The 70,931-nt window shown below is 34.3% G+C and overlaps 6 protein-coding genes and 1 non-coding gene across 12 annotated transcripts; 4 read left to right on the forward strand and 3 right to left on the reverse strand.

Annotated features, from left to right (window-relative positions):
• Positions 1-2,976: 2,976 nt before the first annotated feature.
• Positions 2,977-5,129, reverse strand: LOC127799902 (ABSCISIC ACID-INSENSITIVE 5-like protein 3). Its single transcript, XM_052334169.1, has 3 exons — positions 3,946-5,129; positions 3,680-3,751; positions 2,977-3,299 (listed from the first exon to the last, which is right to left on the reverse strand). Exons 1-3 carry the CDS (start codon positions 4,504-4,506, stop codon positions 3,210-3,212), a joined length of 723 nt encoding a protein of 240 aa, XP_052190129.1. The 5' UTR covers positions 4,507-5,129; the 3' UTR covers positions 2,977-3,209.
• Positions 5,130-5,364: 235 nt separating this feature from the next.
• Positions 5,365-18,681, forward strand: LOC127799904 (retrovirus-related Pol polyprotein from transposon TNT 1-94). 2 transcript variants are annotated; one of them, XR_008022669.1, is made up of 2 exons: positions 5,365-7,457; positions 7,708-12,488. XR_008022669.1 is itself a non-coding variant. In XM_052334170.1 (2 exons), the coding sequence occupies exons 1-2, from the start codon at positions 7,164-7,166 to the stop codon at positions 18,503-18,505; spliced, it is 312 nt and encodes a 103-aa protein (XP_052190130.1). In that variant the 5' UTR covers positions 5,365-7,163; the 3' UTR covers positions 18,506-18,681. The 2 variants fall into 2 exon arrangements, 1 of the variants encoding a protein (XP_052190130.1); XM_052334170.1 differs by lacking the exon at positions 7,708-12,488 and adding an exon at positions 18,488-18,681.
• An 8,738-nt stretch (positions 18,682-27,419) lies between these two features.
• LOC127799318 (transcription factor TGA1-like) lies at positions 27,420-30,382 on the forward strand. Of its 3 annotated transcripts, none has more exons than XM_052333243.1 (9): positions 27,420-27,692; positions 27,823-28,028; positions 28,135-28,215; positions 28,324-28,383; positions 28,481-28,558; positions 28,642-28,705; positions 28,985-29,256; positions 29,377-29,589; positions 30,004-30,382. In XM_052333243.1, the coding sequence occupies exons 2-9, from the start codon at positions 27,867-27,869 to the stop codon at positions 30,169-30,171; spliced, it is 1,098 nt and encodes a 365-aa protein (XP_052189203.1). In that variant the 5' UTR covers positions 27,420-27,692; positions 27,823-27,866; the 3' UTR covers positions 30,172-30,382. The 3 variants fall into 3 exon arrangements, with proteins under 3 accessions (XP_052189203.1, XP_052189202.1, XP_052189201.1); XM_052333242.1 differs by having other exon boundaries at positions 27,424-27,692; positions 27,817-28,028; positions 29,362-29,589; XM_052333241.1 differs by having other exon boundaries at positions 27,425-27,692; positions 29,362-29,589.
• Positions 30,383-30,946: 564 nt separating this feature from the next.
• On the reverse strand, positions 30,947-41,376 carry LOC127799320 (phosphopantothenate--cysteine ligase 2-like). Of its 3 annotated transcripts, XM_052333245.1 has the most exons (11): positions 41,210-41,376; positions 40,727-40,883; positions 40,491-40,614; positions 40,352-40,396; positions 40,080-40,162; positions 39,370-39,422; positions 39,211-39,270; positions 37,911-38,012; positions 32,305-32,424; positions 31,183-31,438; positions 30,947-31,096 (listed from the first exon to the last, which is right to left on the reverse strand). In XM_052333245.1, exons 2-10 carry the CDS (start codon positions 40,872-40,874, stop codon positions 31,208-31,210), a joined length of 966 nt encoding a protein of 321 aa, XP_052189205.1. In that variant the 5' UTR covers positions 40,875-40,883; positions 41,210-41,376; the 3' UTR covers positions 30,947-31,096; positions 31,183-31,207. The 3 variants fall into 3 exon arrangements, with proteins under 3 accessions (XP_052189205.1, XP_052189204.1, XP_052189207.1); XM_052333244.1 differs by having other exon boundaries at positions 30,947-31,438; XM_052333247.1 differs by lacking the exon at positions 37,911-38,012 and having other exon boundaries at positions 30,947-31,438.
• A 916-nt stretch (positions 41,377-42,292) lies between these two features.
• TRNAW-CCA (transfer RNA tryptophan (anticodon CCA)) lies at positions 42,293-42,364 on the forward strand. The gene has a single exon. It is a non-coding gene; the product is annotated as a tRNA-Trp (tRNA).
• A 7,838-nt stretch (positions 42,365-50,202) lies between these two features.
• Positions 50,203-51,428, forward strand: LOC127799701 (uncharacterized). Its single transcript, XM_052333924.1, has 2 exons — positions 50,203-50,782; positions 50,998-51,428. Exons 1-2 carry the CDS (start codon positions 50,203-50,205, stop codon positions 51,426-51,428), a joined length of 1,011 nt encoding a protein of 336 aa, XP_052189884.1.
• A 4,106-nt stretch (positions 51,429-55,534) lies between these two features.
• LOC127800525 (protein EPIDERMAL PATTERNING FACTOR 2-like) lies at positions 55,535-56,975 on the reverse strand. The gene is made up of 3 exons (XM_052335179.1): positions 56,727-56,975; positions 56,117-56,190; positions 55,535-56,029 (listed from the first exon to the last, which is right to left on the reverse strand). Exons 1-3 carry the CDS (start codon positions 56,836-56,838, stop codon positions 55,829-55,831), a joined length of 387 nt encoding a protein of 128 aa, XP_052191139.1. The 5' UTR covers positions 56,839-56,975; the 3' UTR covers positions 55,535-55,828.
• Between the last annotated feature and the right edge of the window lie 13,956 nt (positions 56,976-70,931).

Raw genomic sequence — 70,931 nt, forward strand, 5'->3', positions numbered from 1 at the left:
AATATATAAATTAAAAATAACAAGATATAAATAAACAGAATGAAAAATATAAATTTAAAAATAATGCGAGATCGATAGAATGGAATCACGGGTCAAGAACCCGGGAACCACCGACTCGATCCCTTTCAATCACGGAACTGAGTATTCTGACTGACCTGATCCAACCTGACCCTAGCAATCGGGGAGCTCAAGGGTTCCCAACAACTAACAATCAGGGACTTGGGGTTCCTCGACTGGAAGTGGTTAGGGAACCCGAACTTCCTCAACCCTTGCCAATTGGGGAAACCTAGGTTCCCCGACAACGAAGGTTCGTGGTTGGGGAAACAAGGGTTTCCTGACTGGGAAGGGTCGAGGACCCTCGGGTTCTCCGATTCTAAGCGGTCGGGCTTGGGTTCCCCTACTCCAACCCACTGTGTAATATGTTCTGAAGAGTCTGATCATTTTGATTCTCAGCATTTTCTAGCGAAGTAGTTAATGGCGTAGAGGAATCCAAAATTACAAATAAAATGACTTATTAGAACATCGACGTGCTGCTATTGCCGTTCATTGTCATCCAGGAGTTGCTACTCATTGTCCACGAGTTGCTGCTCATTGTCATCTTCTCCGTAATCTTCTCCATAAAACTCTTTCCATCTCATCAATTTTTGGATATAATCATCCTTTATATATAGAGAAAAATAAAATAACAGAATGAAAACTAGCAGAAACAAAAAATAATGGCGATAAGTTATCGAAAAAGTTCACAAAAATTTGATGCAAGTGATCGGAGATTGGGCTACAAAGAGTAAATAAGGGGAAAAAGTGGTTGGATGAGGGTAATAAAGGCTTTTTAATGGAGGGTAGCTGAGAAATATTAATATGGGCTGTGAAGAGTAATTTGGTGAGCTACTAATAGAATTGTCCGTGCTTTTATGACACCAAATGTACTGATGGCTTCAGGGTTTTAATTATTTGACTAGTTTTGATAAATTTTAATTTTAAAATTAAATAAAAGGTAATTTTCTTAATTGTTCAAAATTAAAAATTTAATAAAAATTAAGTAAACTATAATAATCACTCTTAAAATTTGATTTAATTATAAAAGGTAATTCTTATATTTTAAAAATTATAAAAATCATCCTAACAATACCATTTTTTCTCTTTGTGTCTTCGTGGGTTTAAAACTCATTGTTATTTGAGTTTTAGGTTTGTAAGAGATTAGGGTTTTATTTAGTTTTTAGGTTAATTATTCATTTTAATTTGGTCGATCATCTTGAGAGTTCAATACTTTTTTTTTTTTTCTTTCGAAACTAAGAGTATGTTCTCTTTACTGTTTTTAAGTTATTTTTAGTTTTCGATTTTTTAAAATAACGAAAACCCATTCTCTTTACTGTTTTTAAAAATATATTTTTGAAAACAAAAAAAAAATTATAAAAATAACAAAAAGTTGTTATGAGTGTTTTTATTCAAAACAAATTCTAAACTCAAAACACATTTATTTATATATTTATTCATATTTTATTATTATAATGAGAAAAAATATTATAAAATTCATTAACTTTAAAATATATATTTTTAATAATATATTAACATTAAATATTTATAATTTATTAAATAATCAAATTTATTAAATAAAATATCATTAAAAAATTATTTTCAAAATTTCTTAGAGAACGCATTTTCTCATTTTCTGTTTTGAAAAATAGTTTTTCAAAATGACAAAGAGAATGTGTTTTCAATTTTTTAAAAATTGACTACCAAAACAAAAAACTGAAAATGAATTCAAAAGTTAAAACTAAAATTTGAAAAGCAAAGAGAACACAAGCTAAATTTCTAAGTTTTTCTTCAATTGGATTCTCCTTTATCCCACCGTGACCGCTATCTATAATTCTTTATTTATTTTAACAATGAAGAAAGAATGGATTATTCAAAAATTTAGAAAAAATTTAACAACCATTAGTTAATGATTTACAACCACGAAATTCAATCAAGCAAGAGAGGTACGTGTCTTTCTTAAGAACACATAAATCGTCAATGTGTCTTTGTCGAACTTTAGTAGTAATGTTGTGTGAAATTGATTGAAAGTATGTAGATATATATTATGCAAATTCAAATACTTACATATTAGGCAAAAGAAATACTTAGCTATGGAGAAACACAACAAAACTCGAGCATTGGAAACAAAAAAGGCTAGAAAAAATTATTGAAGCAAATATGTATTCATATATTTTGCATATTTTTATCAATAGAATTACATGACTATAGATATAGAAAAGCGAAAAAATGAGAATATTTCTGACTTTGAGATGATTGTTCTTACAAGATTTCTTGTACTCGTGCTCTCAATTACGTAAGAAAAAATAAATCGCAAGTTAAATCTTTGGCTCTTGCGTAAAAGAAAAATCGTACTCACGATTCATGAAATTACACCAGTATATCACTTATTTTTTTGCTATCTGACCTATACTTAAAAAAAAAAAATAATTATTATTATTCCGAACTATACTGGAATAATTCAGACTTTTGTGAGGCTATGAGAGGGTGAGAGCCTAAAATGAGAATACTTTAAAATATTAGCAAAATTTTGATGTTAGTAGCACAGATAACTCATTTATCTTAGTTGAGATTGAATTTGATATTTTATTTATTAACTAGTTCATAATGGAATCAGTAAGTATAAAATAGACCCAATTCAAGAACATTTAGGATTTTTAAAGATGACATGGTTTTGAATAATTTTGTAAGAATAATATTAGGAGTCATGATTGATTATGGTGTCATTAGTTATGTGACGCCTCCTCGTTAAAAAAGATTAAGGAGACCTTATCTTATTTGCCTAATATCTCTTTTAATAAAAATACGATGTATGACTAATGACACTGTTATCGATTATGACTCTTAAGATTACTCATTCGATAATGCATTTAAGCTGTGAACTAACTTAATGGATTGATTAGAAAAAGAATAGATCAAGATACATTTCAATTCTCTGTCTATTATTTCAACAAATTATAATGCTTAAAGTCATGTTAAGTATGGACTCTCAAGAAGGGTAAATCACCCATTATCGTGACAAAAAGAATAAAAAAAAAGGAAGAAGAAGAAGAAGAGAATTTGATGCCAATATATACCTAGTAACAAGGAAAGAAAAAGCAAGGGAAAAAGAAAGTGAAATGAATCAAATGAATGGGTCTGGAAACTGTTGAGATGCATTACTTGCAGCTGCTTAATTAGAAGTGAGCTGAGCTTGTTCTTCGCAGCTGATATCTGGGCAATGGCAATGGGGTCGAATGCGGAGAAGACAAAAGCATGTTCATGTCCTGCAAACAACACAAACATGTTAATTACATCCTTATATATATGGGGTTTTTATCTCATTTTGTTTTGATTTACTCCTAGTTATTTAGAGATTAGATAGGTTTATATTTGATTTAGAGATTGAAGAATATGATCTCTCTCTCTCTCTCTCTCTCTCTCTCTTGTCAGTGTCTGTCTCTTCTTCTTGGCTTCTTCTCTTCTCTAGCTTTTACTTCTTCTTAATGTCTTCTCTTCCTGTCTTACTTTCTGTAATTTGGTGTTACTGTCCCACTCCCACGTCAAATTTGGTATTGGCTGTGGATTCTGGTTATAGAAAAAGTATATTTTTTTGGGGGGGCTAAATTGAATAAAGTAGATATTTTTACAAGAGAGAAAATGATACCTTTCTCTTAAGGAGACAGCAAATTGTTTCCTTCAACTGAGACGCCTTAAACTCCAGTTTGTTGGTGTAAGCCTACAACCCATCAAAATAGACACACAAAATCATGCTTCATGCACAGTTGGATCATAATTTCTTTATTTTTTACTTTATATTTTATTGTTTTAAAATTAAAAATATGGGTGATGTTAAAAGTATCACCATGACTTATATTTCCTGACAAAAAATAAATGTTAAAAACAAAAAAAATCCAGAGTGAAGATTGAAACCTGCTTCCTTGCCCTGGACCTGGCGGCGGACTCTCTGTTCTTGATCATCCTCTTTTGCCGCCTCTCAATCGTCTTCTCCATCATCTCATCCTTAATCCACCGCTGTATCTCATTACCCACCGGCACCGGCAATCCCAGCTGGGTCTCGGCCAGGTCAGCCTTCACTCCGGCAGTTTCAAATTCCGGGAAAATTGGAAAATTGGACCCCGCCGTTTGATGCTGAAAAACCTGCGCCGGAAACTTGAACCAGTCCGGCTGCTGCTGTGGTACCACCACCATCGGATCAATTTCCATCAACGGCTGAGGATTCACTAGAAAATCCCCAAGACCACCCAGATATTGGTGCAGGGGTTTGATGTCATCGGCCGCCGGAAAATCCAGAGTTTTTCTGCTGAAGTTTTCGAGAAAGATTGAGCCCGACGAAGACGAACAAGAAGAAGAAGAAGACAGGGTTTGATTGGATTTTCCTTCTTGATCGGCGGAGATCACAGTCTTGGCTAAGTCATCGAAGTGAACATCATTTGGAGGCAAAATGGGGAAATTGGCCCTGTAACAACCCATTAAGGAAAACGGGAATTTTCTGGGATTTGGTTAAATTTTCCCGGAAAAACAGAGCATGGCATCTGTGAAAAGAGCAGCAAGCTGTGAATTGAATAGCAGAAAGAAGAGTAGGAGACATTGCTTTAAAGACGGCTTGCTTCGAATATATTATGTCATATCCAAAGCCTTAATCGGGAAGTAAATCAATATGTTTGAAGAAGAAGAAGAAAGAGGAGAAAATGAAAATGAAATTAAGCCGCCAGAAAGATAGAAGAACCCGTTAGAGAGAGAGAGGGAGAGAGTTCACATCTCAACAGCCATAACTAAATTGGATGCTATATTGGCGGGGTTCAGAGAACAGCCAGTTCTATTCCCATGCAGAATGTAGTGACGAGCAAACCTTCCTAGACACAAAAATGATAGATTTGATTTTCTTAATTGTGGGTTACTTTTGCAAATTTTTAATATATATATATATATTTTACAAATCAAATTCAAAAAGATAATTAAGAGATATATTCGTACTGTTGATAGTTATCAAGAGATGCGTCCTTGTAGTTGTTGATAACAATCATCAGGTTGTTTTAATTATTCAGGATAATCAGTGGATAATTACATTACATATCGATAATCGAGCCATGCATGGTTAATTACCCAATAATTCTATGCCTCTACTCATATCCCATAAGCTTCATCACTTTGTTTCGGTGATCGTTACAGGATTTTTCTTTTTCTAAATAGAAAGAAACCAATCCTGCAGCTAAAATTAAAATAAAATTATACTTATAATTGGTGTTGTAAAAATAAAATTTTTAACTTTTATTCTTTATATAATATGTATATTTATCGTTTTAATCTTCTCTAACCCCAAATCCCACGGAATCCTTTGCCCATCAAATCTTTTCATCCACAGAAGGAACCCTTTTTTCTCCAAGTTTCAGTACTGAGAAAAAGTTGATCTTCTCGAGTTTATGCATTTCTCCATCATTTACAAGAGGTTACTCTGTTCTCCAATCTCTGTCGCTTAGAACAGGTTTGGTAATTTACTTCTTCATATGATCAATTGAGGAATTGCTTCTAGACATTTTGTGCTTGGGATGGTGGGTTTGGGATTTCATTTAATTTTGCTGTTGGATTTGTGGGCGAAACCCTGCAATTTCACCGTTTTCTACCACTACAATCATTGAGAATTTTAATTTTGTTTTATGTATGAGTTGAAGAAGAATCACGTTTCAAGTTGTTTGTTTGTGCTCTAGCGGATAGGGATTTGGCTTTAATAAAAATTTAAAGATGAAAGATAACGAGAATTTGCATGGGTACTCTGCTAGATTTTTAGAGTTGGTTTAATCAAAGGGAAACCCTAGGAGAAAGCAGAAGTGACCAGAGAATAGTGGAGAAGATTTTGATTAGTTTATGGAAGAAATTTGATCCTATAGTAGAAGCGTAAGACAAAGGACAATTTTCTTCATATGGACAACATCGTTAATACAAGACTGAAGATGGGAAATGGAGATGAAGCAGAAGCAAAAGGAATGGCGGAATATTTCAGTTCAAAGCAAGCATGGAACCGGATTAGATTTATTAGGGACAGGTTTTGGAGAATTGGTATTCGCTCAATTTCCAAAGACAATTGCTGCCCAGTCAATGGCAAAGGAGATATAAAACAGGTTGTTGTAAAGATAAAAATGGAAGAAAACAGAAGCTTTCCATTCTGCTTGTACCATTCAATGGGATCTGCAATGCCATGAAGGCCTCCATCGATTGTTGAAGATTCATGGCTATGGCTTTGGAGATACGGGGGGCCATGTGAATTTTTGAATCTTAAGGTGCTGCAAAAGAAGGTATATAGGTTGTTTCTGAAGGATATGTTCTTGGAAAACATCAGACAACCCTTTTTGCAAAGGGTCAACTTGGAGAGCTGAAGAAAAGCTTGAGTTGCTGCATATGGACAAGCGTGATCCTACGCTGATGTTAAAGCTGAAGTCAACAATTGCAATATTCAAAGGGAGGCTGGAGAAAACAAGAAAAAGAAAGACAAATGAAGTAGCCAGCAGCCATGCCTTTTTTGATAAAAGGCAAAAGTAGCAGCCAAGCCTTTTGAATTTCAGGCTACTGCTTTTGACAATGGAGCGCTGAAATTGAATTGGAGCGGCACACGAAACGCGTAAGGGAGGCATATAAATTGGCCTCCCAAACTCAATTGTTCTCAACTTCTGTATCCCATTTGTCTGAGAGAAATTTTCTGGGTGTAATTGGGTTGTGGTTTTGTGAGTGGAGAGTGTTTGTAAAAACAATGTGTATATTTTTCCAAATAGTGAAAATATTGCAGTAGCTTCGTGGACGTAGGGGATTTTCCTGAACCACATAAAATTCTCATGTCCTTTTATTATCTTGTCCTTATTATTACTTGTGTATCTCCTTCTTTCTCCCACCATTCCCAACAACTAGTATCAGAGCCTACATTTAGGTGTTTATATATTTACTTATCGTATGCTTTGTGGTTGCCACTATAAAAGTGGATCATCCACATCAGAAAATAAGTTAAATTATTAATCACTTTTTGATAGGTATTGGGAACTATTCACGTATATGGGATACTATTCACACATATGGTTACTGTTCACGTGAAATAGTGAGAGTTAATTTTTTTTTCTCAAAAGTAGTTCGTGATAGGAGCAATGGCATCTGAGAAAGATTCATACAAGATTGAGAAGTTCGATGGTTCGAATTTTAGATTTTGGAAGATGCAAATGGAAGATTATCTGTACCAGAAAGACTTGTACTTGCCACTGGACATGAAGCTGCAGAACATGAAAGACGAGGAATGGAAGGTGTTAGATCGCAAAGCCTTAGGGGCAATTCGTCTTAGTTTGATGAGATCTGTTGCCTTCAATGTCAAAGATCAGGATACAATTGCAGGACTCATAAAAGCTCTCTTCAATATGTACGAGCAGCCTTCTGCAGCCCAAAAGGTATTTTTGATTAAGAAGTTGTTTAATTTAAAGATGCCAGAAAAAGGTAATTTCAGAGAACATTTGAACTCTTTTAATGAAACCAATGATCAACTAAAGTCAGTAGAAATTACTTTTACCGATGAAGTTGAAGCTGGTGCTATTCTTGGTACGATGCCTGAAAGTTGGCAGTCTACCATACAGTCGATCACTGCTTCTTTTGAAAAAAATAAAATGGTATTCTCAAAAGTAGTAGACATGATCATGACAGAGGAAATCAGAAGGAAGAAGGTCCCTAAACTTCGGCATCAACATTGAATGTGGAGAGCAGAGGCAAAAACAGATTCAAAGGCAATCAGCGTGGCATATCTAAGTTAAGGAATGGAAGATCAAAATCTAGAAGCCGCTAATTCAACAAAGGTAAAAATAATGTTGAATGTTGGAACTGTGAAAAAATGGGACACTTTAAATTTGAATGCAAAGGTTCAAAGAAAGAAAACGACGAACAAGCCAATTCAAATGTCATGTCAAATGATTCAGATGATGCTCTCATATGTTCTATGGAGAGCGAGACGGAATCTTGGGTGCTAGATTCACGGGCTTCATTCCATGCTACCTCAAACAAGGAAGTGTTTGAGAACTATGTCTCAGGAAATCTGGGAAAGGTGTATCTCGGTGATGATTTGGCATGTGACATCGTTGGTCAAGGAGCAATACGGATCAAACTAAATGGATCTGTATGGAAGTTGAAGAATAAGAAACATGTACCCAGTCTGAGGAAGAATCTAATTTCTGTTGGATAGTTGACAAAAGACGATTACGTAACAACTTTTGCAGGAGACACTTGAAAGATTTCGAAGAGCTATGACTATTGCGTGAGGTAAGAAAACCGGAACTCTTTACACAACTATGAATGGAAGTTGCTCTATTGCAATTGCAGAATGTAAAGAAGATTTGAATCTGTGGCACCAAAGGCTTGGCCACATGAGTGTAAAGGGGTTGAAAGTCATGCATTCGAAAGGGAAACTACTGGGATTGAAATAAGTGGATATTGATTTGTGTGAGAGCTGTATTTTCAGAAAGTAGAAACGGGTGAGTTTCAAGAAAGTAGGAAGAACTCCGAAAACATCAAAGCTTGAGTTAGTTCACACAAATGTTTGGGGTCTACAACAGTTTCATCAATCGGTTGTAAGTATTATTTTATTACTTTTATTGATGATCATTCTAGGAAAGTATGGGTATATTTTATCAAATATAAATCTAAGGTATTTTAAACATTTAAAAGATGGAAAGTGATGGTGGAGAATGAAATGGGTTTGAGGATTAAAAAACTGCTTTTTGACAACGGTGGAGAGTACGAAGACATCGAGTTTAAAAAGTTCTATTATGAGAGCGGGATCAAGCTTGAAAAGACTGTGATAGGCACACCACAACAGAATGGCATAGCAGAATGTATGAACAAAACATTGATTGAGAGAGCCAGAAGCTTGCATCTACATGCAGGGTTTCCCAAGCAGTTCTGGGCAGAGGCAGTCAACACGACAGCTTATTTACTCAAACACGAACCATCAATAGGCTTAGATTTCAAAATACCAGAAGAGGTTTGGACTAAAAAATAGGTTAGACTTTCACATTTTAAAGTATTTGGTTGTGTCTCTTACATGCATATTAGTGATAATTCTAGAAATAAACTTGATGCTAAATCACTTAAATGCACATTTATTGGTTTGGTGGATGAATTTGGTTATAGATATTGGGATAAACAAAATAAGAAAATCATTAGAAGCAGGGATGTATTTTTTAATGAAAAGGTCCTGTATAAAGATAGAGACACATTATAGTCCACTAGTCCAATGGATCCAGAACCTGGTTACTTTTAGCCCTATGATATCCCAAATATGTCACTGTTAAAACAGATCAAAATCCTCAATAGGAAGAAATTATGGGACAGGTTATTGAAGAGCCACAGGATCAAGTTCTTATGTTGAGGAGATCCAGTCGACCACATGTACCAAATAGAAAGTATTTGAGCTATTTGCTACTAACAGATGGAGGAGAACCTGAATGCTATAATGAAGCATGTCAGGTAAAAGATGCGAGCAAGTGGGAGCTTGCAATGGAAGATGAGATGGAGTCTCTTAAATCTAACCAGACTTGGGAGTTAGCAAAGCTACTAGCCAGCAAGAAAGATTTGTAGAAAAAATGGGTGTACCGAGTCAAAGAGGAGCATGATGGCTCCAAGAGATACAAAGCAAGATTGGTGGTTAAAGACTTCTAGTAGAAAGAAGGTATTGACTACACATACATCTTTTCTCCGGTCGTCAAACTAACTACCATTCAGTCAGTTTTGAGTATTGTAGTAGCAAAGGATCTACATCTAGAGTAGTTAGATGTGAAGACAATTTTTCTCCATGGTGATCTAGAAGAAAAGATATACATGCAGCAATAAGAGGGATTCACAGTAAAAGGCAATGAAGGTTAACTAAAGGTTTGTATGGTTTGAAACAAGCACCTCAATAGTGGTACAAGAAGTTTGATGGCTTCCTAAAATGCAATGCTGACGACTGTTGTTACTTCAAGAAGGTCAGTTCCAGCTTTATTATTTTGCTACTTTATGTTGATGATATGTTAGTAGTAGAAGCTGACAAAGATGAGATTAACAAGTTGAAGAAACAGTTATCCAGTGAATTTGAGATGAAGGTTTTGGGTCTAGCAAAACAAACACCTGGGATGAGGATTAATAGAGACAAGCATAAGGGTACCTTACAATTATCTTAGGTAGAGTATGTTCGTAAGGTCTTGCAGTTTGGTATGAGTAATACCAAAGGATCAGCGTCCAAAAACAGACGAAGAAAAGGAGTACATGGCTAAAGTTCCATATGCCTCAGCCATTGGAAGCTTGATGTATGCCATGGTTTGTACGAGACTAGATATTGCTCATGCAGTGGGAGCAGTGAGCAGATTCATGTTTAATCCAGGCAAACAACATTGTGAAACAGTTAAATGAATATTGAGATACCTGCGGGGTACTATCGAATGGTGTTTATGCTTTAGGAAAGGCGAGCTGAAATTGCAAGGTTATGTTGATGCTGACTTCACTGGAGAAGTAGGTCACAAAAGGAGCACTATAGGGTATGTGTTCACAATGGGGACTACAGTAGTTAGCTGGATTTCTCAATTGCAAAAGATTGTGTCTCTCTCTATAACTGAGGCAGAGTATGTAGTAGTGACAGAAGCAAGCAATGAGCTTATCTAGTTTCAAGGTTTGTTAGCAGAAATGGGTTTCAAACTAGAAATGAATGTGTTGTACAGTGACACTCAAAGTGCAATACACTTGGCCAAGAATTCAGTATTTCATTCAAGGACCAAGCATATAGGACTTCGTTATCATTTTATTCAATCATTAATGGAGGATGGAGTATTAACGCTTGTAAAGATACAAGGCAACAAAAACCCAGCTGACATGTTAACCTAGACAATCACTATTGAGAAATTAGAGTTGTGTACAGTTCTAATTGGTCTTTGAGGATAAAAAGATCAAAATGAGCTATTGCATTGATTGGGTGTGAAGATTAGTCTTCAAGTGAGAGATTGTTAAAGCTAAAGTCAACAATTGCAATATTCAAAGGGAGGCTGGAGAAAACAAGAAAAAGAAGACAAATGAAGCAGCCAGCAGCCATGCCTTTTTTGACAAAAGGCAAAAGCAGCAGCCAAGTCTTTTGAATTTCAGGACACTCCTTTTGACAATGGAGCGCCAAAATTGAATTGGAGCGGCGCACGCAACGTGTAAGGGAGGCCTATAAATTGGCCTCCCCAACTTAATTGTTCTCAACTTCTATATCCTATTTGTCTAAGAGAAATTTTCTGGGTGTAATTGGGTTATGGTTTTGTGAGTAGAGAGTGTTTGTAAAAACATTGTGTATATTTTCTCATATAGTGAAAATACTACAGTCTTCGTGGACGTAGGGGATTTTCCTGAACCACATAAAATTCTCGTGTCCTTCTCTTATTATTCCGTCCATATTATTACTTGCGTATCTTCTTCTTTCTCCCACCATTCCCAGCAGCAGACTCTTTCTTATGCATGAGATAGGCATTTCATTTTATGGTTGATGATTATACAAACATAATTTGGGTATACTTTATGAGACCAAACCTGAAGTCTAGTTTTCTTTTTAACTTGAAGTGTGTTCTATTTTTAAGAAACGTGAACGTCTTGCTGAAAACAAAGTGTTGGTCAATAAAAGTTTTAAGAAGTGAGAGGGGAAAGAGGAGTATAATTCAAGTGACGCTGAAGAGTTCTGCGTAGCGTGGGGAGACAACTTACCATTGGCTATACTCAACAAAATGGGGCATCAGAGAGGAAGCATCAAACTGTGATGGAGATAGCAAAATCCATGTCACACAAGAGGAGTTACCCTAAACCTTTTAGGTCGCTAAAGATGCAGTTTTTGATGAAAAGGCAAGATGGAATTGATATGAGAGCAAGGTACAGAAACATAACATTTTTATTGATGACATTCAAAAGGGGCAGACTTATTCAGACAACTTAGCAGGTGTATCAGAAAATGAGTTGACTCAAATAGCATACTCATCAGATTCATCCTGACCTAGCTCAACTCCTATAAGAATAAAGAGATTGAGTGATGTCTATGCAAAATCCAACTTTGGTCCAATAGATTCCTGAGAATTTTGAAGAAGCAAATTGAGGAAGAAACTTGGAGGAAAGCAATGGAAGAAGGAATTGTAATGATTTAAGAGAGCAAAACATGGGAGCTTGTGGAAAGACCAAAAGATAAAAGCAAGTGGTGTAAAGTGGATTTTCAAGGTGAAGCTCAAAGCTTAACCCAGATGGTTCTGTCCTATGAAACAAAGCATCATTGGTTTTAAAGGGTATTCACAATAGCCTGACATTGGCTACAATGAAACCTTAGCTGCAGTTGCAAGGCTGGATGTCATTAGAGCTTTGATTGAGTAAAGGATCAAGCGTAAACTCTGTATTTATAAGCTAAGTAATAACCTCAATTTTTACAAGATTAGTTGGAAACTCCACTTTTCAAGGCTCAACAATAATCTTAGTTTTTTTAGGCTAAACTAAAACCTCCGATTTTAACAAGCTAAGCAATAACCTTTGCTTTTAGACAAAGCAACAACCTTACATACTTTTTACGGGATGAGGCATAACCCTTACAACCACTTGTTAGAATAAGATGGTTACAAAATAAGCTTATAACAAGATATCCCTCAGAATGATAAGAAACAAAGCTCACAAGGGTTAATACAAGAGAAGTGAAAGAAATAGGAATCAAAGCACTCCAATCTCTTTGACATGTTCTAGATTTAGAAAGTCTTCATGAAGCACAACCAGGTTTTGACTTGAGTTGATAAAGGTACATGATTGTGGGAAGCAAACACTCAAGAGGCCATATGTGTAATTTTGGCTGAGGCAACAATAAAACAGTTGGGTTGGAATCAGCCACTTGTTCTTGTGTAGCACTTGGCCTTAAATAGAAGCTTCGAGACTCAATTTCTTCACCTGTTATCTGCACACTCAAAGACTTCTTTGATTTGACTGATAACAGTCAAATTAGTGAAACAAATATGCATATATTAAGGATAAAACATTATGCACAAGATATATAAGCATATTTTTCTTTCTATCATATGAGAATATAATTAGACCACATTAAAATAAAGAAAGAAAACTTAAACGATCGAAACTATCCTTTGTAATCACTCTATGTAATGGCTAGTTAACGGCTATATTTTTCAAATTTGTTACACAGATACTAGAGTGGGAAATAGAGATAATTGATTGGTTTTAGCACAAACTCGAGTTGACATAATAGTCAACTGATTTAGCATAGGCTTCACTAGATTGAATGGATACTCTGTCGATTACTTAATAGACTATAGAGATCAACTCTCTCTCCATGCTAATTCACTCGACTGGGTTATACTACATATTCGATTGGATGAATAACACTACTCGAACACCTGATAGCTTACAATTGATTTTCAGATAAGCTTTGAAAATAGCACTTGATTAAACAATTTTGGGTATTCGATTTGTCATGTTATCACTCGAGTATATAGTTCCTAGTAGTTGATTTGAAAACAAGATGCAAAAAGCTACTCTCTGTTCTATTCAAAGTATTCGTTTGGAAACCTAACCTACTAGATTGCCATCTTAGTTCAAAGACTTTATATCTTATAACCAATCTATCACTCGATTTTGATGGAGTTTTAAATCGATTTGAGATATAAGCATAAAAGCTTGATATTTTAACACGTTGTCTCCAATCGATTGGTGAATAAGATTCACTCGATTTTTTGTTGAAATACACGAAAACTTTTTGAACACTCGATCAATTGGATGATTCACATAGCCATTTAAGATTAATAAGCTAATACTCAATTTTAGCCTTACCAAGTTTGTTTGAATACTTGATTTGAGTTAGACCATATGATTTCTACTCGATATCTAACATAAGTTCACTTCAATGGTGGTTTGAAAGATGGTTAAAACAATCTTTCGCATTGCATTCACTCAAATACTTATGAAGTTTCTACTCGAGTAGAGGTGAATTCTCTTGAGTTATGCATGGAAAGTTCACTCGATTATTTGAAACATAATTACTTAAAGTTTTACATTTTATTATCCACATTATCATCAAAACATCATTATATATATGAGCCTTAATATTTCTCCCCGTTTTTTTCATAATTACAAAGGATTGAGGGTTTTTCCCCCTTAATGATTTCTTCCTTTCGATATTACTCCCCTTAATGATTATACTTGATATTCTCCCCTTTTATATTTGGAATATTATATTCTCCCCCTATTTGATATATTTAATATGGAATGGGGATACCATTGGAGATTAAGAGAGATATTATGAAAATGTTTTACAGATAACACTTGGATTTGAGATATATATTTTGTAGATATTTTCTCCCCCTGTAAACAAGGATATATGCTGCCCTACAATAGATGTCTATTTGACTATAGGATCTATGAGAGTATAGTACAAGAAAACTACAATAGAGATATGAGGAAAAATAGGAATATCATTGATCATAGATTTGTAATACATGAATTCAGGACAAATCTATAATTTTCGTTTCTTTCTTCTCTCATAGACTAAAAGCTTAGATGAATGAAGTCTTCTCAGTTTAGCTAGAGTAGTTTTGAGAAGAGTCCCATGAACTCGAACAGCTGCTAGATTTGCTCCTTCTTGATCCTTATAGGCTGTAGTCTTCTTATAGCTAAACTTCTGAGGGACTGTCTTGAACCATCTTGGTCTTGATGAGAGATTATTCTTGCATATGTATTGAGAATGACCTGATTTGAATTTCCTTGAGCTGAAGTATGATTTGAATTTCCTACTGATGAGTTATTTGCTGGAGCAACTTCTGCTTCTTTTTCTTTCTCATCAGTCCTGGGAGGCATTTGCCAGGTGCCATCTACGCACTTAGTTTTAATTCGTTTGAGCTTACGTTCGGAACAGGTGTGAAAAAGGAAGAATGATAAATAGTTCTTTCATCTTGAAGAGAGCTTTGGGATTTGCTTGAGATGAGAGAGATGCTCATGTTATAAGGAAATTTTTTGGAGGATTTACCAAAAGCTGACTGATAAATCCTATCAAAGATGAAAATTGGAAGATTGAAAAGAACTTTGAATATTGCACACCGCATGAGAATCAAGTCATTTGATGTGACTACATGATAAGAACTACTTCTGATGTTGACAGATGTAGCTATGAAGTGATAAAGAACCCTATACTTGGGATTTAGAATTTCTTGAGTAGAAGGATGCTTTGAAGGTAGGAATACTTCAGATTTTCGAGTTAGGAATTGTCACAGCCCTAGGGTGTTTGTGAGGGCAGTATTGTAATTGGATGTAATTTGTTCTATTTTTTCCCGCTTATTTCTGTTATTGACATTGTTACTTAGCAGTTATGGCAGTTAGGCTATCCGATGAAGGGCATTCTAGAAGAGTGTATGGATTGCTATAAATAAGCCATTTCGGAGGATGGGGATGTCATGAATGAGAATGATCTTTTCCCTCTCATTTCTATTACTCTCACTCTCCTTCTCTCTCTCTCTCCCTCCCTAATTCAAATCTTCCCCCCAAACCCCCTTGCATAATTCAAATTACCTTGCCAGGTCCTTGGGATCTGATAATTGGTATTAGAGCTAGGCGATCTCAGGCCTGTGAATTGAGATTGTAGAGAATTTGGTGATTGTTAACCGAATTTCAGAGCTTCTAGATATAAATTCGGAGGTGACGAATGGTGGAAGGAAGACAATCGAAGCAGTGGGAATCTCGTTTGGAGGCAATGGAGATTGGAATGCGAAAAAATCAGGAATAGATGGAAGATTGGTTGGAAACAATGGATATGGGCATTAGACAAACACAAGAAGAGGTGGGCTGTAATTGATTCGAAAATGCAGTGACTCAAGAAACGTTGTTGATATTGCAAAGAACGGTGACCAGACTTAGGGAAGAATTCTCAGGCCTAGGCCAACAACTATGTGCTACATTGAGCTGCTATCTCGGCAGCAGAACATAAGTCTGCAGGCGGATTTTCCCCAAGAGCTACCACAGCTCTGATCCTGTCGTCGGTTAGGGACAGGAATTGACCCACTGGTCCTCTGGAATCAGAGGAAAGGGTGGAGTTAGAGGGGGACATGGCAGTCAGGGGAAACAAATTAGTTCAGGTGAATTTTCCAATGCCAAAGATGGAGATCTCGACATTTGAAGGTGTTAAACTGCGCTAGTGGATCCAAAGATATGAGAGGTTCTTCTATCAATACTGAGTGGAGGAAGGGCTGAAGGTTAGTACTGCAGCCACATGCTTCAATGATGCGGTGGATGTATGGTTCCAAAGGTGGAGCAGGGGTAGAATTGAATTGAGCTGGCCGGAGTTCAATTCAGATTTCAGAGAAAAATTATTTAGGGTTAGGGTGTGCGCAAGGAGGAGTAACTGAGTGAGAGACAATCAAATATATTTGTTGGTTAGAGACGGAAGAAATTCCATCTCTATCGGCCTCCGACGCCGAAAATGCATTTCCAATCAGAAACGCGTTTTTGAAAGTTTAATTTATTACAAAATGCCCCCCCTCCCCTCTCGAAACGTTTCTAAAATTACTGAAACGGCCTGGGAAACATTTTTTTGCCATATTTAACATTTCCAAAACAGGAAACGTCTCAGAAACGCAGAAACGGCTTCTCCTAGCCATCTCCTAGCTGTTTTCGTGCATTAGAGTTACCAAGCTTGTTTGAACACTTGATTTGAGTTAGCTCAAATGATTTCTACTCAATATCTAATATAAGTTCACTCAAGTGGTGGTTTGAAAGATAGTTAAAATAATCTTTTGCATTGCATTCATTCGAATACTTATAAAGTTTCTACTCGAGTAGAGATGAATTCTCTTGAGTTATGCATAAAGGTCTCATTCGATTATTTGAAACATAATTAATTAAAGTTTTGCATTAAATATTTTATTATCCTCATCATCATCATCAAAACATCATTAAATATATGAACTCAACATAAATGACTCGGTATCTGCAGGAAATAACCAAAAAAAAAAAAAAAAAAGATTGAGAAGTTCAAAAGGAGAATAACAAAAAGATATGAAATGAGTGATATGGGATTGCTAGGACATTTTATAGCCATGGAGGTATATCAAGGTGATGATGGAGTGCTCATATGCCAAAAGAAGTACATGAAAAAGGTGCTGAAAAAATTTGGAATGTATGGATGCAATCCTACAGCAACATTGCAACACCACTCATTGTGGGGGAGAATTTGAAGAGAGATAGTGGTGGAAAAGAGGTGGATTTTACATTTTTCAGAAGTTTGGTTGGCAATCGTCGTTAGCTAACGGTTGCATGGTTGAATGCCGAGTTTGCTGCAAGCTTATTATTATATTCATGCATGGTCATAGCCGCTTTCATCTTGGTGAGCAAAGAGGTTGCTAAGGTATATCCAAGGCACCACTAACAATGGCTTGAGACAGTGGCTTCGTTGGATGTAAGGATGGTATATATGAAGAGTACTTCAGACTATTGATTCTCTCTTGGTTTTGTAGATTAGAAAAAAGAAAAGAAATAGGTTCAGACTTTTGCCCTTTCCTTTAGTAGTCTTTGTTTAATCAAGAATTTTCCAAGTCTGGCTGTTGTGCTGCATAAAAAACCAGTACTTTTGAGCGGGGTTTCATCACCCACTGGCTGTTGTTACGAAACAACACGTAACAAATTGAAGATTTGTGTGTTTTTAAGGAGGTTGGTTTGTTAATGGAGGGGGAGACATTGAAGTGGGCTATATATGAATATCAGAAAACCGGGAATGGAAACTAGCCCGGGTTGTGAGCCACACATGAGCATTGCTTTGAAGTCTAATAGCCAGTATGAATATTGTTTGATTGTAAACCAAATCAAAACCATGAAGTTGCTGATCCGTCAATTACACACATCTTTCCATGGGTCTGGAAGCGTCCTAAATCACTTCAAATCAATTGTTGAAAAATCCACCATTATTTTTTAGTCAGACATTGAGGATCAAATTACTAATGTTTTGGTCTGATGCTAAGATGGATGATCATAGCCTACAATTGCTGTGATGTTCTTTCTTTTCACACTACTTTCTGGGACCAACAAAGAATAATGTCAACCTTTTGGGGCATTTATTGGTCTAAATCATCATTAGTAAGCAGTGGTTTTTGTTATGTCTTTATTGTATGAAGAAACTGTTGACTCATTGGCATGATTATTTGAAACATTCTTGAAATGTCTGTCTGGGAGAGAGCTGAAGACAAATTTTACTGATCTGATTGAGATGTTGCAGTGTTGAAAGAACTTTGACTCATCACTTTTCTTTTTCCCTAGTATATTCACAGTTCAAAACTCGTACTTCAATTTTTGTTGTATTTACCCTCTGTTTACTAGCTGTTTATTCTCTATTTGTGTAACCCAGATGTGAAAGAAAGAACTGGTGCCACCTAGTTCCCTTACATAAAATTTTGATATTGTTTCTTTTTAGGGGATTAAAGGAGAATAAGAGAAAGAGAATCCATTTTGTCCTCACAGCCTCCTAATTTCTTTCTTTGTTGGGTAAGAGGAAGACGAGTCATTGTTATTTTATTTTTATATTATTGTTATGGTTTTGCTGTTGTTAAGAATTCATATTATTATCTTCAAAAAATTATTATGTTGATCGTGTCGGGTAATATAAGATTTGTTCAATGCGGGCAAAATCAGAGAGGAGGACGTGGGCCCCACCCCCTCCACAACCACCCCCCCCGGGGTACATGCTCGCGTCAGGCATCATTGCAATGTAAATGTTGCCCAACGCGAGCAATAGATCACCCCCCATTATCTTTGAGTGTGTATTGCCTAAATTTATTAGATATGCCTAGTGATTTACAAATTATTCATGTTAAGGTAGTTTTTGTTAAAATAAGAAAGATAAGGTTGTATTTTTTTTTTTTTTTTGTAAATATATATAAGGTTATATCAATATAAGATTTAAATATTTTTTGGATCAAGATATTAAATGATCAAGATAAGGTTGAAAAATATTTCAAGATTTTTATTAAACTGTTTATTTAATTTTTTTTAAAATGCACTAAAAGACATGCTATGTAAGGTTTAAAATATATTTATCTGGGAGGAAAAATAAATTTATTTAAAAAATTTTAAATAAGAAATTAAACAAACACTATCCAAGTAAACACTTTCTCTCTCTCACACACATAAATATATATATATATATATATATATTACGGTCAGGTCAATTGCACTCAAAAACCCTTTGTGGTTTTAAAAATACATTTTTTAGGTCTTTTTACCTTAAAAAAAATCTTGTAGTTTAATTTTTTCAACTTAAACATCATTTTTGTATCTTTAAAATGACTTCAAATGAAGGACAAATTGATGGCTTAATACATACAATAATCCCTTAATAATTAAAAAAAATATAACGTTTGATCATTGATGTGCAAAATATTAAGATTTAATATCTTAATTATTAAAAATTATTACTTTAAATTTTTACTGTCACTGAGAGTAAATGGAACTATTATTTATATCATGTAAAATATTATGTTAGTGAGACACATTATATTAAACTTAGTACATAAATATAACATTTGGTTCTTTAACAATTAAAAAATTTGACATTTGGTCTCTGATATGAAAAAAGATCGAATTTGATAAAAAAAAACTTAAATTTTATAAAAGGATTTAAAAATTTCATAAAAAAGATCTAAAATATTTTTTAAAAATCTAAATTCCATAAGACTTAAAATTTTATAAAAAAAGACCTAGAAATATTTTAAAAAACCTAAATTTTTCATAAAAGATCTAAAGATATTCAAACGATGATTTAAATTTTTATAAAAAAAACTTAAAAATATTAAAAAATGGACTAAATTTTATCATAAAAAGATCTGATGGAAACTCTGATAACAAGAATTCAAATGAAAAACAATAAAAATTTCATTGAATTCATAAATTGTATTCGCAAACTGTCAAATAAGGTTTTAAATAAGAAGTGACAAAATAAATTTTATCATTTTTTTTTGAATATTTTTAGGTTTTTATGAAATGTTTAGGTTTTTTTTTTATTTATTATTTTTAGGTATTTTTAAAAATATTTTAGGTCATTTTTATAAAATTTGTAGATTGTTTTTATATAAAATTTAGATTTTTTCATTATTTTATGTTGGAGACTGAGATTGAACTTAGAAGAAGCAAAAGAGCTAGAAAGCTACTTCATTTGGACCAGATTTCCTAACTTATATGGTAAAATATGAGATTTAAACTTTTAATGAGGTTATGGCGTCTTCTGATACTCCATATTGGAAGGAAATTATCAATAGTGAAATGGAGTTCATTATGCAGAATCATTTGTGGGTATTGGTCAACTTAACTTTGGGAAGTAAACTAATTGGGTGCAAATGAATATTTAAAAAAAAACTGAAGGCTGAGGGCACTATTTATAAATTCAAGGCCCAACTAGTAGTTAAAGGCCATTGCCAAAAAGAAGGGCAAGACTTATTTGATACTTATTCTCCAGTAATGAGAATCACATCCTTATGGATGTTGATCGTGATTGCAGCAATACATAATTTGGAAATCCATCAAATGGATGTGGAGATTGCATTTTTGAATGGAGATTTGGAGGAAGAAGTTTATATGGAACAGTCTGAAGAGTTTGTCGTAAATGGACATGAAAAGAAAGTGTGTAAACTCATAAAGTCTCTTTATGGACTGAAACAAGCACCAAAATAATGCCATGAGAAATTTAATCACACTATACTTACAAATGGCTTCAAGATAAATGAATGTTATAAGTATGTTTATGTTAAAATCATAAATTGCGAGTGTGTCATTGTGTGCTTGTACGTGAATAATATGTTGACAGGTAACCCAATATTGAAATAAGATTTGGTTAATATGTATTCTTCTGTTTATTCTTCGTTTTGTAAATCATATATTCTGAAAAATATAATATCTTAAAAATTAATTTTTTATTCTACTGTACATAATCAGTTTTAAATTTTCTAACACTATTATCCAAAATTAAAGCGTAAAGGCATACAAAGACATTTTTAAACCATAAGGATTTAAAAGTCTCTAGATAAGGTATCTGAACAAAAAATATAGTCTCTTTCTAAGGTAATATTTATTAATTAAGATATGGATTGAAAAAAATAAAATATAAAAAATATTTCAAATAAAAGTATATTTTATTATATTTGTTAAATTTATCTAATAACCCTTAAAAAAAATTATGTGACTATTTATCTTAAACCTAATAAAGAAAAAAAAATAACTTATATATTTTTCAATGTATTTTAAAAAAATTAACATATAATTTAATAAAAATTTTAAAATATTTTTTAATTTTATCTTCATCATTCTATATCTTAATTAAAAAAATATTTTAATTTTATCTAAATATAATTTTACCTTACTCAATTTTAAGAAACACTAGGAAGAAGATTACTAAAAAAATGATTAAACTTTCACTCAAAATTATCAGAACTTGCAGGGACCCACCTCACCTGAAGTAGGGCCCTTCAAAAGTTCTTTGACTGAGGTCATGTCAGGTTCAAGAGGGTAATCCTTGATTGGTTTTCAATTGAGGTTAGGGCGGGCGGGGGGATGATAATATGTACGTCCTCCGGCTCGCCCAACTGGGGGGCATATATATATATATGCCCCCCAGTTGGGAGGGACACCTAATGAAAGTGCAAGCCCGCCTCTGCTCTCAACTTTTCTTTTAGAGTTGAGTTGAAAGCATGATGATACCACAATAATATTAGAAAGCAAGCAAGCAAGCAATTTTAATGGCCCATTCATTCCTCCCCTTCTCCCCTCACCTGCCTGACCCATCCATCAGTACAAGGGGCTGCTGCTTGGTGAGACATTGAAAAGAATAATAAAATTGTTTTTTAATGATCAAAATTAAGAAAGTAGTTTTGCTGATGTAAAAATCTTTTCTTTGTTGTAAAGCATAAACACAACTTTAAAGCTGAAACAGAAACAAATATATATATATTTTTAGATAAAATTATTCCCAACTAACATTTAAAATTACAATCATTACACTTGTGAATAGTATTAACTATTTATTTAGTTAAACGCATTTTATTAATTACTACCCAACGTTTAAGGAAATATAACAAGTGTTCTTAATATTTAAAATTTTGTTATAATTTCTTCCCATTGTTAATTAATCCCAAATAAATATTCATAAATAGTTAAAATATTTTTTTATTTAATAAACTTTTCTCTCTTTCTCTCCACTCTTTCTTTAACAACCGAATTGCTATCATCATCGTCTCTACTATCTTCTCATATACTCTTCTTCTTTTTCTTCATTTTCACCCCATTCTTTTGCCATCCAATTGCCTCTATTCTTGCCACTACTTGTGTAACCATTACCGCTATGGTTTTTGCTATTGACCACTTCTATCTCATTTAGCGTGAAGTAAGTTTTCTTTTTCATCTTCTTTTTTCTCATCCCCTTTTGCTTCTTCTCTCTTTCATTTAGAGAGTTCAAAATGCCCAATATTTGGGTTCCATTCAAACACAGATATAGAAGTAGGGTTTGACAAATATTTTGCAAACTTATCTAAGTTTATGGTGTCAGTGGTAATAGAGCGAGGCTACATATTTCTCTTTTTCTTTCTTTTTTTTTTTTTTTATATATCTTTTCTCTCTTTCTCTCATCTCCAAACTTAAATTTGGTTCGAGATGAACATCTTAAACCCAATTTTAGGTGCATTGTTCATCTTAAATCCAAATTTAGGATTAAGATGCAATGAACTTATTTGGGTTCATTGAAAGGTAAATTGGTCATTTTACTCCTTTATTTAACAAAAAGAGATGTTATTGTTATTTTTTAAATTTAAGGGATGATTATTGTAACTACGTCAAATCTAGATATGATTATTGCAATTTTTCTAAATTTATATAACTTAATATGTTGCCTTCTAACCTAGTGGATGGTAGCACACTTACCATTCAGAATATTAGAAGCCATTGGAAGCCATTGGAAATGGTATCATGGGCTCCTCGATTTTAAGGCCATCTACTGTATAACTAAAATAACTACTCAATTAACCAAGGGCCACACTTATTTATGCTCTACTACTATAACTTTATAGGATACAATATTATAATGTTCCATAATTTATTTATTTATTTTTTTTTGTTGCTATGTGAACATTTAATTTTTTATTATTTTTAAAAATTACAATATTGGTAATTTTATAATTCTAATTAGAGGTAATAATTTAGAATGTGAGACCTTTGTGATCATAAAATATAATCTCAAGTACATATACTTTCACCTTTCATTAGTTTACCATATCCCTCGATCTCTCTCTCTCTCTCTCTATTAGGATTGAATGAGGATCAAAGCCTGTTAAAGTTAAAAATTATTATTTTTTATTGTTAGATAAGTGTTAGCTTTAATATAAATATATAGTGACAAAAACATAAACTTTTCTATCCCTTTCAAAAAAGGGAGACTTGCTTGCAAAGCATCTTCCATCAAATCTTGCATCACATCCATAACCCTAGACCTTTATGATTTTTTCCCAATCTTTCTTTATTTCACACTTGGTGTCCAAATAAGATTGGGCCACCTTGGTTATGACCAATTTGACCTTTCAACTTATTTTTAAAGTATGTTGAAACCTTGACAATGCAAGTTAAGAAACCCTTATTTTAATTTAAAAAAAAAAAACACACAATAACTTGCAATTAAGGATATCCATTATTATTGAAAAAAAAAAAACACAATAACTTGCAATTAAGGATATCCATTATTATTGAAAAAAAAAATAGAAACAATTTCACTCTTTACTTTAAAGGTATTTACATGTACTGATACTAAAAGTCATTTAGGTAATGAATAACACCCTCCTACACTTTTGGTATTTTTATAGTTATCCACTTAAAATAAAAATTAAAAAAAATGGGCTACATCCTATCAATGATGAGGTTAGAAAGGCAGTTCCTTTAGGCCATAGAAGAATGAGTCACCAATGCCCCCACCTTAAAGGCAAGATTGCTTCTTTGCTCTGAAAAAAACAAGTAAGATTACTTAATTCTCATTCTCTAATCTATTATAGTATTGTATATTCCTATCAATCCAGGTCCCACCTCTACAGTTAGATGCAAACATTGGAATTTTGTAATTAGAATCTAAATTGGAATATGCATGTAATTATGTTGGATTTGGGATGAGTTTATTTAAATTCTATTCCAACCATAATAATAGAGAAAAATCCCACATTTGTATTGGGTAGAATATTTTAATTTCAACTTCCACTTAACATGTAAAGAGGATTCTAATTAAGAAGCCTTTCGTTTAGTTTGTTTTTTAAGTTAAAAGAGAGTTTATAAGTTTTTTTAACAATTTTGTAAAAATCGATCCTTTTCTCCTTTTTAAAGAGTTTATAAACTATTTCAAAAAAATTCTTACCGACTAAGTAAAACATCAAATATCTCTTATAATTTAAACTAAGCCAAACACCTTATAAGTGACATAACATAAATAGAACAATGAAACTTGTAACACTTACCATGAATTGGGCATTAAGAAATTTCTATGGGGACAAGTTTAGGAATAAAAAAAATTGCTTGGGAACATGTCAACGGGTGGGGGCATGGTCCTGGAGTTGGATATGTTTAAATTAATTATTTTATATCTATAATTTAAAAATAAAAAATCAAAACCCTAAATTCCTAAAACCCTCCCCAGTTGTTCTTGTTTTTATTATTATTTGAAAAATTAATTATTATATATTAAAAAAAATTAATCTTCTATTCTCATGTATACTCACTGTTTGCAGGTAAAGTGACTTCCTTTCACTTTTTATTATTATTATTATTATTATTATTATTATTTTTCTGCTAAGGACATTCATATTTCCTTTCACTTTCAATATGCCACATACTTGCCTATGATTTCAATGTCATTCGTGTTCCAATCTGCTGATAGATGCTGGAGGAGCATTGAATATATACACATAATTGAATGTTGACAATTATACAATTTCTAGATAAGCAATAGAACCTAATTTATCTAATTATAAAATTGCATTGTTTACTGTTTGATGATTTATTTCCAATATTGTCAATCTTGATGTGGGTTCTTGCTGTATAACTAACTTTGTAATTACAAGAGTCATTGAAAATATTCACCTTCTACCCTTTAATATGAATTATTTAATTTTTATGTCTAATTTATTGATTGTTAAATGTATATCCATTATGGAGTTAAACAAAATATGTATACTAAGTAAAAATAGAGATGAAAATAGATATGTGGGGATGTAAATATATAGTTGATAGTTCCTTATCCAAACTCTCCCGGCCAATTATCATTTCTTACAAGAGAGTCAAAACAATATGAATAATGATTTATTAAAAGTGATAGACAGATTATTATTATTTTATTTTTTATAATTTTTAATAGTTTATTAGAGTAATTTTTTTTATTATTTTCTTTCATACTTATCTAAATTGTGATTTAATGATGACTTTGATTTTAACACTTTAGTTTTGTTAAATCCTCTTATTTGTAACTTCAAAACCCCCAACCACGTAAAGTGGTTAGACCTATTTTTGCCCTACAAATTTTCTTCCAAAACCTTGTCTTCAAGCCAATTATGTGTAAAAATCTAAAACCCTTCCGTATAATTATTCCATCACTCTCCCTCTTCTCTCTTACTTTATCTTTCTTTCTTTCTTCAATCTCTCCATCAAGAACAAGAATATATAGCAGTAGCACAGCCATGCATTATTATTGTTCTACCTTTCGTTTCTTCAACAAGCATATTTGGTCTCCAATAAAGCTAAGGCTATCGTCCTCAATTGAAAGATGATTGCTTGCTGCTTTCAAGCTTTTTGCACAGAGAAAAGAATGCATTATCAACCGCTGAAGGCTGGCTTGTTCCATTGGCCACTTGGCCATTCTCTTTTCCATTCCTTGCTTTTCTTCTGTCTTTTTGTCCTTTTCTTTTAGATCGTGTATGCTTATCTGACGCAATTCTTCTTTTATCTGAGTTGGGCGTGTCAGTGCAGACACTAAATTTGCATTCTAAAACAAAACAAAAAAAAAAAACTAAAAAGGGAAAAATCACAAGTGATGGACCGCCCCCATGCGTTGTCTCATCTTCCTTGGTTTTTAGGGTTCTAAAACAAGTAATACAATTCAACTCTACATGTAAGCTATTAATGCTTCCTTAACACCATTGTCAAATGTACCCATCTTATCATATCATTACACTAATAATGTAATAGGTATTTGAACTGTACCTTAACCTTTCATCGTTGGAGGATTGCATCGGGAAGGGCATTCGAGTGAAATTTTGTCACATTGTTTAGTGTGATTATTAGAGATTAACTAAACAATATATAAACAATAATACGATCGTGTTCTATTACATAATCAATATTATAAAAGTAGATTATACAATGTAAAAACATAACTCGTATAAGTTATTATTTGGTCTGCCTTGATGTTCATTATCTTCAGATTCAAAAACAATGAAAATGCACAAAAGCCATTAAGCCAGCCTTAACTTCTCATAATTAACTTGATTTACACCGCAAAAGTACTTTGTCCTATCTCACATGCTTTCTTGGGCAAAGCTGGGAAGATAACTTCTGGACTGCTTTTTCTTTTCTGGTTATGAAAGAAAAGCAAAAACTAACATTTTTTTTCCTAAGGCTTTAGGTTTCAAAGGTGAGGGACCCTGAATTATTTCATTTAGGTCTCTCTACAAGAGGAAGGGGCAAACAGAACAGGGAGATGAGAACAGCAAGTTTTGCAGTTAGTACAATGAGTCACTGTCCATTCTTATCCATAAATATATAAAGTATGGCCGTAATTAGGATCAAAGTTATCAGATATTTATCATTTAAACAGGCTCTTCTTAGCAGGTGGAAACTACCATTAGGGCCACACTACCCACAAGATTTTTTTGGTGTGAATATTAAACATTTCCCAAAGTAAACAAGAATGATTTTAAATTGAACAAATGAGAAAATTGAGTGCGTGACTAATTAATTACATGTTCTAATTTTGAAATTAATCTATTTATAAAATAAAGATAAAATTATATATAGAAATGATTCTTTTTTAACTTCTGTAAAATAGGAAGTTTTATATATTGTGACATCTATTTAAAACAACATCGTAGTAAACCTTTATCTTAATATGTGAAGTAGATTATATCAATTTTAGGTTGTTAGTTATTTTTATAATACTCTTATAATTCATATAATTCAGAGTGTTTATTAACTATTTTTTTTTATCTTTTTTCAGGAAAACAAAAAGAAAATGAAAAAAATGTATTGGTGGAAGAGTACATTATATTGGTTACTACAAACATGTCAGTGTATAGTTACATGTCGCTTTTGTAGTACATGAAATACTTTGTAGGCATTTTTGGAGTCATCTCTCCCAATCTCTTGGGCATATAAACCCAAATGAAGAGCTCATTCTAGCTTTGACTGCTATCCTGCAAATGGCTCACCAAAGGGTCTCCACGCTTAACTAAACTTTCCTCCCACTCAAATAAAAGGGATTTCTTTCTCTTTTTCCACATTTCCATGACTTGATCACCGAGTTCCACCCCTTTTCAAGCTCTTTGAATCTCCAAATGATTGTGTAATCCTCTCCTGATCACAGAGCCAACCTACCTCTGGACTCTTGCCTGGTACTCTCTGATCTTGCTCACCTACTGTTTGCTTAAACTCTGGCTCTGTATCTTGGCTTATTTTGTTTCTTGTTCAGTTTGATGGTGTTTTTGATACTTATGGTTGCACCAAATTTTTGTGAAGCTGCAGCTTGTGTTATTAGTTATGCACTTCTATGATCAGTGGATGGAACCATGAGTTCTGCATCAACTGAATTTGCCACTTCAGGAAGGATGGGCTTGTATGAGCCAATCCACCAGGTTAGCATGTGGGAGGGCACATTTAGAAGTGAATTTAACCCAAACACAGGCCCTTCTCTGATGGAACAAATGGATGATGCAAAGCTAGGCAACAAGGTGAAAGAAAATGCATGGAATTTATCTTGATTTGTTGAATTTGGACCCTTTTTCTTTTTCTAGTGGCTATGCTGCAACTGATTTTCTAGTTTGATATATTTTTCAGTCAGAATATACTTCTTATGAATCATTAGGCCCTTTTGGAAACCATCAAGAGATTCCAGACACAGAAGAAGTGCCCAATAAGGTTGTTAGGATTGAATTTAAGTTCCACTTTTCTTTCTACCCTTATCCAGATCAACACAAACTTTTTATCCAGAAGACCAAATTAATCTAGCCATTTCTGCTCGTATAGGTGCAAAGGCGTTTAGCCCAAAATCGTGAAGCTGCTCGCAGAAGCAGGTTGAGGAAAAAGGTACTTAGATATGCAAAATCCTCAAGTTCACGATGATAGAAGAACTATAAATTTACAGGATCTAAATATCTCAAGTCTTATTTCTTTCCCCCAATAGGCCTATGTTCAGCGATTAGAAAAATGCCGGCTAAGGTTGATGCAGTTGGAGACTGAAGTTGAGAGGTATAGATCACAGGTGAGGAGTGGACTGCTTATGAATTTTCATGTTAATCAAACATTGGGAGTCTTTTCTAATTGATCAGTGGATTCTTTTTGCAGGGTGTGTACACAGGAGGAGCACTAAATACTAGTCATATAGGATTTTCTGTACCTGCAAATTCAGGTTTGTTCAAATAGTTCTTCACCTCTCTCGATCCCTAATTGCTCCTCCACTAGCTGTCTTGTTTGTTTTCTGATCACCGGACAGTTCTCTGTTTAGTTGAGGATTCTGCAAGAAGAGCATGTTTGATTATACCCAAAAAAAGAGGATATTGCATCAATTCTCTCTTTGATCATTTGTATCCTTATAAATCTGGCGTTAAATTTTGATTTTCGCATACTTTTTTACTGTTATCCAGCATCTGTTGTTTCTTTGTATTAACTCCTAATTCTATATCTGCAGCAACTGCTACATTTGAGATGAAATATGAGCACTGGGTTGAAGAGCAGCAGAGACAGAATTCTGAACTAAGAAAAATGTTGCAAGCTCAAACAAGTGAGCTGGAGCTCCAAATACTCGTGGAAAATGGCCTAAAACACTATTACAATCTCTTCCAAATGAAAGCAGATGCTGCCAAGGCTGATGTCTTCTACCTGATGTTTGGCATGTGGCGAACATCAGCCGAGCACTTGTTTCATTGGCTTGGAGGATTTCGCCCGTCAGAGCTCCTAAATGTATTGCTTATTTCAGATCAAACTTGGCTTCCTAAGGATTAAAGATTACCCATCTTTTAGCTAAATTGTTCATTCTCATTGATGGTTAAATTGTTTTAATGACAGATTTTGATGCCACAGCTTCAGCCCTTGACTGATCGACAACGTCTGGCTTTCGGCAACCTCCGGTTATCGTGTCAGCAAGCTGAAGAGGCTCTAACAAAAGGGATGGAAAGGCTTCAGCAGGCACTGGCCGTAAGCATTGCAGTTGATCTTTCCGGTACCGGAAACTTGGGTCGTCAGATGGCTTCTGCAATGGAGAAGTTGAATGCTCTAGAGCTCTTTGTAAATCAGGTAACTTGTCTCTTACTTGTTGCCTATTTCCCAAATCAAAAACAATGAAAAATTTGGAAGCATTGCCATCTTCATATCATTTCTATGATTCTAACAAACCAATGAAAACATTTTTCTTTTTTTCCTAAAGTTGGGTTGTTCCGAAACAAATTACTCCAAAATAGTTTCCCAGAATTAAAATTTACAGAATCTTTGCCGTGTTTTCAAGCACCCACAAAGACATTTCCAGAAATCAAACTTCCTATAGTCTCTTCTTATGCCAACAAATACAGAGCAGCCCTTGACATAGGCAGATTCTACCAAGAACAGTGACTATCTGTCAATTAGTGTAAACTGTCAGCATACAACTATCACGTTTAGCACGGAAAAAGATCGATCCTTGGTTACTAATCGATGCTTTTCTTTCTTAAACAGGCAGATCATCTTCGTGAGCAAACACTGCAGCAAATGTATCGTGTCTTAACAGTTCATCAAGCTGCCCGAGGCTTGCTTGCTCTAGGGGAGTTCTTTGAAAGGCTCCGCGCTCTGAGTTCGCTTTGGGCTGCTAATCGTGCTCATCAACAGCCTGGTTTCCTCCAGTAGCTGATAGCTTTTTTTTTCCCCTGGGGTTGGGGGGGTGGTGGATATATTGCAGGCCAGAATTTGATCTGTTTATATGTGTTGAAGTAGTTTCTCAAGTTTGTAGATATGAATGATATATAGTGCTTCATGTACCAAGATTTTATTGAACTGAGCTTAGCATTGATAAGTGGTGTTGTATACTGAGAAAGGTCTTTTATCAATCACATTTGGTTTTGAGAAGTTTTTTCTTATTTCACTAAGTTTTTTTTTCTTTTTTAAAAAAAAAGTAAGACTTACAAAATCATCTTTTCAATATTTTTTCACTTCTCGAGAAAAAAAAAATGAAAATTGGACGAAGTTACATTTTCAGCTTTTGTTTACCTTTAGATGTATTTCGAGAGTTTTGCAATTATAAAAATATAAAAGCACATCATTCTGATAAACTTTTTACATAAAAATTCTGTAAAAGTATTATTGTCCCCATCCACAAACTCACCCCCTCAAAAGAGGGAAAGCAAAGGAAACAGCAAGAAGCAATTGTTGAATGAAAATAATAAATTGACCCTTTGCATAAACAACTCATTATGGGCATCTTAGTGTGCAAGAGACTCGTTTTGCCATAGAAGAGTCGATTTTATATCTAATCATACCCTTATTTGATAAAGGTTGTTTCTATAATTTCAACCCATGATTTTTTAATCGCAAAGAGTAATCTCATTGTTATTACCTAACCTCCACCAATATAAACAATACTTATTACATCAAAGATAGAACACCAAGAGGAAAAAACAACGGATTGCGGATGCAACATAGATGGGATAGACATTTATTGGCATTGTTTGAGTAATAGTAACAACTTTTGCTGTTACAATCTCTCAAAACTCATCAGAGAAGAGTTGAGGAACAAAATCATAGTGACAAGCTGCACAATGTTTGCAGGATTCACCTACAATACATGACTTAACTTGGGAGAATGAAAAACTTGAAAAAATGTAAAGCTTTATTTGAAGATTTTGGAACATCATCTTTTACCCATCCTATGCCGTAAGCTTAAAAATCAAGCATCAATTTGACTTGAATGTTTCTCCACGAGGAGTTTGATTAGCGGACTTTCCACATCAGCACTGGCTACAGTCTTGTCTCGGTGGACTGGGATCTTTTCACTGCCTGTGACAACTACAACGACCTCTTTACGTGTTAAGAGCTCATTTGCAACGACTGCATGCATCTTGTACTTTTTAAGGGCCGTGTCAGCCTTCTCCAGCAGGATCTTTGAATCTGTCTCTAGCTGTTGAGTAGAGCAAGGAAGAGGCCAAGAGTAAAAGAAGAGAGTGTAGCCAAAGTCAACTTGTCCAAAACACAAGTATCTAAATGTATCAAGCATACAGCGCCGTCTGTTTACAACGGAAAATGAAAAGCAAAAGGTGGAAAGTTTCTAAAATTGCCCTTGAACGCAATCTAAATGTATGACTTCTAGGAGGCAGGTTAATTATGTGACAAACTTGCACTCAATCAGTAAAATTTAAGTCCTGGAAGTAAATACATCATCCTACAGATACTCCACTCGACATTGTCAATCCGGTCATGAAAAACTGAACAATCACCACCTGTCCTCTTCTGAAAGTGAATTTACCGCAAGACATGATAAAGATAATCAAGTTTACTTCTTTTTTTTTTTTCATAAGGTGTCCCTATTGACCTAGGTGAGATATTATAATCTTAGATCCCTTGAAAGTTTCACTATATTTGTCAAGTTGCTGTGATCAAATTTTGAAATGTAGGGAAACTAAAGGACATTTCATAAAGTTGGTTGCATCAATGAGAACTGAACCAGCAAATGCTCTAACCTCTGAACTGTTGGGACTATCACCAGATAATGGAACTTCTACCAAGAATGACATAAGAAAATAAAACCCTATAGTAAAAAAATGGTCCACGTACAGATTCCCTTAGTTCATTTTCTTTTTTATTTAATTACTTGCTTATTTTTCGTATCATTAGAAATGTTCCTATGGGACAGTCATTTTCTAAATCGTCATCTTATATTTTAGGCCTCCAGTCACCACGGGAACATAAAAAAATGATGTTCCTTAGTATGTATTAGTCCATCCAAATCACCACAGGAACACCAAAAATTGGGAATAAATATCTAACCTTGAATGATATGCAGAAGGCCATGGGAGCCCATTCTCTCCTCAGAACCGAAAGCATCTTAGGGACTTGAACCAGATGCATATCCAAAGGACCAGAAGCAGATTGAATTTTATGCTCTTCCTGTTTCCAGAAAGAGAAAAATTAGGAAAGAGTCAACTTAGATAAGTTAAATATTAACACAAGTGACTAAACTAGATTTCCCAGGTTAAAGAAGAAAGATACTGATGCTTCTCTATCTCATTCTAGCCATCTTCAGGTATGGTACATTTAGGCATCCAACTAGATTTTAGCCCAAGTAGGAAATAACAAGGACCCCTGATAAACAATGATAGATGCAGCAAAATTGGTTTGGTGCTCACAAACAGGGATAAATATTGTTGAAAATGCCTCAGCAACTGTTATGACGTTGGAGCAGAATTGAAGATAATCTGGAAATCTCTCTTATAGCTGGCTTTGGGAGAGGAAAAATAGGAGCAGAAGTAGCTAACTTAATTGATAAAATAGTTAGTTACAGTCCTAATCTTTTGGCTTCTATTATGATTTATTTTTATTTATCTGTAGTTGAAATTCTTCAATTAATTAGTTCCTATATTTTAGGAGATTATGGATGAATTTAGTTAAGGTTTGATGTATTTAAACAATCCTAGAGACTCAATAAAACGTATCTGTGATTTGCCTCCATTTTATGAATTCTCTCTGCTGTCTTTTACTTCTATTTTCTTAGTTATCACCAACAAATTGGTATCAGAGCTATTTTTCTTGCAGGACATGTGAGCTATTTTTTTAGAGAAACACCATGCAAGCTGAAACTCCTTTTACTGCTATAGCTCCTCCAGTGTTTGATGGTCTAAACTACCAAGTTTGGGCAGTAAGAATAGAAGCTTTTCTTGATGCCAATGACCTCTGGGAAGCTGTTGAGGAGGATTATGATATCCCTCCTTTGCCTGGGAATCCAACTGTAGCTCAACTAAGGAATCACAAAGAAAAGAAGCAGAGAAAGTCAAAGGCCAAGTCTTATTTGTTCTCTGCAGTTTCTCCAGCAATATTCACCAGAATTATGACCCTGAAGACAGCTAAAGAGATCTGGGATTTTCTCAAGAAAGAGTATGAAGGAGATGAGAGGATCAAGGGGATGCAAAAGCTGAATCTAATAAGGGAATTTGAGTTGCAGAAGATGAAGGAATCTGAGACAGTTCAAGAATACTCAGATAAACTTCTGGGAATTGCAAACAAGGTGAGATTGCTGGGAGGTGAATTTGCTGATTCAAGGATAGTGCAGAAGCTGCTTGTGACAGTTCCTGAAAGGTTTGAGACAACAATCTCAGCCTTGGAGAATTCAAAAGACTTGTCAAACATCACTTTGGCAGAACTTTTGAATGCCTTGCAAGCACAGGAACAGAGAAGGTTTATAAGGCAGGAAGGGTCAATTGAGGGAGCATTGCAGGCTAAGTTGCAGGTTAGTCAAGGTGGTAAAGAAAAAAAGAAATGGAAGAAGGAGGAAGTGGATCGTTCTGACAGCAAGGTAGGAGGTAGTGGCAAGCCAAACTTTCCTCCTTGTGAACATTGCAAAAAGAAGGGCCATCCACCTTACAGATGTTGGAAGAGACCAGATGTTAGGTGCAACAAATGCAAGCAACTGGGACATATTGCTAAGATATGCAAAAGTAAATCTCATCAAGCTACAGAAGCTCAGGTTGCTGATCACTAGGAGGAGCAATTGTTTGCTGCAAATTGTCTTTTAGCCAATTGTTCAAAGGAAATGTGGCTGGTAGACAGTGCCTGCTCCAATCATATGACCAGCAATCTAGAGTTATTTAAGGAGCTTGAAGACGTCGGGGGCATGAAGGTGAAGATAGGCAATGGAGATTACATGGAGGTCAAAGGCAGAGGAACCATTGCATTGGAAACCTCTTCAGGTACTAAGATGATTTCGAATGTTCTTTTTGTGCCTGAAGTTGATCAGAATTTGCTTAGTGTTGGCCAGTTGCTTGAAAAGGCTTTAAACTGTTGTTTGAGGATAGCATGTGCGTGATTAAGGATGCTAATGGTCAGCAGGTGTTTAGGGTTAGCATGAAAAGTAAATGCTTTCCTTTAAACCTGAAGAAAAATGAACAAACAGCTCATGTTGTTATTGATAATGCAACTGAACTATGGCATAAAAGATTAGGCCATTGCAATCAGGTTGTTTTGCAGGATCTCAGGAAAAGGAATATGGTGCAAGGATTACCTCTATTGGAAGATCTTAAATCAGTTTGTAAAGCCTGCCAGTTTGGGAAGCAAACTAGGCTGCCTTTTACTCAAACAGTTTGGAGAGCGACTCAAAAGCTGCAGTTGGTTCATACTGACCTTAGTGGACCAAAGTCAGAGTCATCTTTGAAGGGAAGTCGCTATTATATTGCATTTATAGATGATCTAACTAGAATGTGTTGGATCTATTTCTTGAGATTCAAAACTGAAGTTGTAGGAGTATTTTGGAGATTCAAGGCATGGATTGAGAATCAAAGTGGCTGCAAGATTCAGGTTATTAGATCAGATAATGGGACGGAGTACACCTCGGAACAGTTTACCAAATCCTGTGAAGAGGCTGGAATTGAGCACCAATTTTCAACTCCCTACACTCCACAACAAAATGGAGTGAGTGAAAGGAAGAATAGGACTATTATGGAGATGTCTCGCTGCATGCTTCATGAGAAAGATCTTCCCAAGAAGTTTTGGGCTGAAGCAGCTAACACAGCTGTGTTTTTACAAAATAGATTGCCTACAAAATCAGTGCAAGGGAAAACACCTTTTGAAGCATGGTATGGTTACAAACCTCTTGTAAAGAACTTAAAGGTGTTTGGTTGTATTTGTTATACTCTTGTGCCACAGGTAAAAAGAGACAAGTTAGATAAGAGAGCTGATCCGGGCATCTTTATAGGCTATAGCAATTTCTCTAAAGCCTATAGAGTGTTTCAGCCACAGTCTGGAAAAATTGTGATCAGCCAAGATGTCCATTTTGCAGAAGAGGAAAAGTGGCATTGGGAGGATAAAAAAGGCACATCAGTAGCTGTCTCGCCATCATTTGCAGCTCCACCATTAGTTGAGGATGAGACCGTTGATGATTTGCCAATCAGAAGTACAAGATTGTTATCTGATGTATATCAGAGATGCAATCTTTCTATGGTGGAACCTGGATATTACAATGAAGCAGCAACAGATCCCAATTGGATAGAAGCAATGCAGGAGGAGTTGAAGATGATTGAGAAGAATCAGACCTGGGACTTGGTTAACAGACCACAGCACAAGAAAGTCATAGGAGTGAAGTGGGTGTTCAAAACAAAACTGAATGCTGATGGTTCTATCAACAAACAGAAGGCAAGGTTAGTGGTTAAGGGCTATGCACAGGTGTATGGAGTAGATTTCTCAGACACTTTTGCACCTGTTGCACGCCTAGATACCATTAGATTAATTCTTGAAATAGCAGCTCAGAAAGGGTGAACTGTATTTCAACTTGATGTCAAGTCAGCCTTTCTCAATGGCTACTTGGAAGAGGAGATTTTTGTGGAACAACCAGAAGGGTTTGTTGTTCAAGGGCAAGAAGACAAGGTTTATTTGTTAAAAAAAGCTTTGTATGGGTTAAAACAGGCTCCTAGGGCCTGGTATAGCAGGATAGATGAGCATTTGCAGAATCTTGGCTTCACAAGGAGCTTAAGTGAATCAACCTTGTACATCAAGCACTCACATGCTGATATATTGATTGTGTCTTTGTATGTAGACGATCTCTTGGTGACAGGGAGTAATGTTAAGCAAGTTGATCAATTTAAGCAAGAAATGCTGAAAGTTTTTGAAATGACAGACCTTGGAGCTATGGCTTACTTTCTGGGAATGGAGATAAAGCAAGATCAACAAGGAATCTTCATATGTCAGAAGAGGTATGCAAAGGAAATACTAAGAAGGTTTTATATGGAAGAATGCAAAGCAATCGCCACTCCGATGAATCAAAATGAAAAGCTAAGTAAGGATGATGGTGCTGAGAAGGCTGAAGAAGGAATCTACAGAAGTCTTATTGGTTGTCTCATGTATTTGACTGCAACAAGACCTGACATCCTTCATGCTGTAAGTGTCCTTTCAAGGTTCTTACATTGTGCTAGTGTAAAGCATTACAAGGCTGCAAAAAGAGTCCTCAGATACATTAAGGGAACTCTTGATTATGGTGTTCAGTTTAAACCTAATCAGGTGTTCAAGTTGGAAGGTTATTCTGATTCAGATTGGGGAGGATCTTTAGATGATATGAAAAGCACCTCAGGGTACTGTTTTACTTTGGGATCTGGAGTGTTCTCTTGGAGTTCAAAGAAGCAAGAAGTTGTAGCCCAATCAACTGCAGAAGCAGAATTTATAGCAGCAACTGCAGCTGTGAATCAAGCTCTTTCGCTGAGGAAAATTCTATTTGATCTATGTTTGGTGCAACAAAAAAGTACACCAATTTATGTGGACAACCAAGCAGCTATAGCTATCTCCAACAATCCAGTTTTCCATGGCAAAACTAAGCATTTCAACATCAAATTGTATTTTCTCAGAGAAGTGCAACAGAATGGTGATGTTAAGCTTCTGTATTGCAAAACAGAAGACCAGTTGGCTGACATATTTACAAAGGCTTTACCTAAAACCAAGTTTGAACAACTGAGATTGGATTTAGGAATGTGTCCAGCTGCTGATGCAAGGAGGAGTGTTGAAAATGCCTCAGCAACTGTTATGACGTTGGAGCAGAATTGAAGATAATCTGGAAATCTCTCTTATAGCTGGCTTTGGGAGAGGAAAAATAGGAGCAGAAGTAGCTAACTTAATTGATAAAATAGTTAGTTACAGTCCTAATCTTTTGGCTTCTATTATGATTTATTTTTATTTATCTGTAGTTGAAATTCTTCAGTTAATTAGTTCCTATATTTTAGGAGATTATGGATGAATTCAGTTAAGGTTTGATGTATTTAAACAATCCTAGAGACTCAATAAAACGTATCTGTGATTTGCCTCCATTTTGTGAATTCTCTCTGCTGTCTTTTACTTCTATTTTCTTAGTTATCACCAACAAATATAGTAGGAAAGCTTTGGTACTCAAAAACAGATCCGCTTGACTTAGGCTACTTTTGCCATTGCATCAAACTAATGCTTATATGACATAAATGGATACTTGTATATCATTCCCAAACTAAGCTCAAAAGACAGAAATTTATTCATGTGCTTTCAGAAAGTTCCAATTTTCTACTGTTTAAACTGCTAGCAAGTCATGTTTAAAAATATTTCCAGGATCTGCCTTCTTTTACATCTATATGCAGCCTTATATTTCATTTATATTAGCATATGAAAAAATTAGGAAAATGACTAAAAGGCATCAAACAGACGTGTTCTCCCCTACTGTGCAGGAATACTACGAGGACACCGCACCAACTACAAAGGAAGCCAAACAATTCAAGAGCCACCCTGGTGGCAAGAATCAACCTAATTTTACTCCAAGCACGAGCAATGATATTCTCATGAGGTGGCTACCAAATATACTGGCTACCAAATATACTAAGAATAAGTGAAGTCCAAACTACAAGAAGAAAGATGAGAAAACATGCTCATGTTACCATACTCTTCCATGGTAAATAAAAGTCAGATACTGCAGCTGCAAGAAAAAACATTGCATATCTTCCAAGATTCTTCATTGAAATTGCAATCAACTGCAGAATCTGCTTGATAGAGAAATAAAATATCAAAACACTTTATTACTGAACCAAGGAAAGAAAAAGGAAGTTACAAAGACAGGAGCTAGACTTCATTAAACACACAATAAACCAAGCTATCTGCCAAGACACCAGAAAGGGAAAGAAAAGTTCGGAGTCAGGAAAAGTAATTCCTGTAGTTTTTTCTTCCAATTTTCCCTATGATGTCCTATGTGGATAGGAGTTTCATGTTCCCATTAGTACATCAATGATCATGTGATTTTACTATTTTTAGGTCCTCCATATTTGTAGCAGATACAGTCTTTGTATACTATAGTTATAGAACCTGATCTGGTACAAAAATAAAGAATTATTTTCTTTTAGTTATTTTTCCCCTTTTTCTTTTCTTTTCTTTTTTATTTTTGGTTTTCTGATAGGTTTCAACAACAAAGAATTTTGAAAATTTAATAAATTCGGCAACACAAAGGCATAACATTACATATTTATTTTTTTCAATAAAGATAGACACAACAACAATTGCCCAAGGTGCTGAAGCTAAAAAGAACCATTATGCATTGATTGAAAGGGAAAACATGGTAGCAACTTTCCAAGACAAACAGCCATGAGGACCTGCCAATCACTCAATTGAGCCAAAAAGCATCAAGCGTTAAACCAGGAATGCAACCTAATGTTGGAGGCTCAAGTAATAGCTAGGTTTGAAAAGGTTAGACATACACAGCCAAGTAGCACCAAGTGTTAAACCAGGAATGCAACCCAATGTTGAAGGCTCTAGTAATAGCTAGGTTTGAAAAAGTCAGACATACACAGCATTACCCTAAATAGAGACTGTTTCCATGGTTTGAAACTTGGATCTCCTAGGTCATAATGGAGCAAACCATTATTTTTGCTCCAAGGCCAGTCCCATTCTTTGTACAAGATCATTATGCATCAAATTCCACTAATCAAAAGGTCGCTACAATGAAGACTTCCAAGTATTTCATGGCATTTGCATCTTTCATTGAAGAAATTCACTTATATGATAAGAGGGAATTGAAAATGGATAAATTGCATGATGGCCTCAAAAGACCAGAAAAGAGCAGATCATCACCAATAAACAAATTTTTGGCCCCACATTTTGACAGAGTGAAGCATAAAATGAAACTGTTTGCCAATGAGCGTCAGTCAAGAGTTAAAACAAAAGCATAGATGAACAAATAAAGTAAACCTGAAGATATTCAAATATGGTAGTGAAAGGAACTTTCAACAAGAGGCCCCTTTTTAATGCCTGCAATAAGAATAAATTTTTTAAGTGGCTCATCCTTATACCATATGCAGCAAGCAAGTTCATTGAAACGAACTGTATGCATAGTTATATGATTCATACATCACAATGTTCACCAATAGCCCTCTTGATTTCTTCGGAATGTGACTGGCATGCTGCAAAGCAAAAGTTCAGTGAGAACCATCAATTATCCATGTAGTATGATATAACAATCAACTGTTCTTCATTCCCTCCTTTTGCTTCCTCATCTATGTACCGTAGTGCATCACACCAAACATGGGATCATGATCTCTCAAAATCCACATTAATTTCTTCCTGATTTAGTAGAGAATTTGTCCTCTGTATTTAAACTTTTGCAATTCATAAGTTCTCTCTTCGAACAAACACCTAAAAACCGCTTACTAAAATGTTCAAGAAGTCTCACTTGGCCAGCATTGATAATATTTGTTATAGTAAGATTTAAATCCTTTGTACAATGAGGGTTCAAATGTATCAAAGTAGTACTTAACTCCAATGAAGCCCTTTTAGTGTATTCATGGTTTGGATCTTGGGTTGATGTGGTATACCAAATACCTCGATCTAGAACTAAAATGAAGAGGGTTGATTCCACAATAGACTCAAAACTGAAAAAAGAACTAAACGTAAGAGGTCAGGTTTGATTGAGCTGTCAGGCCTTTGGTTGCATTTGTGGCCGCTATAACAAAGTTGAAATTTTCTGTAATACATAGGCGCTAACATTTTTTTTGCCCTCTTATTTTCTCTGCACCTAAGTTATACTTAATTGAAGGGTTGGAAAAAGACCAACAACATACCTTGAACATTTGACTCCTTGACCTCAAAACATTCAAGCAATGGATCTTCTGGAAGAGATTGGCAAAATGGCTGGCAGGTTCCCCTGCATAAATTGGCATACTTTATGCAGTACTCCGACACAAATGCATAAAAGATATTTTTGTGGACCAAGTAAACATTGTTAGGAGAATAGAAGCAGAAAGAGGGGAGAAGTAAAAAGGTATCCCCTTTTTTATGGTTAGATGTACTCATTAAACAGCACAAAGAAAATGGTCCCAAGCAGAGTGTTCACCTCCGATAGAGAAAGATAACAAAGTAACCCGCCTCCAAAAAATACCTATGAATGACCAAAAAAGGGGGTACAGTCACTACAGGACTGAAGCTTTGATTGTCAAATAACAGCTGTAACATAAAATACAATGTGGGGTTACTCTGTGGATGCTGCTCCTCTATGACCTGAGCTAAAGTTATCAATGTAACGTACACATCGCTTTTCCAAAGGAACTGTCGTACCACCAGACGTTATACATACAACCCTGCTAGCTCCTTTGCCTCCTGAAAATTCATTCCAAACCAGTCCATATGAATAAACCTCACTGCAGACAAATCAATTAGTCTAAGAAAAGGAAAAGCATCCGCGCTGGCAATGAAATACAAATAAACTTGCCTGCTGACAGAGAAGTCCTTTCGATAAATTCCTTTACTTTTCTACTGATATCAGGGCCATCTTTTAGAGGAGGCGCTGAGTCAAAAAACGACTCAATCTCTCCGTGCAATGAATCTTGCAGAGTTTCTGAGTCGTTCATTGCTGCCATAGAAAATGCCTGCCATTGTATTTTTTGTCAAAACCACCACCACCACTTAACGATGCAAATAGACCACATTAATTTTCCATACTCTTAAATTAATGTAACCCCAACAACAGCTAAAACACAAGATAAAATATAAATACGGAAGCTCCACACAACAGGAACCATTCTCATACTCTATCTGCAACCCACGTGCTACCCACCCCTTTATCACCAAAAATTAGAAAGAATCCTAATTTTATATCTTCAACCAAACACGAATTGCAGATTTCCTCAACTGGCCTAATTAGAAAGAATCCTAATTGGAATTCATGTCCAAGGAGTTGGGAGGGAGAAACAACCTGAGAATTGGATCACCGCCGGCCGGCCGCTCCAACAAGAAGACTCCGATCGCCGGTGTAGGGATCGCCGATCAGTTGGAGCTATCTAGTTCGGTGCCCTAGAAATTGCTACACACACACACACACACACATATAAATATAAATATATATATATATATTATGATGTATAGAAAGATACATAAAGTCATATATATTATATAGACACTTAACAGCCGTCATTTCCCGCCAACCAAAAACAGATGGTGGTTGATGAACGACCAATCGCGTTGCCAGAAATAAATTTTTAATTTGAAGAATATAATAATAAAGTAAAAAGAGGATTGCAGTTTGCAAGATGCACTATTGGGTTGGGATGCTCTTTTTTACGGGTCTTCCATAATTTTTGATAAAAAAAAAAATAAATTTAAGTTTAATTCAAAATGACTGTACAGTTTACACGATGCACTACCATTACATTGATTGATGTTGTTGGATTCAACTAACAAACTCAATGTAGTTGACAATTATTATTTATTTAAGTCGAAATTATTTTGGTGGCTGTCTCTCATCAAACACGGGACTTTTAGGTCGGCCCTAGCCTTTAGAGCTGTAGATGGGGTGGGGTGGGGTGGGGGAATGATTGATGATGATGATGATGATTGGGTGAAGATTTAGAATTTCTTTTAATTTTTTTTTTTTTTGTTAATGTTAAGTCATTATATCATATTATTTTATCAAAATTATTACGTTATATATTTTATATAATATAATACTTATTTGATACAGACAAAATCAGAGAGAGAACATAGATCTTCTTTATCTCTGTCTAGCAAACTAAAACAGACAGAAAAATTGATTATTTTATATCGTATTCTTATTGTTAATTGTAAGTAAGTAGAATAATTATAAATAATAAAAAAATTTGAGTTTGTATTCTTATTGTTAATTGAAAGTTGAGTTTGTTTGGGGATGGGAACATTTGTTATAATTATAATTTTATATGGCTCACCTGTTTTTCTCATAAATTGTGACTGCAAAAGCAAAACTCCAGATCAGCTTAGAACTCATGTTAATTTACTATTTTGTGAACAGATATGACGAAGTGGATCCGTGGCGCAATGGTAGCGCGTCTGACTCCAGATCAGAAGGTTGCGTGTTCGATTCACGTCGGGTTCAATTCCCTTTTTTTTGTAACCCCTTCCTCTTATCTAATTATATTATTCAACATATATTAAATTTATTTATTTATTTTTAAAATGTAAATGATATCAAATTGCATACCTAAATTGTTAGATTTATTTTAATTTTATAACACATTTTAATTTTTTTAATAGTATATCGAACCTTGTGTTTATTTTTTTTTAATTTTATAATAAAATTTTGGCTTTTTCAATAATATACCGAATTTTGAATTTTATTTCAACTTTATGAGAGATAAATTGCCACAAGTCTCCCTATAGTTTAGATCTTTTACACTTAAGACTCCTTGTAAATTAAAAATATTCTCAAAATTTGTAAATATTTAATAATAAAAAATATAACAATAAAACATCCACGTAAACATAAACTATATTAGCTAACAACGTTAATTAATAAATTTTCAATTATAAGATATATTTTAATTAAAAAATATAACTATAAACTACATTAAATATATTTACGTATATGTATATCAATAAAACATATTTAAGTTAAATTATATATTATAACATATCAATAAAATATGTTTCTATATATATATCAATTTTAGTTTAGATATTTTCAACCTGAACCATTGTGTTGATTGACTGTGGGCAACATTTTATTAATTGTTGTGTCGTAAACAAAAGTCTATTAAAAACTTAAGAGCTCAAAATGATATTTTAGATTAAAAGGCCAAAATTTTTCATACGCAAGAGGGGGGGTCTCACATAAACACGCAAATCAGATAACTCCGATATCTAAAAATCTCTCTAATTATTTCAAAAAAATTATCCATAAAGAATTTTAATTCTAAAATAATTTTAGAATATCATAATAAACGTCATTCATAAGAAATAAACGTTATCTATAGCAATCTTAGTCTTAGTCAGACTATGATTAATCAAGATAAATATCATCTATAACAAATCTAATCTCAGTCAAATTATAATTAATCAAGATAAGTGTTATCTACAAGAATTTTAATTCTGTTATACTTTAAATAATTCCATATTTATTTATAAATAAGCAGAAACTCATTTTTGAAAAGAGAAGACGACGATATCTCTGATACTGATTTCAATACAGTTTCTTTTATCATATTTAATCTTTAATTTAAGCATCGAACTGTTTACACGAGAATCTCATTGCGCCTTCTGATCGTTTTCTTATTTTTGTAGATTAAAACGATTTGATGATGACGTTTCCAGTTAATTAAATTCATTATTGTATCCATGAAATAATATTAATAAAAAAATGTTATATGTATATAACATATAACTTAACTAAAACATATTTTATTTCCATACATTAATGTATTTCTTATAATTAAAAATAGGATAAATTTTCATAACCACCATTGTCTATTTCAAAAATTACATCTGCCTCTTTTATAATTAACAAAACATTAAAATGAATTTTTTTTTCTCTCTTTCCTTAATTCATCTTTATCTTTTTCTAATAGATTGCAACTAATGAAATCATCAATGGAAAATGCCTAAGTCTTTTTATTTATTCTTTCTCTCTCCACAAAAAACTCCATCAATTACTAAAAGTCTAACTAGAAATCCATTAACTTGATTAATGGATTTTTGATGAAATTCTATCCTTTGAGTGTATGTGTGTCCCCCGAAATGATTTGGGTTCAAACTCAATTTCTTTCTTTTTCACTAACAATTGACGATGGACATTGTCCCGATCTCTTTCTCTCTCTTGCCAACGATTGACGGCATCTAACAAGGTAGGTATCATTTTTTATAACACAATGGTATTGCAATTTAGGTAAAATTCAAGGGTAGTATGTGAAATCTATCATTAAAATATATTTATATAATTGATATATTAATAATTAACTTAATTAAAGTTCAGTTATTGTTGTTAGTAATGAAAGATATAGTCGTGTAAAAAAATAATAATAATCATAGAAATCTTCAAGGATATTTCTAAATTATGAGGAATTTTCATATAAATGACAAACTATATGAGATTTGGAACAATTTATTTATTATAAATTTAAAACAAAATACAAATTTTGGCATATTATTGAAAGAACTGAAAGTTTGTTATAAAATTAAAACTAGATAAAACTTGGGTATATTATTAAGAAAATTAAATTAAAAGTTTGTTATAAAATTGAAACAAAAGTCAAAAGTTCAGTATTTTTTTATAATTTATTCTAAAAATATAAAAAAATATGAGAAAGAGAAAAGAGAGAAAAAAATGAATTATATTTATATATATATATATGAGTGAAATTTTAACTGAATTACTTATAAATTTAACTCTCATATAGACGATTGAGCCTTACAAGAATGAAATATAATTAGGGCATACCAATGTCCTTGCAATTAAATGGTGTTTTAGGGATTCCTTTGAATTAAAGTGATAAGTTCACAATTGGTATGGTCCACATAAATTGGATCATCCAATATTTACAATAATATTCTCGCCATTATATTTATAAAGAATTTTCAAAACTTTTTTTTTTTTTTTTCTAATCTTGATGTCATTTTTATTTTACTAAACAAAAATTCAAAGTCAAAACCTTATAAACACAACTTAAAAAGAGCCAACAATGATCAAACATAACAAAAGAGATAACAACTAAGACTCAAAAACAGAATAAATTCAACAAAGATAAAAGCATATAAATTGTAATATATTTATTTATTTTTTCTTACTACCAATACCTTATTTTGAATGTACTGTACTATGTATCGTTTGATAACCCCAAAAATCTTCTCTCTTTGGTTCCATTTTAATTTCTGATGGAGAAATTCAAAAGATACTTAGAATTAGACATAGTATATTCACTTATATTTCCAATAAGTGATTTAGGAGTCACCTGATAAACGACAATTAAGTCTAGTGACAAAGTCAACATAGTTGGGGTCTATTTGACTTGAAAACTTAAGGAAATGTTAGATATAAAAATTATTTTTCATTAATTAAATTTAGATCGAAAGGGGGTTACTAATAATTTGACAAATTATCAAGAGGAACCGTGAGAACTAAAAAGAGATTTTACAAAGAAATAGGGCCTAAATGTAATTTATCAATATGTCGATTTCATTTAGTTAGGGAGTTAACTTTTATTGTTGTCAAAATATAATAATAAATTTGTTCGAATGAATACGTCATCGTCAACCCGTATAAACTTGTAAAAAAAAATAAATAATTAGAGAGCACGAAGAGGTTCTCGCACAAATATTTCGATATTTAAGTCAAACATTGAAAATAATGAAAGTTGGATTGAAGGCTATTTATAGAAGAAAATGGAATAATCTTAAATAATTCAGAATTGAAATTTATCAGAGACGTACCATTTCAAGATGCTCTTATTCCCCTGCATGTTGTGGAATTTTATTATTATGTAATATTTTATGCATTTTAATATATCAAGGAAAAACATGAAGAAATTTATAATATTATTATGTTAATAAAATCTTTATCCAAAACTCTTATTATATATTTACAAAAAAGTTTGACATTATATTCACTTTCTAATATTTTATATTCTCAACCTCCAATAATTTAAAATGTAACAAAAACTTACTTAATGTTGATTTAAAATAAAAAAAAAATCTACTTAAAATTAAAATCTGAACTCTTTTTCATTATAAAACCATCACAATTTTGGAACAAAATTTTAAATTTACATATTATTTATGTGTATGTTTAAAACTGAATTATGAATATAATCGAAATATTGCATATATAATGAAATATATAATTATTTGAAGGATCGATACAATAAGAATCTTACATATACAATTAAAATTATGCATTTTTAATTAATCCAACAATCAAAATCTTTTAACAATAGTATTCGAAATCTTGCTTATACGATTGATTCCTGCTTATACTATCAAATACAAAATATCACTTTTGAATTTACTCTGGTGTATTTATAATTATTAGCATGCATTCCTCTACCATTATCATACTGATTCATATTGAGAAGGAAAATGCTATTAGTACACCCATTTTGTACACCTTGGGCTACAAAATGGGGTATTATGACAAAAAATCCCTCATGAGGCGCATAGAGGCGCGTGAGGCTCATGGAGAGACGCAGGGTATTTTGGTCATAATACCCCTTGTGTAGCCCAAGATGTACAAAAATGGTGTACATGTAGCATGATCCTATTGGGAAACCATGGATATGGAGTTGCCATCTAGCAAATGTTGACCGAAAAAACACTATTAAAAATTCTTAAAATTAAGTTAGAATTAATACAACTTAATAGCCATAATAATCGTATAATAAACGTACTTGCATCCTTTTTACAACCATAAAATAAATAAGCAAACTATTAATACTTTTGTCTTCCATTTGATTATTAGCAATAGTGCACAAAATATAATTTACTCGAACTTGTGGGTCAAAATAAGACACCTGAATATCCACAAAATTATTATTATAAGGATTATTTTCATCCTCTATATAAATGGAAATTAATTATTATAAGGATTATTATCATCCTCAATATAAATGGGTGGTGTTCATGGAACTCAATAGTGCTAGCAATCATACAACTTGGAGTAGACATGTTGCTTTTTTTACTTATATTTTTACATTTTGTTGTAAATTATATCATATGTATAAGATTTGTGTAACTCAAAAAATAAAAACTCTAAAACATCTTAGGAGATAAATAAATAGTTTGGATGTAGACATAATTGAAAAAAAAAATTAACAAAACAAATACCTAAATGGGTTGGAGTTGATGTCTTGTTTTGTCGCTTCTCCCAATAACTCTTTAACATTGACTCGATGCACCTTTTATTTTTATTTTATAAGAATTCATAATAAGATCTTCAAATAAGATATTATCCTCTTTAACTATGTCACAACTTAATATTCTCTTACTTTGGAATTATTGTCTTTGTACGATTTTTTGTCACTTGTGCTTTCGATTTAGATAAAAAAGATAAATTTTAAAAGAAAATTTTATCTAATTACATAGAATAAAGAATCAAATTCAAGACTAACTGAACATAAATACGCATTTAAATTTAAGAAACCTATATACTCCTATAATTTCACATGGCCATCTGGAAAGAGAGAGAGAGAGAGAGGAGATTTTGAAAGAGACATGGGAGAGAGAGCGCTAAGGAGTCTCAGTATTCTCGATGTTCGAAATTTTTTTTTGGATAATGCTAGATGGCCAATTTGGGAGACAACTTAGTTGACAATCCAGTTAAAATTACATATCTATCCTCAAACTAAATTACAAATCTACCCTTATTTTTCAGCTCAAAATTAATACCCCACCCTACCCAGCTTCATCTTCCTCACTTACTCTCTCTCTTTCCAGCCGCCCAGCTTCTTCCCTCCCTCTCTTTCTCTCTCCAGCCGTGATGTTCAGAAAGCAACGATGCACTATGGGTGCCCTTTTGTTAAAAGATTCAAGCTTTTATCATCTTATCACTCTTTGTTTATAGCTTCTTTATGTGGGTTTTCTTTGAATGGCTTTTTTTTTTTTTCCTCAGACAGAAGGAATTTTCAAATAAACATTGAAAACAACCACAAGGAGGATGTGAAGAGGCAAAGTTGGAAGTTCTGTTTTGAGCTCAAGTAATGAGGAAGATTCAGAGGCAAGCGTGGTTGTTCTCGGCGAGAACCCATCCAAAAGATCTAGCACCTATGACGTGAAGACGGTGGACAAATTGGTGGATCCTACTTTTCCAGCGCAATTCCTATATTCTGAGCTCAAGCGAGAAGAGTCTCCATATCTTTTCTTTTCTGGAATGACAAAGCCACTAGTGAGAGGGTTTGGATAGTAAAGATATTTTGGTTGTTGATATTTCAGAGAAAGCTCTGCTCCTAAAACCTCTTCTTTTGTAACGGAAAAGTAGGAAAACTGCATAATGTAGGTCACATTTTATGCCAAACATTTTTGTTTTCTTTTCTCTTTTATCTTGTAAGTACCGAATTTTGTTTCTTGAATATATGGTTGGTTGTTTCCATCCAATTGCCTGTGACTCGTCAAATGTTGTAATTTCGCATTGTGCATTGGTGAAATTTTTAGGTCGATTTTGTGTGTTTGTGGCCGAGATTGATTACATAATTAAGCGGACCTCACTTCTGAATTTTGTCTACAGCATGGGTTTTTGCCCTTCTTCAAGTATAAATAATGACAACGGGTTGTTGAGTTGTTCAAATTCGCAATGACTCTCGGTGCTTTCTTGGTGGGGTTTTTGTTGTCTCATAAACTTGTTTGGGCTATTAATTATAGAGTTACAATCCCTTTGTGCTATTTCCCTCTTCCTATTTTAGCCATTAGGTCGGTTCAATTCTTGGTTTGATTAGAGCTGGGCTTGAAAATTTTGATTTGGAGCATTGGGTTCAGATCGTTTCTTGAAAACCATTGGTTTGGATTTGTAGGTTGTAATAAAACAGAGAGAAAGAAGAGTGGGAGAGCTTGATTGATGATGCAGTCAATGGCATATACATATCCAGAAAACTAAGATGGCTCCCATAACAAACCAGCATAGATATATTTTTAATTTTGATAAAAATTTTGTATACAACTTATAATAAACTCATCATTAAAAAAAAAAATCAAAATAACCCATCTATCATCATCATCATCATTGAAGAACAAGAACAACCCATTGAAGAACAACCTAAGAATAACCCAAATCAACAACAGCAGTACAAGAACAACTCAAATCAACCCATTGAAGAACAACACAAAATTAACCCAAATCAACAGCAGCAGCACAAGAACAACTCAAATCAACAGCAGCAACACAAGAACAACTCAAATCAACCCATTGAAGAACAACTCAAAGTGGGTCGGTCCGAATAGGTGAGAGAGGGAGAGACAAAGAGTAGGCGAGGTCGTAATAGCGGGAAGAGGGGCGACGGCGAGCTGTGCTTGCGGCGTTGGCGGGGAAGATTGCCGACGACGACAGTGGCACCATTCTCTCTCAAGGCCAACTGGGTATGGGCGACGGCGGCGAGAGTAGTGCTAGAGGGGGTGACGGCGACGACGGTGCAAGTAGGGGGTGACGACGGGCGATGCAGGTGGGGAGGCGACAACGAGCGATGCTCGCCGTCCTCCCTCAAGGTCAAGAGTAAGAGAGAGAAAGAGAGAGAGAATGGGTGAAGTTCGAGCAACTTTAGGTAAGGCCATCTCCAACAATACTCCTTATCTTATTTCCTATTATATTATAAATAATTCACTCCCTATTCTGATTTTGCCTAAAAAACTATGCGTGCTCCAACCACACTCTCTATCTTACTCCTTATTCCACTCCCTATCTCACTTATTTATTAAAAAATTTTAATTCTAATTATTTTACCTCACTTATAATTTTTATTACTATAAAATTTATTAGTTATTTGATAATTTAATAATAAATATGACGGTAATAGATTTTTATAATATTTAATATATTTTAAAATAAATTTACTAATATTTTTTAAAAACAATTATTTAACAAAATTAATTAAAATATTTTTATAATTAAAAATTAATATTTTAAACAACGGTCATATTCCAACGACTATATTTCAATGGAATATTACAACGGTCATATTCTAAACGGCTATATTATATTGAAAGATTCCAACAACGGTCATATTCCAACGGCTAGATTCTAATGGAATATTCTAACAACGGTCATATTCCAACGGCTAGATTCTAATGGAATATTCTAACAACGGTCATATTCCAACGGCTATATTTCTTTGAAATATTCCAACAACGGTCATATTCATATACCTTATAAATATATGATCCATTGGGTCAAAAAATTTACAATCCACAAATCTACAACACCAACTGTCTTCACCAATTTTCAATAATCTTGTTTTAGCCATTATGTCCAACAACATCCATATGTTCATTCGAATGATCCATGAAGAAGTTAAAGATGATGAAGATGATGCGGCTATTACTACATTTTTAGTAGAGCAATATGCTCAACATATGGATCACGACTTTTTTTCACATCACGGTGGATCCGTGCTGAACCACCGTGTCATCAATCGCAACAGAGCTGAAGGTCATGAGAGACTTTATCGTGATTATTTTGCAGATTCACTAACATATCCATCACAATTATTTCGCAGAAGGTTTCGTATGCATCGATCATTATTTCTACGAATTCAAGCAGCAATTGAAACACATGATCAATATTTTGTTCAAAGATTTGATGTTGTAGGAGTTCCCGGATTATCATCACTCCAAAAAATGATAGCTGCATTAAGGATGCTCGCATATGGATCACCTGCAGATGCTGTGGATAAATATGTTAGGATTGGCGAAAGTACAACAATAGAAAGTTTGAAGAAGTTCACGAAAACAGTAGTTGAAATATTTGGAGAGCAATATTTGAGATGGCCAAATACTAGTGACATCGCAAGGTTGATGAGCGTGGCTGAGCAGCGTGGGTTTTCAGGTATGTTGGGTAGCATTGATTATATGCATTGGAAGTGGAAAATTTGTCCAACTGCATGGCATGGAATGTATACAGGTCATGCCTGTGAACCAACGATTATTTTGGAAGCAATATAACTTCTTATGATCTGTGGATATGGCATTCCTTTTTTGGATTACCAGGATCATTAAACGATATTAATGTGCTAGATAGATCCCATGTATTCTCTGAATTAGCAGAAGATCGCGGTCCTGAAGTTTCGTATACTATCAATAGACATAAATATACCATGAGATATTATCTTGTCGATGGTATATATCCCTCATGGCGTACTTTTGTTAAAACCATTCCATCTCCTCAAGGGAATAAGAAGAAATTTTTTGCTACACAACAAGAGTATGCTAGAAAAGACGTCGAACAAGCATTTGGAGTCCTACAATCACGATTTGCAATAGTACGTGGACCGGGACGTATGTGGGATGTTGAAACACTCAAATATATAATGACATCTTGTATCATATTGCACAATATGATAGTTGAAGATGAACGTGATACAACTCATGAAGATGTGGATTTCAATTATGATGCAGTTGCTACTACTCCAACAATTAATTTGTCTTGCAATCGCACAAGTAAAGTTATGGAGTTCATACAAGTTCACCATTAAATTCGAGACAAACAAACTCATGTACAACTCCAAAATGATCTTGTTAAGCATTTGTGGAAATTATATGGTAAACATTCGACTTGAAATAAATTAATGTACTTCATTTCTATTGTATTAGAAAAAAATACTCAATTTCAAAATAACACTCATAAGAAATAGCCATCAATACTAAACACAACATCTCATTACATTACTAAAAGAAAAATATACGTTACTAAATTAATGTTCATGGAGTTCATTTAATCCCAACTCCATACATTATTAAAAGAAAAAGATACATATGTTAATCCCAACTACATTTTTACAAATATGATGATCTTGCACGTCGCCTTTTCTGAAGAATTTCGCGTTTGAGCCCGTTGTAATATTCAGCTTGAAATTCATCCATATTACTAATATCAACGCCCATAATTCTTTCTTCATAAAGCAGTTGTTCTCGCTCTTCCTTTTTTGTTTCTCGATCTTCCCTTTTTTTTTTCTATTTCCAATCTTTCTTTTTCTAACTTTAACATCTCATTCGATTGTTCAAGTAATAACATTTTGGACTACGTTCGCTTTTCAGTAATTTTCGTCAACATTTTTGTAATTGAATCAGTAGGAACTTCTGTTACCTTAGATTTTTTTTTCTGTCCACGTTCTTTTGAAGCATTCCTTCCCATTGGTCATTCCAATAAAGGCTCATTGATTCGAATATCAAAATCAAACAAGTTCAGTGAATCAGGAGTAGATGGCGATGATGTTGCAGGACTTGCATGTTCAGAAATTTTTGATTTCTTCTTCGAATAACTCGAGGCGAACTTGGGTGCATGTCGCAACTCATGCCAACAATGTAGAAATGTGAAAGAAGATTTTTGTAAGCTCTTGTATATTTCTATTGCTTCAGAAATCTAGACAGTTAAAAAATAATGTCAATAAACCAATGACTAGCAACATGATATTAATAATTATCAACTATCAAATAACGACAGAGATTACCTTATTTTGTTCTGTTGTTCCACTTTGATTTCTGCCTTCTATTTGGTTATAGTATCCAGAGAATTTGCTCACAGCAAGTTGAATTATAGACCAACGATGCATCAGTGAATTGGGATTTCAATCAGATTCAAACTCTTTATATTGATTGAAATAAGCAAGACTCATTTCTCAATATCTTTGTTTTGTTTGATCATTACCGTGTGTAGCATCCGTACTAATATTTAGCCATGCTGACGCGAGCATTAAATCCTCTTGTGTTGAGAAATTTCTTATTCGTGGCTTTTTTTGAGTGTTGAGTTTGGATGCATTAGGTTGGGATGGAGTGGTAGTGACATTCGCAAACTCGTCGTAAATATGCAGGTCGTCGTTCAACAAATTTGTGTAGTATGGTTTATTATCTCTCTCCATGGCAAGCAAAAGCTAATTGGTCAAACTGCATAAAAGATCACAAAAATAAATACTCTCCTTATGATATAATAAATTAATATTTTAAATATTACATTAAATAATTTAATTGAGTAACTTTGACATCCATTTTTAGGATTATTTTTAAAATAATACATTAAAATAATGCAATACACGTATACATAATCAATAATTAAATACACACACAAATTAAATAATCAAATACACACAAAATAAATAATTAAATACACACAAAATAATAAAATACATACACACAAAATATAAGCATTTTTCTAGTCAACCAAATACATCTTAACTCAAAATCAAGCAAGTCAAGAAATAATTAATAATCAAACAAAATCTTAAATAATAAAGAACTTCTTAATATTAGAAAATAAATAAATAAAACAAAACAGTGAATAAAATTTCTTAACTTGTTGCAGTTGAACATGCCCAGAAGGAATAGAATTTTTAAATAACTAAAAAATGATTTAATTAATACAAACTCACTTGCTATGTGTTGAAGATGACCCAGAAAGAAGAAAAAGCCCTCGCTGTTTCGTCTTCTCCGCTCGCTGCAGTTGCTGCACCTTCTTCTCCTCACTCCGCCGGCAGCTCTTTCTTCTCCGTGAACCGTCGCTGTTGGTGGCTTTCTTAGCTGCTACTACTCTTATTCGAATCTAATATTCAACACAGATCACTGAACTTCAAATTTAAGAAACAAAATAGAGCAGTTGAGAAATGTAGGGAGCAAAATATGGCTCCTCAACAGTAGGGAGGGATTTCAAGCTCCACAAAAATCTGAGGAGTGACTTGACAAATAGGGAGTAGCGTTGGCAAATTTTTTTTCTGAAATGCTCCCCAAATTTTGACTTAGGAAGGATGTTTCTTTCGCGTTGGAGATGGTCTAAGTGAGTAAAATTTGAGTGGCTATGGGTGAGTGAGTGAAATTTGTGCGGCAAAGAAAATAATATTTCATCTTTCAAATTATTGATTTGTTGGGATTACTTTATCGCGATATTTTAATATGATAAATTGAGATCGTCAGCAAAATTGTTCATCAAATTGTTTTCTAGCATTGTCCTTTTTTTTGGGAGGGAGGGTGTTCACAGGAGATGTGGCGCTCTCCTGCTAGCCTAGTCCACAGAGTGGGGCCAGTAGACCGGTCCAACATAGAATCACTCTCGAACACTGATGACAAAGGTATAAAGGCGGAAAATAGTGAAACAAATTAGTAACGGTAAAAAAAGACCAAGACTAACGGCCTCAAATCTTCCTGATTCTCTCCTCTAAATGGATGCTCAAGCCTGGATTAGGAAGTTCTCTAGCACCACCTTTTGACAGGAGAGGCAGAGATTTGGGTGATTTTTGGCAAGAAATCAGGTGACCACTGTATGGAGACTTTGAAAGATGTAGAAACACTGGCCACTTATATAAATTAACAAGCTCCTAGACTTATTCTAGGCACAGAGGCAACAAGAAGAGAAGAGCAAGGGAGTGAGAAAAAGAGAGTTTGGAAGAGTTTCGAGTGGCCAAAAGTGCAGTCTGGCAAAGCAGCGGCAAATAGGGAGTTTCGGTCGTTTCTCGTAGTTTCCAAGGAATAAAGGTGGTCGATAGTGAAGTATTGCGTCAGATAGAGCTTTTTCGGCTTGAAAGACAGAGAACGGAGGTGGCCGGAACTAGCCGGCGAGGATGAGGGTTGGCAAAGAAGACAGGGGAGCACAGTGTAATTTTGTAAAGTTTTAAAAGTTCTCCAGTGCACTTCTACCCCAAAAACTTTGATTTATTGCATTTAGACCCGTATGTTTAATTTACCGTTATGACCCCTAATTTCATTGAAATTGAACTAACACCTTAAAATTTAAATGTTATCACACTTATGATTGTTAAATTTGCATCGTAGTTTTGAAATTTATGTATTGTGAAACATGATGATAAAATCTTTTCTTAATGCACTAAAATATTTTTTAATGACATATATGCATAAATGATTGTATTATCTTCTCTAATAAATTAACAAATAAACGAGGAGATACATTATTATTAATAGGTGTCTGGCTTTCTACCTTAAACCATTTAGTGTGTATTGTGAAACATGATGATGAAATCTTTTTTTAATGCACTAAAATATTTTTTAATAGCATATATGACTTTATTATCATTTCTTATAAATTGATAGATAAACAAGGAGATACATTATTATTAATAGGTGATTGACATTTTACCTTAAACCATACAATGTGTGTTTAATTTGATAAATAACGGAATGATGGTTACTAGTTCATTTGTCCCAATAGAAGTAAGAAGTTATGCATAATTATATGATGAAAACCATTTTGAGAGTGTCATTAATGGTTTAGTGCTTATTTTTGACATATTCAAACGTGTTAAGTGATTTGAGCACTTAAAAAAGTAAAGAAAAGATGACTAACTACAAAAGACAATTTTTCTCATGTGTTTGTAATTAAAATATTTGTTTACGTAATATTTAATTTCTTTATTTGTTTGAACATTACATAAGACCTAATGACTTGGTTTATTAGTTCAATGTTTGATTTTTGATATTGTATATCGATTAAGTTTGATATAGAGTAAAATTATGATTAGTCACCTTACTTATTGGTGAGGAACTAAAAGAGAAATTTATAAAAATTTGTGAGTGAAATATAATTAAAAAATCATCCTAAATTTTGGAGATAATAGTTGACAGGAACAGCAGCAGGGCATTACATAAACGAGCTCTTGCTATGGATGGATTGAGGAGGACTAGGCATGAACAGCCAACAAAACAAAGGTCTGAAATACTGTTAAAAGGGGTAAGCCTCTAACCCAAAGGACCATAGTCCTCCACATAGACACGATGGCCATTGCAAAGCTTCCCCAAAATTCTGCCTAGCTGTCATACTTACTACATACAAAATTAATTAAGCTTCCCACAATCCATAATCGACAACAATATATAGTTAATAAGTTTCATCAGAAGCCAGAAGCCAGAAATTAAATATTTAAGTCTTAAGTGATCAGTTGGAAGGGACATGGTAGTATTTGCCTTTGCACATGCATCTGTAAACAATGGGGCAAGACTCCGTGGAGCACTTGAAGCTCACCATCACCCTCTTGCACGGAAAGCAGGAACCGCATGCGTGCGAGCAATCTGGCAAGCTCGACCCGGTTGGGTACAGTTCCATTCCCAGCTCTTCCTTTAATCCACCCCCATTAATCTGTCATTTACACATTAATTGCTTAACTAATTAATGGAGGTTTTAGAAAAACATATATAATAAATTACGAAACCCAAGAAACCAGACCTCGGAGTACTGCATGGGATTTTCAAGAGCATCTCCTCTCTGAGTAGCTTTTCCGTTGAAGGTGCTTGAACTATCTAAAGAAATTAAAGAAGCTTGAAACTCAGAATCATCATCATCATATATACACACACACATTTATTTGTATAGAAGTAGGTAGTTGCTTAATTTAATGGCTGATGATTTGTTCCAAAGTAATAGAATTCAAATTCACCACATTGCTCTTATATAATATATAGCATTACCATTCCGACAAAAAACATCTGAAACGGGGTGTATAATCTGTAGACTTTACAAGAATTAATAAACCATTTTAAAAGTATGGATAATGGGTTTTTGTGCTGACCAATAGGGGGACTGGACAAAATAAAAAGTCAAAAGAATAAATGTTTCTACCTAGTGAAAATAAAGGATAAAAGCTTCTCTTTTAAAAAACATAATTAGAAACTCATTGTATATTGACTTGTCACTACCAAAAGACAAGCGTTGTTTTATGGCCGTCTTTTTGCGAACAGTTTGTCCTGACACTACATATAAACACGCTGAAATAAAAAAACCACTGTAAACAGATAGAAGTTGTGCGTAATTGAAAGCGATGATTTGATGAGCTTACAATGGTGAGGCCTGAGAGAGTGAGCAACTGCAAGCACCATGAAAAGGATTGCAACGGTGGTGAAGAAGAAGAAGAATGGTGGAATAATAATATTTGTATTGCTCTTCTTCATATCTCTGTACTCTATTAGTTAATTTGCAGTACTGTTCTTCTTCTGGAAGCTTTGAAGAGATGGAGCCCTGATCATATAACAAATTCAGGGGCCAAGAAACACAAGGGTTTTTGGCTTTGAAGGAATCTCAGTGATGTTATAACTGGCTGGCATAGAATTGTATGCATGAATATGTGTATATATATATATATATGGAAGTAAATATAATAAATGTGGAAGTACATCTGATGCACTTCACATGATCCTTGGCCACTTTTTTAAAGTTTCTCACATGTTTTCTTGAGGCCTCCAAAATTTCATACTTCAAATTTCATTCATATAAATGCAAACTGCATATTAATTAAATCAACCAAATTATTAATCTTATATGTATAGTCCAAACTCATGCACCCTTAGTTATATATATATATATATATTCATAACCCTTTTCTGGGTCATGATAACAGATTAACCATTTGATTAATTAATAATCATACCATCTTTGGGATTTGAATTGATCAGTGGAATTTAGAAAAGGGATTATTGGGCGCCATCATTAATATTTATAAAAGTTATTTATAATTACGTGTGCTTCTGTATAAAATTCTGTTTAGGGCAAATTTGAACGTAGGCTTCAAAAGAGGAGGGAGAGTTCACGGGGGATGTGGGCATGGATGAAGATTGAAGAGAATTGGTGACAGAGAGACAGATATGAATTGAAGGCAGCCTGCCATAAACGTGAAGTTCAGACTTGGGCTTAAATGAACCTTTGCCGCTCACTCGCTCACTCAAATTGCTTCTTCCAGGCCTTTATGAAGCTGATATATGTATTTTTCTGCGATGATGTATACATACATCTTCAAACTAATAAATTTATAGTGCCATCTTCACCAATCGTGCTGTTCCACGTGGCAATATCATCAAACTAATAAATTTTACTTTATATATAGGGGATAATGCTCCTCTGCGTGGACTTCTAATCTTTAGGCGAAAGTACTAAACCAAACGATACCGTTTTGAATAAAAATGCACGCCACTTTTTTTTTTTTCCTCGCCAAAACCCATTTTTCGTCCAAAGCTGTGCCATCCTCCATTGCCTTTCGGATCAACGCTACCCAAAATCTCAGCCTTTTTCTTCCACTCACCCCCTGTCGCCATCGGTTGACAGTGATAGTGAAGCCACCCACCCCCCGTTTGTATCCCTCTGTTCTCGTTCTCTGCTTCGTCTTCATTTTCGCTCAAGTGTTTAGCTCCCGTCACCATGAAGAAGCCGAACAACCCTCTATTCTCATCCTTTGCTTCGTCTTCGTTTTCGCACAAGCACCCAGATCCAGTTGTTGTGAAGAATAAGCCGGCCAACCATTTACGCCGTGAAAAAGAAGTTGCACCAGCCATCCGCTATTGTGTTGAGAAGGAGATTGAGAATGGTGTAAAAATGAATTCCGAAATTAATTTTTCCCTTGCGCAGTTTAGTTGTTTTTTGAAAAATTTCAATACATTAATGGTTTTGGTTATGAAGCCTCTATTGGAAAGTAATTTTTTGGTCTCAGTGTAACGACCCCTTAGTAGATTTAGAGAATTTATAAAAAATTTATTACCTATGTCATGTTTTAGGAGCATCATTGGAATTAAAGGTTGGAATTAATTATTTTTATATGAGGATATTAATTGTTAGATTTAATATTTGAAATACTGGGATTAAGAGGCCATTAGCAAAAAAGTTACATTAGTGGAATTATTATTTTTGGAATCAATGTATGGTGAATAGTTAAAGAATGATTGTGTGAATAATGAATTTGTGCCAAGGGTTAAAAGGCCCAATAGAATTGAAGAGTTGAAATTTATTTATAAATTGGGTTGAGCCTATTGGGTTTGAAATGAATTAAATATGTGTGTGTTATTTTATTTGGGGCCTAAAATGGAAGTGAGTCATTTTATTTAATTGGGCCATTGATTTGGGCTTGGCTCGTGTGTATAAAATGTGGCATTATAATTAAATGAAAATGAGAAATGTGGCAAATGACAAAAATGGGCATATTGTGTTTGAAAAAGGTGAGGGCAAATGGAGAATTTCATAATTTGAGAGAATAAAAAAAAGAGAAAAGAAAAAACAAATGATGTAAAATGGCCAAAATGGGCATAAAATATTGTATGTGTGTGCACGCGCGCGCACATGAAATAGGGGCAAAAGGGTAAAAGCAAGGGGGTTGTTGGCAGCCCACTCCTTTCCCCTCGCCTCTCCATACTTTCTTGTTTCCTTTTCATTCTTTCATTTCCAAGCTCTTCCTCTCGTTGCTCTCCCTCTTTTCTTCTTCTTCTTCTTCTTCTTCTTCTTTATCTTCTTCTTTGTTCCTTCTTCATTTGCATATTTTTCTTCCTCTCCATTTTTCTACCTACTTGGAGCTTCAAAGAGTGAGGATTTCAGCTTCAACGGAAGGTTTCTCTTTTTCTTTGGTTTTCATTAACAAGGCAAGTTTTTCTTGCACCCTTTTTTATTTAATTGTGCAATCTTTTCTTAACTCTCTCTTTCTCTCCCACTTTCTCTATTTGATGCAAGATTTTATCTTCTTCATTGTGTTGAAACCTCTTTCGGTTAAATGGGTTTCTCTCTTCATTGGTTGTAAATTGTTAGAATTGTGGTTACATTAGGATAAGTTTCCTAATGATAAGATAAGTATTTAGAATTTTAATAATATGATGGGATAAGTGATTGGAATTTGAATTAGATTCAAATTCCTAATGAGATATGCCTATCTATATTTGTGTGATACCTATAAATAGGCATAGAAGTCAATGAAATAGACACAACAATTAGAATTAGTTTCTAATAGCTCATATACTATCTTCGGCATCACTATTCAAGCCTTGGATGGATAAGGGGTGGACGTATAAAAAAGTTTTTATAGTTTTCTTCCATGGAGGTCGTTAGACAAATCAGATTCGATTATTTCGTTGCGATCCAAGTATTTTACATACCGTTTGCAATTTTATTAAAAGTTCTACAGTGGTATCAGAGCTTTGTTTATTAATCTACACCGTTGTGGTTGACTATTTGTATTCATGGGTTTTTGTAACTTGTGATATTTTTACGTGTAAAATTATTTTCTATTCGTTGCAATACAGATATGATTGAGGTAGTCACTGACGACTGTGTTTGTCACGGCCGGTGGGCTTGCTATGCATGGGCAGCAGTGACGTTGTGTCCGACTGTCACTGCCATGGCTGATGGTTGGTCGTTTTTGGCTGTCATCGGTGACCACCATAGTCGCTGCCAGTGGGAGGTCCGATCGGAGTAGCCGATTCTTTGTGGGTGTGCTGTGGGTCGTGGCTCGTTGTCGTGAGTGAGCCATGGCTGTGGCCGAGACTTGACGACTTCCCCATGGATCGTCTTCACCATCGCCGATGGTTGGTCTCCTCCCCTCATTTCTTTTCGAATAGTAGCCTCTGTGGCCGTTGTTAAGGTAGAAAGCTAGCGGTTAGAGCTGTTGCGATGATGGGTGAGGAAGAAGATGGGGCGACCGACGATAATGGTGAGGAGAAGGCGGTGGCAACTGATTAGTGGTTTATTTTGTAAAATTTTGTTATAATTATAACCCCCGTTTTGATTTTAAATTGGTTTAATTGAATAGTTATGTGTAATATATATATATATAATATAATATATTATAATAAACATGTAAATATAATATATATATTATAACATAATACATATATTCAATGGAGTGCATGCATGGAGCATCTATATAATGTATAAGTATATAATACACTATATAATATATTATATAAATATATACATAATATATAATTTAATAACACTTAATTATTTTTTTGTAGGTATGAAGAATGTGGGCTTTGAGACTCAAATTGGATTGAAGAATGAAGAATTAAATCTCATGAAGAATTAAAACTCATGAAAAATTAAAGTCCATGAAGAATTAAGATCCAACTTGAGCAATTCATGAAAGATATCATTTGGAGAAGGCCCAAGCATTATTTTTAATCCTAATGAAGATCAAAAACCCAATTGTAGAAATTTATTTTTTTTAAATATTTGTTTTGTAAGTGCTTTATTAGGTGTGTTTTTTTAGCTAAAATTCATTTAATTATTAGGTGTGTATTATAGCTAAAATTCATTTAATATTAGGAGTGTATTATAACTAAAATCCATTTAACTTTAAGTGTGTGAGTGCTCATTGGATATAATTATGTCTAGTTGAATAATTAAAATTGAGTGGTTTGTATTGTATCTTGTGGGCTATAAATAGCTCACTTGATTGCATTTGTAAGGGTGATTATTATTCTTGAATCAAAGTTTAGTTATTTCCTTAGAATTCTCTCTTTGAGAATTGCTTTTGTTCTCTCTTATTTTTTTTATTGTTTTCTCTTGTGATCTTACTTCCTTTCTTTCTTCTTTTAAATTCTTATGTCATTTATTGTTAATTTATTATTCACCGCCTAAATGGCCGGTTAGTTTATGCTTTTAAATTTCTGCAATTTTAATTATTATATTTTAATTATCCACCGCTTAAATGGCCAGTTAGTTTCTACTATTTTAATTCCTGTCATTTAAATTACATCATTTAAATTTCTGTCAATTAACTTTCAAATGGAAATGAGTAGCTAAATCTAATCTTGGGTTAAGGTAAGGACAGTGTCCAACACCAATGATTCCCAAAGAAAGTTGGGCTTAAAATGAGTAACATTAATTTAAATTTCAGTATGGGTGTGTAGTAATTATTGAAAAATCACTAGGTTTGGATTGGAGCGTAAGCCTAACATAGAGCTTTCATGCCATGTATGGAAGTTACTAGAACTGAAAACGCTATCATACCCAAACCCGGATGATTGATTTAGTTGTTTTGTGTATTAATTATAATTGAATTTATGGTAGTTGCTTAAATTAGAATCCCGCATATCATGTATGGGGATTGCTTAAACTAGAACTATCATTATCTCTAACTGCATTTAATAACAAACCTTTATATCTGAAATTAAATTAATGTTACTAACCTTGTCTGTTAAAATTTGGGAATCAATGGGTTAGCGCTGAAATTGTTTTAACCCAAGTACTATCATTTCATATTCTCACGTTCAGTATATATTTCAACTTCTGGCTTGTTTTATTTCTTAGTATCTGTTATCTAAAAAAAATCATAAAAAAATCTTGTTATCAATTCATCCAAATGCGTGTGCGTGTGTGTAACATTCTTTTTCTTTTGCCATAAATAAATCTCTCAGTGGACGACCTGAACTCATCCAGAAAATATAAATTTAAATTTGAACTACAACTGCACTCGTACACTGATGAGTATAAATCTCTCACCAAAATAAAGAAAAGAAAAATATAAATTTTTTATTGTGTTTTGTTTTGTGTTTTAATTGCAGGGTGAGAGTGCAATTAGCAACGACGACCATGGCATTGTTTGTTGTTATCGCAATAGATGCAAGCCGGCAGTCAGAGTTGTCGACAATGAGGGATTGAAAAGAAGAGGGAAGGGCGGCCGACAGTGGAGGAAGAAAGCGACGGCGGCGGCTGTGTAGAGATCCCCAGAAACCCTAAGTGATGGTTGGGAAAAATGTTGGATCTTGACCCATTTTGTGTTGGGTCGACCCACTGGATTAGATTTGGATTGGGTTGACCCGATCCATTAGAAGATCCGTGAATAGATCTGGAACTGAAGTTAGGCCAACGGATTTGTTCAATTGGGCTTGGGTCATTTATTTTAGTTAACAAATTGGGCCAAGTTTTAATTAAAAACTTTTGGGCCTCAATTTTTTGTATTAGGCCATATTATTGGGTTTTTTATTTAATTATTTAAATTATCTTTTTGGACTATGAATTAATTAGTTTAATTTTGAGTCTAAAATTATAAATTAAATAATGAATTTATTTTGAGATTAAAAACATATAAATAAATAATTCCAGAATTATTTTAATATCCAATTCTAGAATATTAATTTTTGTAATTAGTAATATTGTTTTCATGACATTTATTATGTGTTTAATTTTGTCATGATAATTGTTTTGATTATTCTTTTAGACCATAAATTAATAAGTTTAATTTTGAGTCTAAAATTATAAATAAATGTGTTGTGGCATATTTTTTACTCAATAGAAATTAACTTAATTAATTATCTATTATCTGCAAATATTTAGTTTTATTTGCTTATTGATAATTAGTTTCGATTTAGTAACGATCTTGGGCCTTGTGTGGGTCTTAATATATTGGATTTTGTGGATCAGTTCCACATAAACAATTGAGTCATAACATTTTTAGTTATGTATTAAGGGTGATGACTTTGAAGCTTGGCGATCTGTTGATCCCAAAATGCATAACTAAATATTTGATTTAATTGTTTGCCTTGAACATGTGCATTGAATGTCTTTTATTGTCCCTGATTTAGTGATCAATGGCCATCAATTCAGTTGTTGGAAGTATGACCAAGATAGATAAGTTAGATGGGTCCAACTATTCTAGATGTGAGAAGTAGATTCAGTATCTACTTCAGATGGAGAAAGTATATGAGGTTTTGGAGACTTCACATCCCATGCCACAAGGGGAAAATGTTTCTTTGGCGACACAGCGAGCCTATGACAAATGGCTTGAGAGGGACTGTTATGCTTGCCTTGCGATGATTGTTAGCTTGCAGGTTGACCTCATCGACCAGTTTGAGTCTTGCTAGATTACCATGGAAATGCGTAAAAAGTTGAAGATCACTTTTGGTCAGACATCTGCAACAAAAACTTCGTGCTTTACAGTTAAAATTTCAACAATATGTCAAGGACCCAAGACACAACATGGCTGAGCATTTGAGAGTGATGGGTTCACTCATCAGAGATCCTTAGAGTGCAGAAGTAGCGCTTACTAATGAGCAGCAACTCCTAGGGGTGATCAGATCCTTGCTAGACCCTGAGTAGTCTCAGATGAAACTCCTTATGACACACAATGGAAATATCAAAACTTTTGATGATATTTCACGTCACTTGGAGCTTGAGACAGAGCGTATCGAAGCGAATAGTGAAACGACTTTTGTAGCCAAGATCGATAAACATGAGGGCTTCGGGCCCAAACACAAGAGACAAGGATCAAGAGCATTGGGTCCTACATTTAAGATTGGTAAGGGCAAGAAGGCCAAGAGAGGGGCATGTGGAAAGAAAGATTTTTCCAAACTGAAATACTACAATTGTAAGAAGAATGGTCACTTCGCTCAGGATTGTCCAGAGTTGAAGAAGGTACATTTCTCTTCTTATTCCTCTTTGATTCATATTTGCTCGCATGCATTAGTTGCATACTCATGTCCTGAGTGGATTGTGGATACATGAGCAACATGACATATAAGTGTTGAGAAAGAAAGGTTTATGGATTACCACCGAGTGCCAGCGAGAACTCAGTACGTCACGCTTGAGAATGACACACAAGAAGAAGTTCTTGGAGTTGGTTCGTTTGAGCTCAAGATGAAGAATGACAAGATTCTACTCCTAAAGGACATTATGTATGCTCTTGGAGTCCGGTGTAATTTTTTATCAATAGCATGTTTATTAGAACAAGGTTATTCTTTTCTCTTTCGTGATACTGGTGTGAACATCTATTTGGATGATACATTCTTTGGTAGTGTTCTCTTAGTGGAGGGTTTTTTCAAAATTAATTTGGATCATGTTTATGATACTGTTCTATTGCTTTAGTTTCTTCTATTTCTTCTATCGTAAATGTTGATTGTGATTTATGGTACAAAAAAATTGATCATGTGGGCTAAGAAAGGAGGGTTAGGCTGGCACGAGAAGGTCTATTGGGATCTCTTAGTAAAGTGAGACTCATTGTGTGTGAGCCTTGCTTTGCCGGTAAAGCCAAGAAGAAACCTTTTGGTAAGGCTTCCCGTGCATCTTGTCCTTTAGAGTTAGTACACTCCGACATATGCGGTTCTATGAATGTGAGGGCACGTCATGGTGCACCATACTTTATTACCTTCATAGACGATTATTCATGTTTCGATTACGTACATATGATTTCTCACAAGTTAGAAGCTTTAGATTGCTTCAGACCGCTTTGTGCATGAGGTTGAAAATTAGATGGAGAAGAGCTTAAAATCTCTTTGAATCGATGGAGGTCATGAATATCTTTCTGATCAGTTTAGAAATCTATGTGAGGAAAAAGGTATAGTTCGATACTTGACAATTCCTGGCACTCTGCAACAAAATGGTGTTGCAGAATGCCGAAATAGGACTTTGTTGGAAATGATTAGATCAATGTTGGCGTAGGCAAATCTCTCGATTAGTTTCTGGGGAGATGCGTTGTTGACTACAGCCTACATACTTAAGCATGTTCCGAGCAAGTTCGTGCGTTCTACCCCTTATGAATTATGGATTGGTATAAGCCCGAACTTGGATCACTTGCGGCCTTGGGGGTCAGCTGGATATGTTCATACCACGTCTCACAAGTATGGAAAACTTAGACTGACAGCCAGCAAGAAGGTGTTCATTCGGTATCCTATAGGTTCAAAAGGATACATTATGTATGGTGAACATCATAGTGGGGGTTTGACTGAGATAGAATCTTAGGATGTAGAATTTCTTGATGATGAGTTCCCAAGAATTGGTGAGGTTGATAAGGACTTCCAATTGTATGAGTTACAAGAGAAAATGTCTTTAGTTAGTGGGAGGATTCTTGCAGTTAGTGGGAGTGAACCCATAGATAGTAGTTTGGAGACTCTAGTAATTCGATGCAGCCAACGTGGTCTTATCCCTTGTCGTCATTTCGATGATGCTATGAAAGAGGAAATGGACTCGATGTATAAGAATAAGGTGTGGGAACTTGTCGATCTTCCACCAAATAGAAAGGCGATTGGTAACAAGTAGGTCTTGAAAGTCAAACGTCGAGTTAATGGATCGATCAATAGTATAAGGCCCGGTTAGTTGCAAAGGGCTACACTCAAATGGAGAGTGTGAATTTCTTGGAGATATTTTCTCTTGTGGTGAGATTTGACTCTATTCGCGTGATTCTAGCCATCGTTGCTCATTTAAATCTTGAGTTACACCAGATGGATGTCAAAACAACATTTCTCAATGGAGAACTAGATGAGGAGATACATATGGATCAACCCATCAATTTTGTTACTAAAGGGCAGGAGGGCAAAGTGTGTCATCTCAAACGATCCATATATGGTCTCAATCAGTCTTCTAGAAAATGGTATTTACGATTTCATGAAGCCGACACCTCCATAGGTTTGACCATGATAGAGGAAGACCATTGTGTATGTCTAAAGGACAAAAGATGGGTTCTTAATTTTGTCCTTATATGTAGAGATGTTAAAAGGGCCAGGCTGGGTCGACCCACGAGTTTTTTAAACGGATCAGCCCAGCCCATTTACTAAAAGGGTCGGGCCCGGTCCGGCCTTTTTTGCCGTAGGTAGGGCCCGGCTCAGCCTATGGCCCCTCTGTAAGGGGGTCGGGCCGGGCCAGCCCGTGGACCTAACGGGCTCATGAGCCTTAACCCATAGGACCTAGCGGGCCGAGCTCGGTGGGCCTGGCCCACAGGTCTTAGTAAGCTGAGCCCACCGAGCCCAACCTCTTTTTCTTTTCTTAAATATTTTTTTAAAAAAATAATACATATATAAATATCAAAATAATACATATATAAAAATCAATTTTTTTCTTTTTAAATAATTTTCTATCTTAAGTTTTAAATTTTATTTCATTATTTTATATTTCAAAATTCTATATGCTTTGTAAATTTTCTTGTGAATTGATATAAAAAATAATGCACATATAAAAAGGATAATGTTTATTTATAATTTAAATATATAAAAAATTTAGCTTAAAAATTTTAAATATATTGATGGTTATTATTTATATATATTACAAAATTTAAACTTTTTAGTATCCAATATCAATAATTAATAAAAAAATAATATAGTTAAAAAAATAAATGAGTAAGGAATGTTGGGAATAACATAGGGTCCCGAGTCGGGCCCAGTGGGCCTAACCAGGCCGGGCCCATAAAGGCCTCATGGGCCCAGCCCATAAGGTCCCAACGGGCTGGGCTGGGGCCTTAGACAGGTTGGGTAGGGTCGAGTTAGGCCCGTGGGCCGCCTGGCCTTTTTGATATCTCTACTTATATGTAGATGACATCTTATTGGCTGGAAACAAATTGGAGATGATCAACGCCATTAAGGAATGGCTATCCTCTATCTTTGAGATGAAGGATTTAGGGGAAGCGAGTTATATCCTCAGAGTTAAGATCTCGAGGGAATGCTCAAGAAGGCTTTTGAGTTTGTGTCAAGAGACTTACCTTCGTAAGATCCTTGAACGATTTAATATGAATAACTCAAAGCTTGTTAATACTCTAGTTGATAAGTGTTACACTTTGAGTACTAGTCAGTGCCCTAAAACAGAGAAAGAAAAGAAGCTAATGGAAAAGAAACCATACGCCAATGATGTTGGGAGTCTCATGTACCTAATGAGGTGTACTCGTCCTGATATCTGCTTCGCCGTTGGGCTAGTAAGTAGATACCAAAGAAATCCAAGTAAGAAATACTGGAAAGTTGTCAAGAGAATCATGAGGTATCTACGTGGTACTTATGATTATGTCTTGGCTTTCCAAGGAGGACATATATGAAAGTATGTGATTACACTGATGCTGATTTTGGCAGAGATATAGATGATATTGTCTCCACATCAACATATGTTTTCACTCTTAGTGGAGGCTCTATTTCTTGGCGAAACAAGAAGCAAGATTGCGTTGCTCAGTTACCATGAAAGCAGAGTATGTGGCTAGCTTAAAAGCTGGAAGACATGCATCCTGGCTTAGTGCTTTCCTTCGATTGCTTGGTGTAACAACTTAGGCTGATGAACTTGTCGAGATTCGTATCGACAACATGGTTGCGATGCAGTTCGCACACGACCCCAAATTCCATGATAGAGAAAAGCACGTAAGTAGAAGATATCACTACATTGGAGGATTAATTAGGGATAATGAAGTGATCTTGAGTTATATTCCTAGCATTGAAATATTGATTGACCCATTAACAAACCCACTTAGCAGGAATGTATTTGAATCTCATGTGAGGCGTATGGGATTACATAGAATTTGAATTCTATATTTGATCACTTTTTACGACATTCATATTGATTTATGTTGATGGATATTTGTTATCTTATTTTTGTTTTCATTATATGACATTGTGTTGTTATGAAAAACATTGATATAGTTGCACATGTTCATGAATGTCACTAGATTAGTCATCTCATGCGGACGATCGCCCTGACACCTATGTGGTGTGCAGGATGAAACAACTTACTCTTGGACTTATGCAGTCATTATAAGTGTATTGATACATGAGGGGTATTCAAGGTCGTTATTATCGCCTTAGTACGACTAAGATGAGGCATGTTTGAAAAAAGTCGAATATGGATATATTTCGAATTCCATATTAAGCCTGAGAATAGCAGGATGTGAGCACTCATGAGTTGAGTGACTTATGTTAGTGCCTATGTGGTGACTGGGCCGACATTTGTACGGTGTTTTTGAGTGTGACATCCCTAATTAGTGGGAGCTCCATCGTAGCATGCACGTCATACAACATGTGCTTGTTTGACCTCTATAGAGAAGTGACAAGATTGTTCTCTTTCTATTATTACGTGGGACCCTATTCACATATGCCTTTTGACCTGAAATTGTTTCATGAAGTTGAGGTTTAATTACACTACTTTAGCATATCACCCAATTGGCCAGCAAAAAAACAGCTAGGCAGGCAATGACTAGGCAAGTGGTTGAATCAAAAGATGGATTGATTCAAATTTTAGGAAAGATAATTTATACCACACCATGTAAGTTTTACAACTCATAGTCAGAATGATTATTTGTGTGATGTTCATGAGTGTAAGAACTTCGATTGATGATTAAATGTTGTTCAAAATTACTCTTGAGAGATTGAAAGCATTTGATCGATGTGTTATTTATTATCTAAGACATAGATGACATTGCCCTCGTTTATTTTTTTTTGCAGTAGTATTATGTTGGCATTGGTGATTGTTTGATATAATACTCTTATCATTGTCATCAAGGTCGTACCCCTTGACGTTCTGTATGAGGAGATGAGTTGAGCATTATCCCATGTACTCGAGTGGGAGATTATTAGAATTGCGGTTACATTGGGATAAGTTTCCTAATGATAAGATAAGTATTTAGAATTTGAATTTGTTTCAAATTTATTCGTATTTGAATTTTAACAATATGATTGAATAAGTGATTGGAATTTGAATTAGATTCAAATTTCTAAAGAGATATGCCTATCTATATCTATGTTACCTATAAATAGGCATAAAAGTCAATGAAATAGACACAACAATCAGAATTAGTTTCTGATAGCTCATATACTGTTTTTGGCATCACCATTTGAGTCTTAAACGGACAAGGGGTGGACGTATAAAAAAGCTTTTATAGTTTTCTTCCACAAAGCTCGTTAGGCAAATCATATTCGATTATTCCACTACGATCCAAGTATTTTACATAGCGTTTGCAATTTTATTAAAAGTTTTACATAAATATTGTATATTTATCTTGTAAATTAGATAGTCTTGTTGAGAGTCTCGTTGGGGTTTGTTCACCCCATTTTTACTTCAAGGAATGGCATTTGTAGGTTAAAAAGCTAATGGTGGTCGTTTTGAGATGTTTGTCGTTCGTGAATCTTCAGTTCATGTGAGTTTGGTCAATTATTCGAGCTAAAAATTTCGAAACCTAACTCCTATATTTTGAAACTTAATCAAGCAAAAACTTTGATTTCGAAACATAATCTATGTATTTCAAAACTTGCCCAAACAGAAACTTACATTTTGAAACTTGCCCTTTTTATTTCGAAACTTGATCAAATGGAAACTTATATTTCAAAACCAGCATTCTATATTTTGTAACTTGCTCAAATAGAAACTTACACTACGCACCTTGTACTCTTTAGACCATAACTTCTTGTCCCGATATCAAAATTAAGATCCATTTTTTTTTTTTGCGACCCTAACTCGATAAGCTTGATTTAGTTTAGGATTTGAACCATTTGGACAACTATTGAGCCTCTTTGAAATGTATTCTTGATTTGTAGCTTTTTTCTTCCTTATAATTCGTTCAATCTTAAATTCTAAAAACAAATATTTCCACCTTGACTCGGGTATCAATATTATCAAATAATTTCACTTAATTGATATGGTGGAACCTATTTAAATGTTGAATTGTGTGAAATAACAAAGAATCTTAGTGGGCAAAAAATTGAAGGTGTGGGAATGTTACTTGTTATAAAGTTGCTTGTGGTTGCATTACATTGCATTGTGTTACTATATTATTTCGCATTATGATGTTGGGCCATGGATTGCATTCATTGGTGGGTCATGTTTTGTATGTGTTGGGAGCATGAGCATTAGCATGACACGGTTAGCCTGTTGAGTGATGACTTGTGTATGTTAGGCGAGCATATGCATTAGAGCATTTATGTATGTGAATTCTTACGTGGACGTAGCATGGTTTGATGCTTGGCTTATGGAGGTCTTGCCATCACGTTAATACTGCAAGAGCCATTGCATTCCTCATGTGTTGCATTGCATGGCGGTGTGTCGCATAATTATATCTCATGCTGGTAATGGTGGTGGAAATTGGCTTCTAATTGTGTAGTGTAAGACTGTGGGTTAGAGTCCCACTATATCTATACCCCGTGACGTGTAAGACTGTGGGTTAAAGTCCCCCAGCGTCTGTCATTGTGATACGTAAGATTGTGGGTTTGAATTCTACAACAGCTTGTGACCTTGATGTGATTGTGGGTGCTTCAACATGTGATTTGGTACCCTGTCCTTGGTTGCTGGCAGGTTTGTATTCAGAGTCTTGGGCACTAGTGTATGCATTTTATTTAGGCCCCGAGGATCATATGTGTGCATCTATGGATTTATGTTATGGCTGAGTAACGTGTTATATAATCACATGACATGGATTGTATGTCGTTTATGTATATTATGCATGTGATTAAAGGGGCCTTGGGTGCCAATTTGTTACCCATGTACATGGTTACCTTATGGGATTGAAAATGTACAAAATTGTATTTCTTGAGGATGTTGTTGTCAAGTGTAGAAGACATGA

Source organism: Diospyros lotus, chromosome 4 (genome assembly GCF_014633365.1).
Source record: "Diospyros lotus cultivar Yz01 chromosome 4, ASM1463336v1, whole genome shotgun sequence".
NCBI lineage: Eukaryota > Viridiplantae > Streptophyta > Magnoliopsida > Ericales > Ebenaceae > Diospyros > Diospyros lotus.

What these genes read in the sequence shown, in the direction of transcription:
- LOC127799902 (XM_052334169.1), bottom strand. Translation starts at nt 4,506, where the DNA reads ATGGGTTGTTACAGGGCCAATTTCCCCATTTTGCCTCCAAATGATGTT. An exon ending in GGTCCAGGGCAAGGAAGCAG is followed by an intron (nt 3,752 to 3,945) that starts GTTTCAATCTTC and finishes GATGGGTTGTAG; the next exon opens with GCTTACACCAACAAACTGGA. An exon ending in GCTGTCTCCTTAAGAGAAAG is followed by an intron (nt 3,300 to 3,679) that starts GTATCATTTTCT and finishes TGTTGTTTGCAG; the next exon opens with GACATGAACATGCTTTTGTC.
- LOC127799904 (XM_052334170.1), top strand. Translation starts at nt 7,164, where the DNA reads ATGGCATCTGAGAAAGATTCATACAAGATTGAGAAGTTCGATGGTTCG.
- LOC127799318 (XM_052333242.1), top strand. Translation starts at nt 27,867, where the DNA reads ATGAGTTCTGCATCAACTGAATTTGCCACTTCAGGAAGGATGGGCTTG. An exon ending in CAGAAGAAGTGCCCAATAAG is followed by an intron (nt 28,216 to 28,323) that starts GTTGTTAGGATT and finishes CTGCTCGTATAG; the next exon opens with GTGCAAAGGCGTTTAGCCCA. An exon ending in GCCCGTCAGAGCTCCTAAAT is followed by an intron (nt 29,257 to 29,361) that starts GTATTGCTTATT and finishes TTTTAATGACAG; the next exon opens with ATTTTGATGCCACAGCTTCA.
- LOC127799320 (XM_052333245.1), bottom strand. Translation starts at nt 40,874, where the DNA reads ATGGCAGCAATGAACGACTCAGAAACTCTGCAAGATTCATTGCACGGA. An exon ending in CCATATTTGAATATCTTCAG is followed by an intron (nt 38,013 to 39,210) that starts GTTTACTTTATT and finishes TCTATCAAGCAG; the next exon opens with ATTCTGCAGTTGATTGCAAT. An exon ending in ATTTACCATGGAAGAGTATG is followed by an intron (nt 32,425 to 37,910) that starts GTAACATGAGCA and finishes TTCTGGAAACAG; the next exon opens with GAAGAGCATAAAATTCAATC.
- LOC127799701 (XM_052333924.1), top strand. Translation starts at nt 50,203, where the DNA reads ATGTCCAACAACATCCATATGTTCATTCGAATGATCCATGAAGAAGTT. An exon ending in TGAGCAGCGTGGGTTTTCAG is followed by an intron (nt 50,783 to 50,997) that starts GTATGTTGGGTA and finishes TCTCTGAATTAG; the next exon opens with CAGAAGATCGCGGTCCTGAA.
- LOC127800525 (XM_052335179.1), bottom strand. Translation starts at nt 56,838, where the DNA reads ATGAAGAAGAGCAATACAAATATTATTATTCCACCATTCTTCTTCTTC. An exon ending in CTCTCTCAGGCCTCACCATT is followed by an intron (nt 56,191 to 56,726) that starts GTAAGCTCATCA and finishes TAATTTCTTTAG; the next exon opens with ATAGTTCAAGCACCTTCAAC. An exon ending in ATCCCATGCAGTACTCCGAG is followed by an intron (nt 56,030 to 56,116) that starts GTCTGGTTTCTT and finishes TGTAAATGACAG; the next exon opens with ATTAATGGGGGTGGATTAAA.